This window comes from Mirounga leonina, unplaced genomic scaffold (genome assembly GCF_011800145.1).
Source record: "Mirounga leonina isolate KUSES-001 unplaced genomic scaffold, KU_Mleo_1.0 Mir_101686, whole genome shotgun sequence".
Lineage (NCBI taxonomy): Eukaryota > Metazoa > Chordata > Mammalia > Carnivora > Phocidae > Mirounga > Mirounga leonina.
In genome coordinates, this window is record NW_023270179.1 from 1 (window position 1) to 62,978 (window position 62,978).

Here is a 62,978-nt window from a genome sequence, read left to right on the forward strand (position 1 = left end):
CAGAGAGAGGGTATAGCCGCTGCCAGCAGAAGAGGGGGTTTGGGGAAAGGACGGGGCTGTTTAGAGGGACTTAAGGGGGGGGAGTGCCAGAGGCAGTGAGAAGGAAAGGCCTCTCCATTCTGCAGGATACAGTATCCTACGGTGTGTGCTAAGAGATGGCAGACACGACAGGCTCCACAGGTCTCCTTTTATGGATCTAAGATCCCCCTAAGACCCCGAGGGGCAGGATGCAGAAGTCACTATGATCAGAGGTGAGCAGGGTGGGCCAGATAACAGGCATCCCCAGGATCCAGACCCGAGAGGTCACTCTCAGAACCCTTCGGTCCCAGAGAACTCCCCAGCCCTGGGGTGAACCCGACTTCCAGATGACATGGTGTGACTGCAGACAGCGAGGACGGCAAGACACCAGGCCTCTCCCCCACAGGGTGGACGGAACAGAGACTCCCTGTCACTGCCCTCACAGCAGCCCTGAGCTCAAGATCTGTGGCACTGTGTCACAGGGTGCAGCCTGTAGGCTCTGGGAGTGGGTGTGCGAGGCCTCTGAGCGGAAGGGCAGCTGTTACTAGGACTAGGAAACCTCTCAGCCAGTTGGCACTATGTTGTCAGGTGTGACATCTTTGAGCTGTTTGTGGCTGGTGTCTAGCATGAGAGATGACTGAACGATTTGTGAGTCTCTATCCCAGGGTCTGAGGTCTCTGAACTATTGGGTGTGTGTGTGGGGGGGTGTCTTTGTCCAGAGGGCTGGGCCTCTGAGCTGTTCGCGTATCTGCATCTGAGAACGTGGTTGCGAGGAAGGCAGGATGGACCTCACCCTCACAGGGCTCAGCACTAGGCCTGGGAGCTCCCATTTGCCGTGCTGTCTCCCACGCCTGCCCCGCTAGCACAGGAATGAACGTTTAGTGTCCCCATCCTCGGGGGCGGGGGGCCTTTCCTCAGCCCCATGCAGCTCCTAGGAGCCCGTGGTAACAATACAGATAAAAGGAATATCTGCTAACGTTACCCCCACCCCTGCTAGGGGCCAACCACTGTCACAAACCTATGTACATGTATTAACTCAGTTAACTGACAAACCCCTAAGGAGAAGGTCATCATCTGCACGTAAGGGGGCTGAGGCCCAGGGAGGAAGGGCACTCTCAGCTCTTGAGGAGGGAGGAACTGGATGTGACTTAAGCTCTTTGAAGGAGGCAGGCAGAACTCAGCACAGCAAGGCCTGGTAGGGGGTGACCAGGAAGGGGGAAGGGCGAGGGCTGCCCAGGGCCACAAGGACCCTGTAGCCGACTCACTTTCAGGAAGTCTGTCTCCCTGTCTCTCACGCACACACCCTGTTCCCCGGCTCAGTACTTGAGGTATGAAATGCGGAGGTGGTGGTGGAAGGTAGAGAGGTGAGGGAAGCACCTCGGTGCATCAATTTGCACAAAGCCTCAAGCAAACCTAGAGATTCCTGCCCTCGCTTCCCTCCTTGCAGCATTTTTGGGCACTGAGATCAGCAGGAGGGCAGTCAAGGGCATGAGGGGTTGTGAGGAACCGTGTGTACAGCATATGCCTCCCCATAACTGAAACGTGTCCTTGTCCTGAGGGGCAGAGGGTCCCGATGTAGGACAAGGCGGTGTGACAGGCCCAGACCACAGGCAGCTGAATTATTACGTCAGGTGCCTCTTTCGCTCTGGAGAGACAGGCACATACATCATCCAGTAGCAGAGCTACTGAGTGGCCCATGGGTGGGTACTAATTCAGTGGGGACAGTGTGCGGCCAGAGAGTCTCTCTGTCCTGGTCTCTCTAATGCTCTTCTTTCTCTGACTTCTCTGTGCCTGTAACTTTGTCTCTGTTGCCCACCCACCTGGGTGGGACCTCACTCATGCCAGAGGGCCCTTGCTTGGCCTTTCCTGAGGCTATCATCCTTTGACAGGGATGTTCAGGGGGAACCGTGGGGGGTTGCTCATGAGTCTATGGAACTGTCCAAGGAAGGTATGTTCAGCTGCAGAGGGGTAGAAGGGAAGTTCTCCCTCGGGGCAAGCAGAGAGCTGCTCCCCATACACTGGGTGGCCTGGGCCTCTGGCCTCTGAAAGAACCTGAGGGGCTTTTCTACTACAAACAACAACAAAACAAACAAAACAAAACCAACCACCACCACCAACAAAAACCCCAACCCAAAACCTCCGGGGCTCAAACAGAGTATATCAAAGTCCTCACCAAGGCCCTGAAGGTGCTACAGGGTCTGGCCCCTCCCACCTCATCTCCTACCTCTCTCCCTCAGCCTTGCTGAGCCAGCCACACTGGCCTCCTCACTGTACCTCATACACCCTGGACGAATTTCCACTCCCGCACTTTTCCATTGGCTCTACCTCTGTCTGGGATGCTTTTCTTGCAGATATTCATGTCCTCTAGGTGTCTGCTCAAGGATCACGTGCTTTGAAAGACTTTCCTTGACCTGTTTAGAAATTGACCTCTCTATTTCGTTTTTCTGATTTAATTTTCATCGCAGCAATTGCCAAAACCTGACCATTTCCTTACATTTTTGTGCTGTATGATCCCAATAGAATGTAAGCTCTGTGAGAGCAAGGTTTTCTTTTTTTTTCCCTAAGTCTGTACGATTGTATTCCTAACAGCCACAATATTGCCTGACACCTAATTTGGAGGGAATGAATGAATGAATGAGAGAATGAGTAAATAAATGCAAGGCTGTGATGAGACACATAGCTACACAGGCTAAAGGATCCTCCTAGGGAACATGTTCAGGGGTGACAGGCTGGTGACGAAGTCGGCGGTCTTTATCTCACTTTCTCAGTGTCCTTGGGGCTCCTGGGAGATGGCCCCTTCCCTAACAGAACCAAAGATCCTGCCATCCCTCTGACCTATTACTCATAGTCAACCACAGAGGCCTGCCCCACACCAGGCCTCTAACACCAGTCCGGTGCTCTAGCTTTCCTGCCCCGGCTCCCCCACCAGACCCATTCTGCATTGCCCAGGGAGACACAAGCCAGCACAACGCCCAGCACATGAAAAACGCTTGCAACGCTCCCTGGTACAATGGTGGCCACTGGAGGGAGGTAAATTTCAGCTCAGGAAGATGTTTTTCCCCGAGTCCAAGACTGCAGCGAGCTGTCAGCTTTGCCTCCTGGCTTTGCCCTCCCTCCCTGCCTCTGGGGCCAGCCTGGAAGGCCCCTGGGCATCGGCTTCGACCAGCCATTCCAGGTTCGCACCACCAAGGGGCGCTCGAGATGGGACAGGAAGAGTCTCTGGAAGTACCCCTCAGGGGCACGGAGGTAGGACCGTCCTCGCCAGGAGGTACCCTTAGGGAGGGGGCGTCCGATCTTGGAACAATCCATTGTGTAGGTGACAACACCGAAGGTCTGCATCAGCCACGGTTCCCAGCGGAGGCGCTAATAGCGCCGCCGGGTCCCTCCCGCCCGCTGCGCTCCGTTCTCCTGGCCCATCTGAGCCCGAGCGGACACCCGGTGTGAGGCCTCAGCCTTCCCTTCACTTCGCCGATTCCACCCCTCCGTCTCTACATGGTCACGTCCAGCTGAGCAACAACCGGGCGAGGGATTGGCTCTCCACTGGGGGGGCGGGGTCAGAGACTTTCCACGCGGTGATTGGTTCCGGTGAGATGGCGGCGTTAACCCTTCCGGGGCGCACAGTGCCTCCTAGTCCCCGCCTCCGTCCTCGCCTACCCAGTTCCTATTGGTCGTCTGGCTGGGGTGGGCAGGACGCTGGCGGAGCTGGAACTCGGGGTGAGGGGTGTGTGTGGTGTTTGTGTGTGTGTCCGTGTGTGTGCGTGTGTGTGGCCTTTCAGAGCGTAGAATTTTTCTCCGAGTTGAACTGCTCACCGACCGACTGCCCCGGGGGGCTGAAGATGCTGCCCTAGTCGGTGGCGAGGTTCCGCGCAACAGCTGGCTGGTAGCCCGCGTCTGGCGGCGGACGCGCGCGGTGACGGTGCCGTCTTCACGTGAGCTCTTTCAGTCTTGTTCAGCCGGGCGCGTCTGGCGCGGTGCCGTCAGTCCTCCAGATGCAATCAATTAATGTCCAGGGCGAGGTCTGTGCGCTTGGTTGGCGTCCCTGCCTAGGAAGAAGTAGTGTGTCGGGCAGTTTGGGGATGTGTATCGCTACAGATAGGTCAGTACAGATGCAGTTTGGGTACATTTGATCTTTCTGAGGCTTTGGGGCGATTGTGAGTGAATGGGCTGTGCTGTCTGAGTGGATTGTGTACGCCATGGGATAAGGTGTTTTAGGCTGTGTGTGTCTGTATCTGGGGGTGCACTTTCTGAGCGTTTTGTGCATTCGTGTCCCTGGGTTTGAGAGCTCTGTGTTGGCAGCTGCACCCTAGGGTGTGAGGTCTCTGAGCTGTTTGTGATTCTGGGTTTCAAGTTGTGATGTCTCTGAGCTGCCTGGGGTGGGGGGCACTGTCTTAAGGTGTAAAGGATCTGAGCTGTTGGGGAGTCTGTGTGCGAGGTACATGTAGGTTCTCTGATTTGTCCGGGGGCTTTCTCTGAAGGTTCCGTGATGTTTCCGAGTTATTTGAGCTTAAATGTCTTTCTGTTTTTGGAGGTCTTTGTATTAGCTTGGGAGGTGTCTGCGTGGTTTGGGAGTCTCTCTAGGATGTGACGTAGCTGAGCAGATTTAATTTGCGTCCTTAGAGTGAAGACGTTGGTCTCTTGGCGTGTGGGAGTTGTCTCAGTGTGTATGATCTCTGTTGCTTTGGGGACTCTGTGACTCGGGTTGTGAGCTCGTCGTGCAGAGATTTTGGGGATCTTTTTTAGGTTGTGTTCAGTGATCTGTTTTTGTTGTCTCTGGGTATCTGAGCTGTTTGGGCTCTGTGTCTCAGAAGTAAAATCTTTGACCTTTGTGGTTGTGAGGTCTCTGTCCAGGAACCGAGGGCTTTGGAACGTGGCAGATATGATTCCAAAGCCCAGAGCCCCAAATCCTGCTTGTGTCATTGGGCAAGTCACCTGTCTCCTGAAGCCTAAATGTGGATCACAATCAATAAAATGGGGCCAGTGCCTGTCTTGGAGGGTACCTGGGCAACTTAGAAGTGTGTGTCAGGGTCCTGACTCCCAGCCATCGTTCCCCAAGAATTTTCTGATCACCTGCTGTGTGCCTGAGTACTTTTCTAGGAGTTGGAATACAACACAGGACAAAACTGACAAAGTCTCGCATTTCATAGAGTTAGCCAGTGAATATATGTTGACTATCAGAGGGTGGCAAGTGCTCCATAGAAAGGTAAGGCGGTTAGAGGAAAGAGTATGTGGGGAGCATGTTGTTATTTATTCAGGGTGATGAGGGAAGGACTCCCTCAGACGGTAATGACTGAGCAGAGGCCTGAGGAAGTGAAGGAGCAGGCGGTGGAACCACCTGCATTGTTAGAACATTGGGGGCAGAAGGTACAGCAGGTGCAACAGTGCTGAGGGGAAATCCACTGGGTGTGTTCCTGGATATCAAGGAGTCCTGTGATGCTGGTCAAAGCCCTCGTCGCTGGGTTTGACACATAGAGCTCATCGAAAGGTGTCTGGTGTTGCTGTCTCTGTTTCTCCCACAACCTGTGAGGGAGGTGGTCTTCATCCCCATTTTACAGACAGAGCACCCAAGGCTCCGAGAAGTGCACGGAATCTGCTCTCCTGCTTACACCTGAAATTGCTAAAAGAGGGGGAAACCTTGTGCTCCGCCACGAGAGACAGAGGGCTTGAGTGTCAGAGCTGCAGGGTGGATGCCGTCCACACTGGGTGTCAGCCAGCTAGCTGATGTAAATGATCATACGGGAATCATGACCCTCATTACCTTTCGACATTTGATGGAGGTCAGCACTGAGAGAGAACGGGGGTAGAGAAGAGAGGCAGGAAGAGGAAGCTGGAGAGCAGTGAGGGGAAAAAAAGCACTGGCTTCATGATATCGCCCAGATTTGGCCCAGTTCACCTGAATTAACTGATTGTACTGAGGTATATTCACCTCTTCCCCTCCCCTTTCTTTCCCTTCTCTTCTCTTCTGTGCCTGAGCAGTTCAGCACACTAAAGCCCTTCGGTGCTACGGAGCAAGGCAAGTGTATGTGTGGAGGGGCATCCCGTACTTGAGGAGTCAGAGCCCAGGCACGGTGGGCAAGGGCATCCATACATAGGAGCAGGCTGCACTGGGGACGGAGCCCAAGGCGGTGAGGAGGATGTCCCTGGGGGTTGGATGGGGAGAAGGCCAACTGGCTCAAGGATTCTAACTCGAGTGGTGTATGGAGGTCAAGGTCAGGGAGTGGTTCAGCAGAGCATGTGAGGGTTGGCCTCTGTCGTGCAGGAGGGATGGCTTATATACAGTGGGATTCATCAACTCAGTAAATGTGTAAAAAGATACTGGGAGACATGACTCTCACTCTTGGAAAAGGGAGTTTCAAATACAGAAGGGAAGAAAACAAACAAATTCTGAGGTGTTACATTGCGATTGGAGGTCTCCATGTGAACTCACGCTTTTCGGTATGTACGTGTGCATATAGGCATAGATCGATAGATACAGATGTTCATACGCGTGTGCGTTGGGATGGCAGAGGGAAAGGAGAAATGAGCCTGGCTCAACTTGTGGTACCAGTAATAAGGGACAGGTCAAGGAAGGATTGGCTGCTGTCAGAAGGACACACAAAATTGCTTGAAGGGGCTCCCACTGGAACATACTGGGGATAACTTTGTTTTTTCAGCTTTACTGAGATACTATTGATACATAACATAAGTAAACGTAAGGTATACAAGGTGATGATGTGATACATGTATACACTGTGAAATATTTACTATGTAAAGTTAGCTAACACTCTGTTCTTTCACAAAATGACCATTTTTTGTGTGCTGATAACATGTAAGATCTACTCTCTTAACTTTCCATATCTAATACAGTATTGTGAGTGATAGTCACCATGCTGTCTATATGCATTAGATCCCCATAACTTATTCATCTTCTGGCTGGAATTTTGTACCGAAGACCAGCGTTTCCCCCCAACCTCTGGCAAACACCATTCTCATCTCTATTTCTATGAGTTTGCTTTTTAAACTTCCACATATGTGACAACATAAGGTATTTATCTTTGTCTGTCTGACTTACCTCAGTATAAAGCCTTCAGGGTCCATCCATGTAGTTGCAAAAGGCAGGATTTTCTTCTTTTTTTGTGGCCAAATAATATTCCATCGTGTATCTATAGCACATTTTCACGATCCATTGATCCCTCCATGGACACTGATGTTGTTTCCATATCTTGGCTGTTGCTGCATAGTAAATCATAAAATTGGTGTTACTCCTCCAGTTTCCTTTTTCTTTTTCAAAATTATTTGACTATTCTACTTCCTTTGCCTTTCCACCTAAACTTCGTCATCAGTGTATATTTCCAAAAAAGTCCTACTGGGATTTTTGATTGGAATTGTATTAATACGATGGATCCCTTTGGGACCTGTTGACATCTAAATTATACTGACTTTTATCAACCCATGAACACAGTATGTGTCTCCATTTGTTCAGGCCTTCTTATACTTCTTTCCTCCTCTTTTTGTAGTTTAGGGCATACGGATCCTGTGTAGGTTTCGCTAGGTTTGAGGGGGGAAGCTATTTTAAGTGGTATGTGCCAGTGATTTCTGCTTTTTGTTTTGTTAGGTAATTGTTCATTGCTAGCATGTAGAAATTTGCTTGACTTTTTGTGTTGAGCTTGTATGCTGCAAGAGCGTTGAATGCACTTACTAGTTCTGGGAGGTTTTTGTTTAATTTCATGGGATTATCTGTGTACATAATCATGTCATCTGTGAATTGGAACAGTTTTATTTCCTCCTTCCTGATCTTTCTTTTTTCTTTCCTTTCTGGAATGGCTAGGATTTCCAGCAAATATTGAACAACAGAGGGGAGAGTGGATATCCTAGCCTCATTCCTGGTCTTAGGGAGAGAACATGTAGTCTTTCTCCATTAAGTAGGATGGGAGGTGTAGGTATTTTTGTAAGATGTTTTAAATCCAGGTTAAGAAAACTCCCTTCTGTTCCTGGTTTGTGGACTTGTTCTATCATGAATGGCTGTTGAATTTTGTCAAATGCTTTCTCTGCATGAATTGATATGGTCATGTGGTTCTTTTTTTGATACGCTAATATAATTGATTTATTAATTGACTTTTTAAAAGATTTATTTACTTATTTTTAGAGAGAGTGAGAGTGCCTGGGAGTGGGGAGGGGGGGAGCAGGGGGAGAGGGACAAGCAGGCTCCCTGCTGAGCATGGAGCCCAAGGCAAGGCTTGACCCTAGGACCTTGAGATCATGACCTGAGCCAAAACCAACAGTGGGACACTTAACCAACTGAGCCACCCAGGCGCCCCTATTCATTGATTTTTGAATACTGCACTGCCTTTGCATTTCTAGGATAAACCCAACTGGGTCGTGTTGTATTATTATTTTTATATATTATTGAATTGGATTTGCTAGTACTGTCTTTGTCTGATTTTGGTATCAGGGTAATGGTGATCTGATAAAATGATTCAAGAAATGTTCCCTGTCTTCTATTTACTTGAAGGGGTTGTATAGAATTGCTGTTGTTTCTTCTTAAATGTGTGGTAGGATTTTCCAGAGAAACCGTCAGGGCCTGGAGATTTCTTTCCTGAAAGTTTCTAAAGGATAAAATTTTTAAAATAATATGTATGTTTTTCAGATAATCTGGGTGGTGTTTTGTTTTGTGTGTGTGTTTTTGTTTGTTTGTTTGTTTTTTGGTTGAGTTTTAATAGTCGGTGTCTTTCAAGCAATTGATTGTTTCATCTAAGTTGTCAAATGTAGGTACATAGTTATTTGTTAGAATCTTTTCGCTGTAGAGTCTGTAACCTATTTCTTTCCTCATAGTGTTAAGTATCTTTCCTTATCTTTCTTTCTGTGTCAGTCTGGATAGAAATTTATGAATTTTACTGACCTTTTCAAAGAACCAGCTTTTGGTTTCAACGACTCTTCTTTTCCTGATAACTGTTCTAATGTCTGTTTCCCTTATTTACTTGCTTTGAGTTTATTTTCTTTTTCTAGTTTCTTAAGGGGGAAGCTTTCATTATTGATTTGGGTCCTTGATTCTTTCTAATGCAAACATTTGATGCTGTACATTTACTGCCCAACGCTGCTGTAGCTGCATCCTGCAAATTTGGATATGTTGTATTTTCATTTCCATTCAGTTCATCTGATAAAGGGTTAGTATCCAGAATATTTTCTAATTTCCCTTGAGACTTGCCCTTTGCGCGCCCCATGGATTATTTAGAAGCGTATGGTGTAATTTCCTTATGTTTGGAGATTTTCCTCTTCACTTTTTCTTCCATACTCGTAGTTTTTCTCTTTTGCTCAGGCAACATTCTCCGTATGATTTCAACTATTTTATAACTTGTGATATTTGGCCTTCGGCTCAGGTCATGATCCCAGGGTCCTGGGATCGAGCCCCGCATCGCGCTGTTCGCTCAGCGGGAAGCGTGCTTCTCCCTCTCCCACTCCCCCTGCTTGTGTTCCCTCTCCCGCTGTGTTTCTCTCTGTCAAATAAATAAATAAATAAAACCTTTAAAAAAAAAAACCCTTGTAATATTTGTTTTATGACCCAGGATGCAGGGTACCTTGGTAAAACTCCCATATGCCCTTGAAAAGAATGTATATTCTGCCACTGCTCTGGGAAGGGTTCTGTACTTGTCGCTTACATGCAGGTAGTTCACGGTGTTGTTCAGTTCATCCACATATTGCTGATTTTCTCCTGTTCCTTCTGCATATTACTGAGAGAGTGTTGAGCTCTACAGCTATCATTTGTAGATTTGTTCATTTATCCTTCCCTTCTGTCTGACTTGGTGATGCATCTCGAAGCATTGTTGTTGGGTGTTGTGCAGAGAAGAGTTAACATAGCAGGCCCGAAACCGCTATCCTTGCAGAGATCAGCATGCTGGCCCTTACCTTGCATCCGGGAACTTGAATTTCGGAAGGCTTCCCACCATTCCCTACCCGAGCAGGATGCTTTACTCTTCCTAAACTGTCCAAACAATATGTTTCATGCTAAACACCTGCTTTCCTTCTGGAAATCTGAAATCTCTGCACATGCTAGGCAGAGAGTGCCTATGTGCCCAGCCCCGAAAACAAACCTCAGACACGGTGTTAGTCATGAGCTTCCCTGGTAGGCAGCGTTTCGTGTGACTTACCATGATTTGTTGCTGGAGGTACAAATAGCATGACTCTACTGGGAAGGACTCTTGGAAGCTTGCACTGGTTTCCTCCAGATGTTACCCAAGGGCCCTTTTCCCCTGGGTAATTTTGCTTTGTATCCTTTTGCTGTAATAAATCTTAGCCCTGAGGATGACTGTGTGCTGAGTCCTTTGGGCCCTCCTGGGGATTCACCAAAAGCAAGGGTGGTCTTGGGACGTTGGAAACAGCGGTGGTAGCCGTGGGACTCACTAGCGAGAAGACCCTGCCTCACTAAAATGTGCTGAAAGACTTCTCTGAGTAAGGGAAGGCTGACGCAGTAGAGGGGATGAACCGTTTGTGCCCAGTGACTGTGGATATACCCATGGTATGAAGCAGCAGCTCAACTGTTGTAGCCACCTTATGACTTGGGGCTTGATTTTCTCAGGGCCAGGCAAGAGGATACAGACCTTCCCAAAGGTGAGCTTTGGGTCAGCCAAAAATGTTGAAAGTTTAACACGCTCTCTCCTCCCAAGTGGGAGGAAACAGATTTAATCAGTTCCCTGAGCCAGAAAAAGCTTTCCGTAAACCAGAGGCAAAGACGGGGTGGGGGGAAAAGCACGCCAGCCTTTTCCTCACCTTGCTTACTGCCGCTGTGGCTGGCCCTCCCCCCATTCCAACCAGGAAGCCCCCTGGCCCCTGTGTGGTCACCGGGAAGTGTCCGTTTACTGCTAGCAGTTTCCATAAACTTTCAGTGAGAGGGGAAAAGGGAGGATTTCAAAATGGCTTCGAACATTGTGGCTGTTGGCGTCCGGATGCATTGAGAAAATTGATTCAAGATGTGAGGCAGGGCCGCTGTTCAATGCAGCTGCGCCCAGCAAGGGAACGACCTTTTCTAGCCTGGTCGCTGCATGAATGAGAGAGACAAAAAGGGCAGGAGGTGATGTAAACCCATTTTGAAAATGTTGAAAATTCAGGATTTCATCCTGACAGTTCCTAATGATCACGAGTCTTTGTCGTTATGCAATAGGTTTTTCTATGCAAACGCTTTTGTCCCTTTTGAGAACAGCCCCTCCATACAAAAGGTTTAGAGGAGAGGAAGGGATAAGTAAAGAAATGTGAAAGTTCGATTTCAGAATTGTACACGCTGATTTTGTAGCAGTGGAGAAAACGCAAACCTGGCACCTGGGGAGAGGCAGAGGGAGGAAGCAAAGACATTAATGACCTCTGTTTGTCCAAACTGTTCCTGGAAACTGTCCATTTTTTGTTAAGAGTAAAATTTATTTATTTGACAGAGAGAGCACAAGCAGGGGGAGCAGCAGAGGGAGAGGGAGATGCTCCATCCCTGGACCCTGGGATCACGCAGGACCTGAGCCAAAGGCAGACGCTTCACCCACTGAGCCACCCAGGCGCCCCCTGTCTGTTTTGTTTTGAAGAAATACTCGCAGTGCAGTCTTTCCCAGTGGCTGTGAGCACTTTGATGCAAACTGGCTGCTGAGCCTGCAGCCACGCCTGCCAGAGCTCTGACTGTGGGACAGCAGGCGTGGCCCCAGCTCTGGGGCTTTGCCTGCGCAGCACTTCCACATGACCTCCTCCCTCGGAAGGAGGTGAACTGGTGTGTGGACAGACCACACTTTTGGAACTGACTGCCTCCAGGCAGCCCTCTGAAAGCAAGGGCTCAGATGGGGAGTCCTGGAGGGGAAGGTCCCGTGGTGGGAGGCCACCCACAGCGAGGCCCTGGTGAACTGTATCGCCTGATTCGTGTGTGTCCAGCTCTGGGCTCCCTAACAGTTGTAAACTCTGTTCCAGGAGTGTCGCGTGTGCCCTCTGCGATTACACTTCGTGTGTGCGCGCTCTGCCTAGCCTGCCGCTGCCTCAGCCTGGAAGACTTTCAGGTCCGCTTCTGCTTCCCGACCAGAGTGTGCTGTGCCTGGATTTGTGCCTCAGGCCAGCTAAAAACAAGGTTCAGACAGACACTTAAGCAGTAAGTTATCTCTTTTACTACGTTAGACTTTTATGGTTGGTGAGAATTGTTTGAACTGGTCAAATCTGGGACCCCTGAGGGATGTATTGGGAGATGAGTACCGCAGGCTGCTGGGACCCTGCTGCAGGGGTCCTAAGACAGGCCTGTGGCACTCACGTCCCGCCCTCCGCAGCCTGACAGGCTTCAGCTGGACATGGTTCTGTCGTGTGGTGCGTCATTATGACGCGGGCCCAGCCATTCCCAGTTTCCTTCAGTTCCACAGGTGTGGACTGGCCTTCTGCTAAGTGTCGGGGCCTCCGGCCTGAGGACACCACGATGAACTGGGTGTGTGTCCAACCTTCCAAGAAGGAGGTAGGAGTCTGGTGAGGGAGACAGACATGGAAGCAAAGTGGCAGTGGTTAAGCTGGTTTTGTTCGGCCGCTCCTGGCAGATCACACGATGAACATCTCCCACTGAATTCTTCCCGTCCTTTCCCAGCATATCCTGCAGAAGCTGCATCTGGTCCGTACATTTGGGTTCCCCTCATCCTGTCTCCTCCATGCACAGCCACAGCTACCGAGCCATAACTGGCATGTGGTCGCAGACTCAAAGCCAAGAAGGGAATGGCTTTCGCTGATGTGTTTTCCAAAACGGTCAAGGGTTATTGGTACCTTTCCAGGTAAAACAACATGCCAGTTTCCCCCCGTTTACAGGGAAGTTACATTCATGGAGAATCCAGTGCATTGAAGTCTCTGCAAAAAAGGTTTGCATCCCTGCAACTTTCCCTTCCTAAATGCCGGGACCTCCCTTTCATCATTTCAACAATCAAAATTGCCCTCTGAACTTTTCAAAATGTGCCAGTATTTTGGTTTAAATATTAAGTATTATTATGCAGGTACCCTCCCCGCAAAGCCTCGTATTCACAACAGAAGGATAGGAATGTTGTGGTCCTTGCCTGCATTTGGTCAGAGGAAATAGTGCGGCAGCGTGGAGTAGGGCACAGTACCCCCCAGGAAGGATTCCGGGCACCTTCCTCTTCTGTCTGCTTTCTGTGATGAGAAAATGTTTCTGGGACAGCTAGGGTGTGAGGTAAAGCTTTGTTTCGGAGGTCACCACTGCCGTGGGATGTCAGTGCCCAGGATGGTTTTGTGGTAGTCATGGCTCTTAGCTCCTGGACCTGGGCTTCTCCTCGTTGATGAGAAGCCTTTCCACGTGCGGACAGCAAGTGGAGGGGGCGCTGGGCTAGGGCTTGAAGCTACTGTCCTGTTTGGGCCAGCAGATGAGATCACAGATGGACAGCTGCAAGGAGAAGAGGGAGACGATCTTCTAAGGTCGGGGCAGGTTTCTGGCAGGGGAAGGGAAGACATTGGCCCCAAGTTCTGGTTGCTCCAGGCTGATGTGGAATGGAGTGTGGGTGCGAGAATGAACCGAAGGCTAGGAGGAGGTGGGGATAATAAATCGCATAACCTCACATCATATGGGATGCATGGTCCTCGAGAACAGCCCATGCCGTCGTGGGATCTAAATGTCGTCTCCTGTCACCATCCCCATCCACTGGCCTTGAAGAAAATGTGGTTTTGTTTTGTTTTTAAGATTTTATTTATTTATCTGACAGAGACACAGCGAGAGAGGGAACACAAGCAGGGGGAGTGGGAGAGGGAGAAGCAGGCCTCCCGCCGAGCAGGGAGCCCGATGCGGGGCTCGATCCCAGCACCCTGGGATCATGACCTGAGCTGAAGGCAGACCCCCAACGACTGAGCTACCCAGGCGCCCCAGAGAAAATGGTTTTGAGCTAGACAGACGGAAGCCTTCAGGAAGAAAGGCCAGCGGGGTCATGATGTCTTCTCAGAAAATACACTGCCCTGCCCTTGCTTTGCCTCTCGCGCCGTGTTCATTATGTCCTTTCTTCTTGCCTGCTTTCAGGCTGGTCTTCTCATGTGCGTGTCTGTCCAGAAAGTCAGTACCTTGGACACAGGCTTGCTCCCAAAGGGGCCTAATAAAGTTCTTGAGTGTTTCCTAGGCAGAGTTAAAAATCCCAGATTCTAGGGCACCGTTGTAGCCACACTAAATGAGATTCACTGGGTGTGGAACAGAGTGTGTGCATTTTTTTTAAAGATTTTATTTATTCGTTTGAGACAGAGATACGGAGAGAGAGAGCATGAGCAGGGGGAGAGACAGAAGGAGAGGGAGAAGCAGACTCCCCTCTGAGCCAGGAGCCCGACGTGGGGCCCGATCTCAGGACCCTGGGATCATGACTTGAGCCGAAGGCAGACGCTTAACCATCTGCACCACCCAGGCGCCCCAGCGTTTTTCAGAGTTCCTGGGTTCTGACTCATGTGGGCAGCTTGTCTGGGAACTACTGGAGCAGGAGAATAGTCCTCTGTTTTTCCTGCCGCCAGGCTTCTCTCTCCACTGTGAGGGTGCGGAAGCGACACCAGTTTGGTGCCTTCTCTGGTGCACAAACCCAACGCCTTTGGCTAGGAGACTGACGTCCTGTCTGCTGTTCTAAGGAGGCTCTGAGAGTACTGTTTCCAGAAAGTCTCCTGAATCCAGTCCTGTCGAGCTTCCATCTACATGATTGCTGTTGAAATCACATTTCTGTTTCCTGTGCGGTCCCATGCTATAAAACCAGTCTGGTCTGTGTTAGCCGTTATTCTAAATATTTTGCAGTGGCCATTGGAGCTTACCATTGATTGAAGAAATACACAGCAGGGTGAGTTTTCCACAACGCCTTCAGACCTGTGCCTCCACCACTTACAGCTGGGCGACACTGAGCACGTTCCGTAACATCCGTGAGCCTCGTTTCCTGTAGCAACATGGAAACACTAGTTAGTGGGGCAGTTTAGAGCACCTTCTGTGTTAAGACAAGGAAAGTTGTCAGGACAGCGCCTGGCATGTGGAGAGCTGTCAGTCAGTTCTAGCTGCTGTTCCTTTTGTCCTTCCCACATCTCCCCGAAGCGTGTTGCGGACAGATGGTGTCGAGACTACTTCTGACTCACTGGAGGGACTTGGCGCCATCACGTCAGCTCCTCAGGGACTCCAGAACTGAGTCGGGGGCGGGGGCACAGGGGACGGCGTATGTTTCTTAGCATAGTGAGTATTCAGCTCTCCTTATGGATGATGATGAAGTCCGAGTGGAAACTTCTCTAGGAAATTAGACCAAATGACCCGTTCATACATCTTGTACGGTGGTTGGAAAAGTAAGGGGTCACTGGATAAGGATAGAACACGAGTCTGTGAATTTGCATAATCATGTCAAAGAGTGAAATGTAAAGGCCAAAGAACCTCATCACGTGGCTTCTTTTCTTGCTGTTAGTTCTATTGAATCCACTTCTCCTGCATCAGATGGTCACAGGTGAATCCGGGAACGCTATGAAACTGTTACTAGGTCAAATTGTCATCGGTAAGACTTTATTTCTCATGGAGTTTTCACATGGCCAGTTTTATCGTGCGGATTTTTCTCTTCCACTAATACTCATTATTGATTGAACAAAAGGCTGATGTATTAATATGTTCTGAGCTCCAGCATGAGGAGATGGTAAACAGTGTTTTTGGAGAGTCTGAGGAAAGGGGCGGTGGGGAGGGAAAGGGAGAGGGCGAGGTGAAGGTATACTGGGGGCAGGAAGAGAGAAGTCGTGGCAAACAGGAGGGAAGGATGAGGGGCGCAAGCGGAAAGCAGAAGTAGAGAGGCACAGGAATAGAAGCTCACACGTCAGGAGGCTTACTATAGGCCTGGCATTGTTTTTAGCTCTTTCCCTACAGATAGACTTTTTTTTAAAGTCATTGACTAGTCACTGCAACACTGGGAGGTAAGTATTTTTAAGGTTGACATGCCCTGTTTACAGACCAGGAAACTGAGACACGTGGAGATTAAGAGGGGAAGTAACTTACCCAAAGCCACCTAGCCAGCAAGGGCAGAGTCAGGGTGGTCCCCAGGTCAGAGAGAAGCATAAAGAGACGTGGGATTTGGCCCTAAACTGCAGTGCACCTCCGTGTCCAGTGTCCTCTGGCTCAAAAGACAGGTGAACGTGTGCAGCAGCTTAATCTGATTACACTGGATCTGGGTATGGATTGAACATGATGTCTCTTCAGTGCATGAGACACTGTGGGGTGACAAGTCACTCTAGGCACATCACTAAGTGGGTGTCTGGTTCATATCAAGGTCTGTACATGCGGACGTCAGCATCGGTATCCTCATCGTCATTATCATGAGGGACAGTAGTTTATGGTATAATGTGAGGAAACAAAACAGCAGATGAAAGAGTGTAGATGACCTCCCCACTCCAATCTCATGATTTAAAAAATGCATAGCATGAAGCCTGGAAGAGAGTACACCACATTAAGTCATTTACCCTAAGTGTGAGACGCTAGATAATTTGCAAATAACATTTTGTTCACTGTTTGATTTGCTGTATCCTCATTCTTGTTGCACAGCCAGTGTCTCTGGTACGAGTTTCCAGTCGTTTTTATGAAGACTGCGGCTTTGATACCCTTGCCAGGTGAACACCCAGTCCGGGCATTTAACGCAGAGAGGAGCGATGTGGTACAGTAGAGAGAGGAGCAGCGGGGGAAGCAGAGAGCTTTGGATGGAAGGTTAGCTAAGTCTGCAAGTGCTATGAAATCGCCCCAGAGGATGCAGGCCGAAACCAAACCAGACCAGACAGCAGCTTGCATGTGCCTGAGAGGAGACGGTTGTGCCGTTGACATGAGGATCTGCACTGAGGTTTCTTAGGCTTTCATTCTCTTTTGGCCCCTGCGGTGCAGCGGGGCAGCGTGTGGTTCTTATGAGGCAGCACTGCTTCGCGCCCTGCGGTGCATGAGAGTGGCAGCCTCACCTGAAGCATTCTCCTCCTGTGGGCCAGCTGGAGTACTTTTCTTGACGTCTGGAAGCTTACAGATTCAGACGAGAAAGCAGAAAGAAAATACACCGCCCCGTAGTTAGATCCAGCTCTCCTCCAGTAGACGCCTACATCGCCAGTGAGCCGCATGCACAGGTGTTGTAGACACTGGTTGGGAATTAGCAGGTTGGGTTGGGAGACTCCAAGGAGAACCATGGAAGTGAATAAAAGGTGAGAAAACACGTCAAGAGGGGACGAACAGCAGAAAACCGATGTTCTGGCCTTGCTTTTCTGCTAAGAGAGTAGCGTGCTCCATTATTGTGGGGAGAGGGCGCCCTGGCCCGAGGTCTGGGAGGGAATCACTGCACGTGGTGATGAGCATTCTGAGGACCCACCATCGGCGGTAACAAGGGGACACCGAGTGTGTGCAGGCACAAAGGTCTCAGCCTTGACCTTAGACTCGGAAAGCTTCTTAGCCCCGCTGACAGTCATGCTGCTTCACCTTACAGAAGCTCAGAGCCACCATCTAGCAAAACTGCTGGTGCTCCTCCACCTCCTAATCCTCTCAGGGTGTCTGCCCAGGTACTGCTCACTGATCTGCATGGGTATGATGGTGATCGTGTGTGTGTGTGTGTATGTGTGTGTAACAAACACAGGGAGAGAGACTCCATTCATTTAACTGTGATTCACCAAGTCCCCAGCCACTATCGAGACACTTGTGTTGGGTGCTGGGGGATAGAATGAATAAAGACACTTCCCTGTTTTCGTGGCGTTTGTGCCAAATCACAAGAGAATAGTTCATCTAACCATCATACACAGAAACTTAAAAATTGCGCCTGTGATTAGTGGTGCCAAAGAGGTGCACTTTATGGAGGTATGATTGATAGGTAGAGCTGCATGTATTTTGTGTGTACAACTTGATGAGTGTGTATGCAGATGTCTGCCATCACTGCCATCAAGGAAGAAGATGTAGCCGTCACCTCCCACAGTTTCCTCCCACCCCCTTTGTTCTTGTGGGTGTGGTTGTTACTATATTACCGTCATTAGTGGTAAGAACACTTAACATAAGATCATCTCTTAGCGATTTTAAGTCTACAACACGGTATCATCAGCTAAAGGCCCTGCGCTGCAGAGTAGATCTCCAGAACCTATTTTTCTGGCATAATTAGAACTTTGGACCTTTGACCATCACGTCCCCACTTACCCCTGCCCCGACCCCTGGCAACCATCGTTCTACGCTGTGCTTCTAAGAGTCTATTTTAGATTGCGTGTATAAGTGAGATCACGCAGTGTTTGTCTTTCTGTGTCTGGTTTATTTTACTTAGCCATCATGCCCACCGGGTTCGGACGACATGCTCTTATCCGTAGAAAACCCTGAAGACTCTGACAAAGACCAGACCAAACCAAAACAACCGTTAGAACTAAGGAACACATTCAGTAGTGTTGTTTTCATTTGTAAAAAGAGTTTACTGGATATGAGATTCTTGGTTGTTGAGCATTTTGAATGATTATCCCACTTCCTTCTGACCTCCATTGTTTCTGCTGAGAAGTCTGCTGTTAATCTGATTGGATTGCCCCCGTAAGTGAGGGGTCATTTTCTCTTGTTGTTTTCAAGAGTTTCTCCTTGCCTTTGGCTTTCAGCATTTTTCCTATGATATGTCTGAATCTCTTCTCGTTTCTCCTGTCTGGAGTTCCTTTAGTTTCTTTCAGGCAGTTTCCTTTTGAATATTTTTTCTGCTCCTTTCTGTCTGTGTTGTGGCATTCTCATGCTCTCTGTGGGCATTCCTAAGAGTGTCCCACATTCCTGTGCAGCTCAGTTTATTTTCCTCATTTGTTTTCCTCTCTTTCTTCAGATTCAGTAATCTCTATACGTCTGTCTTCAAGATGGCTAAATCTTTCTCTGGTGGTCCAACAACTGCCGATCCCCTTGAGTGAACTTTTGACTTCAGTTATTGCACTTTTCAGCTCCAGAACTTCTATTTGGTTCCTTTTGATAATTGTTCTCTCTTTATTGTTATTCTCTATTTGATGGGACATTTTCATCATACCTTCCTTTACTTCTTTGATTGCGGTTTCCTTTTGTTCTCTGGACCTATTTATAACAGCAACTTTGAATTCCTTGTCAAATCTGACATCTGGTTGCAACCACAGGCAGTTTCTGTTGCTCGCTTATTCATACTTTCCTGTTTCTTTGCATGTATCCTAAGTGTTTTTTCTTGTCTGGAAACCTGACAATCTAAAATAGTCCGGTTGCTACACTATCTAAAATATTATAGCAATTCTGGGTACTGGACCGTCACACCCCTTCCTGGGTTTGTTATTGCTGTTAGCTTGTTTAGTTGTTTAGTATCTGGCTGGTTTATTTAGAGTCTGTTTTCACTCCTTACTCTCCCCCTAGCCTCGCCCCCCATCCTAGCTGTGTTATGCTTCAGGTTTGACTCCTCAGGGAGAGCCGACATGGGTATGCCCACTGTCACCTTGGGATGACTGGTTTGGGCGGGGCTGTCTTTGATTGTCTCTTTCCCTGACCAAACCCAGCTGTCCAGGTCCACTAACTGGGGGCTGCTTCTACTGTTTTCAACAGTGCCCTGGCTGTCTTGCTTCATAATATGAACCTGTGAAATCCCCGCTCCTTTGAAGGGCCAGCTGTCAAGCTTAGTGTCTGTGATTTTGTTCTGACCCTAGGCAGGCTCCTTCCAGCTGTCTCTTCTCCCTGATTGTGTCAGGTAATCCAGCCAGCCTACAGTTGATCCTCTATGTCCAGGAATTCCACCAGTCTCCTCCGGGTTGCCTTTTACCACAGCCTCCACTGTTTTGAATGTGCACCTAGGCCTAACCTTCGAAACACTCCATTGCAAATGGAATTCATTCCTCTGAGAGGAGCTCTCTGCTTCAAAACCTCTGAGCCACAATTCTGTAGTTGGGGAGTGGGGACGATGGTGGCACACTTCCCTTTCCTGTTTTTTAGTAGTGTTGCTTTTTACAATGTCCGTTTTTTATTGTTTATGGCTGGTATATACAAACAATTGACTTTTGCATACTGATTTTGTATCTTGTTACTTTGCTAAACTGGCCTCTTAATGCAAGTAACTTTTCTGTGGATTCTTTTTATGCAGTCAGGTTTTGCCTGTGAATAATGACTGTGTTACTTCTTTCTTTCTTCTTGACTTTTTTATTGGCTAGAACAGCCAGTAAACTATCGACTAGAAGTGGCAAAAGTACACATACTTGCCGTGTTCGCTGTCTTAGAAGGGAAGCATTCAGACCTTGACGATTCACGATTACATTAGCTTTCGATCTTTTTGTAGGTGCCAATTATCCGTTTGAGGATGTTGCCATAGACCGAATGAATATTGCTGTCTCCCCAGCATTCATGGTGAAGCCTTTCTCCAGTATGATGGTAATTGGAGGTGGGGCCTTTGGGAGATGATCAGGTCATGAGCATGGAGCCCACACGAACGGCATTAGCACCCTTATAAAAGAGACCCCTGAGAGCTCCCTCAGCCCCCCTGCCGTGTGAGGAGAAGAAGTCAGCAGTCTGTGTGGCAGGACGCAGGGCCTCGCCTGATGCCGAATCTGCTGGCACCTTGATCTTGGGCTTCCCGGCATCCGAAAGTGTAAGAAATACATTTCTCTTGTTTCTGTAACTCATCCAGTCTATGGTAGCTTTGTTACATCCACCCTAAGAGACTAAGATGGAAACCCCTCTCTATTCGTGATTTGCTAGGAGTTTTTCTCAGGTACATTTTATCAAATGCTTTTTATGCATCTGTCGAGATGCTCATATATTTTTAGTCTGTTATTATGGTCGGTTAGAGTGATTGATTATCAAACACTCAACCCGTCTTGAAGCCGTAGAGCAAATGCCATTTCACTATGGTATTTTATCTTTTGTATATATCGTTGGTTTCAGACAGCTAATTTATTTTGGATTACTGCATCTGTGCTCATGAGTTACATTGCTCTTGTTAGCCTTCAAAGTAAAACAGCCAGTTATTTTACCAGCAAAAAACAATGCGTCTATTCAGGAATAGTGGAGAATTAGAAATTGGAACAAGCAACCTAAGGCAAAATCCTAGGCAAGTCCAACAAACAAAGGAGAGGAATGTTATTTTATGGAGAAGGAGGAAGTCGGAAGGGGTTGTTTTGAACAAAAGTCCATTGGAGAAAAAGCAAGAGTTCAGAATGATGACAGCTTCTCATTGGCCGCGTTGCAGGGGTAATTGCTATCTTGTAGGCGATGCTGTGTTGGGGCCTGGAATTGAGGTTCTTTCATGTTGATTAGTCTTCTGTTGGGTCTGTAATGGACAGCCCTTCCTGTAATTGATGTTGAGCAGTATGGCTCTCCCTTCTAGGCTCTGAACTCTATAGTGATATTTCCCTTTATGTTTTTTCACAGTCTGTAATTTATAAAAAACGTCTTGTCTTGCTTTGATGTCAGGATGTTGCTGGCTCTATAACATGCTTTAGGACGTGTAACATCATCTTCAGTTACCTGGAAGATTTTGTACAAAACTGGTATTATTTCTTCATCTGTGTTTAACAGAATTTTTTTTTTTTATAGATTTTGTTTATTTGACAAGAGAGAGAGAACACAAGTAGGCAGAGGGGCAGGCAGATGGAGAGGGAGAAGCAGGCTCCCCGCTGAGCAGGGAGCCCATGTGGGACTCGATCCCAGGACCCTGGGATCACGACCCGAGCCGAAGGCAGCCGCCTAACTGACTGAGCCACCCAGGTGCCCCTGATAGAATTTAAACAATGAAGCCACTTAAGCCTTGAGTTTTTTGTGAGAGAATGTTTTTTTTGTGTTTGATTTATTGAATTCATTCTCTTTGACAGGTATAGGGCCGTTCGTGTTAACGATGTCTTTAAAAAAAAAAAAAAGATTTTATTTATTAATTTGAGAGAGAGCACAAGCAGGGAGAGAGGCAGAGGGAGAGGGAGAAGCAGACTCCCCGCTGAGCTGGGAGCCTGACGTGGGGCTCAGTCTCAGAACCCTGAGATCATGGCCTGAGCCAAAGGCAGACACTCAACCATCTGAGCCACCCAGGCGTCCCCGTGTTAACGACTTCTTGACTGAGGTTTGCTAGCTAGTGTCTTTCAAGGAGTTTTCCCATTTCATCTTTGTTTGGATAATATTTTTAATAATATTTTCTTATCCAATTCATCTCTAAAGGATCTTTATTGATGTCCCCTCTGGCAAAACTGATATTAGTCATCTGTGTCACTCTGCCCTCATTCATTTTTTTAACGATTTTATCTGTTTCTTTGACAGAGCCACAAGCAGGGGGGGTGGCAGAGGGAGACAGAGAAGCAGGCTCCCCACTGAGCAGGGAACCCGACACGGGGCTCGATCCGGACCCTGGGATCATGACCTGAGCCAAAGGCAGACTCTTAATCGGGCCAAGCCACCCAGGCACCCCTGCCCTCGTTCATTTTTATCACTCTGGCTAAACCTATTAGATTTACTGATCTTGTCAAAGAACCCATTCTTAGTTTCACTGATTCCTTTGTATCGATTTTATGATTTCTACTAAGTTGATTTCTGTTCAGACGTCCCTTATACTTTTTCCACTTGCCTTAGGTTTAAATTGATTTTGCTTTTTTAATTTCTTAAGGTGACAGCTTAGATAATTGATTTGAGACAGTTCTTCTTTTCTAGTACAAGTATTTAATGATAGAAATTTCCCTCAGTGCATTGTTTTAGATTCACCTCACAAATTTTGATATACTGTGTTTTCCTTTTCAACTTCTTGCGGTTTCTTCTTTGATCCCCGCGTTATTTAGAAATGTCATTTAATTTCAAAATATTTTGTGGTTTTCCAGATACCTCGCTGCAACCCATTTCTATTTTAATTCTTTGTGGTCAGAGAACCTAGTTTATATGATTTCAGTCCTTTAGAAGTTGAGATTTGCTCTATGGCACAGCATATGGTCTATCTTGGTGAACTCTGTATGTGCACCTCGGAAGAATGTGTATTCCGCTCTCCTTCTGTAAGTATCAGTTAGGTCATGTCTGTGGATAGTGATGCTCCGGTGTTCCATAGGGGTCTGATTGTATTGTCCACTTGTACTGTCAGTTGTGGGCAGCAGAATGCTGAAGGCTCTCGCTATGACTGCTTTGTCTGTTTTTCTTCTTAGTTTTATTACTTTTCAGCTCTTGTGCTTTAAAAACTGCATGCGCGTTCGTGATTTTTATATCTTCTCGATGGCTAGGCCTCTCTTTTATTATGTAAATCTGTCTTTTCCCTTGTGGATAATCCTCGTTCTGCAGTGTATTTCTGCAATATTAATTTAGCCCCTCCAGCTACTCATTTGATTCACGTTTGCTGGGTGTGTCTTAGTGTGGTCGGGATGCAGGAACAAAATACCGCAGACGAGGTGGCTTATGCACAAACTTATTTCTCACGGTTATGGAGGTTGGAGAACCAAGATCAAGGGCCAGCTTGGTTGGACTCTAGTGAAGGCCCTGTTCTGGGTCACGGATTTGTGGTCGTGTGACCTGGATCTCTCTGGAGCCTCTTTTATAAGGGCCCTTGTCCCATTCATGAGGGCTCTGCCCGAGGACCTACCCCTCCCAAAGGCCAGCCTCCTAATACTGTCATCTTTGAGGGTTATATTTACCATGAGAGTTTGGGAGGAGACACCTTCAGACCATAGCATTACCATCTTCCATTCACTTACTTTTAACTTATAGAGGTATTTATACTTAAAGTGGGATTCTTTTGACACTATATAGTTGGGTCTTGCTATTTTTATCTAAAGTGTCAAATTGGGTCTTTTAACTGATGCGTAGGCAATGTACATTTAGCGTGTTAACACTTTACATGTACAGGTACCATCTGGCTGGCTGTATATTTCTATCATATGTATTTTTTATTCAGATGTTCCTATTCCCTCCATAATTTTGGATCAGTTGAACATTTGCTGTTACTGCAGTTTATCTCCACTGTTGGCTTACTAGTTATACACTTAAAGGTTCTTTTCAAGTGGTTGCTCTAGGGTTTACAGTATATATTGGTGCTTGTCACAGCATGCATTCAAATGATATTCTACCACTTCATGTACACTGTAAGAATCATACGACTGTACCCCCACTTCCTTTCTCCCATCCTTGGTGCTGTGGTGGCCTTGCATTTTATTTCTACCAGTGTCTTAAACCCCATAATACATTGTTACTATTATTACTTTAGATACTTCTCTTTTAAGGAGATTAAATATAAGAGACAAAATTCCTATTCAGCCACAACTTTACCATGTCCAGCACTATTCAATTCTTTGTATAGATCCTGATTTTTCTTTTTTTTTTTTTTAAGATTTTATTTATTGATTTGACAGAGAGAGAGGGAGAGAGCACAAGCAGGGGGAGCGGCAGGCAGAGGGAGAGGGAGAAGCAGGCTTCCCCACCGAGCAGGGAGCCCGACGCGGGGCCCGATTCCAGGACCCCGGAACCATGACCCGAGCCGAAGGCAGACGCCTAATCGACTGAGCCGCCCAGGTGCCCCAAGATCCCTGATTTTCTTTGGATATCATTTGCCTCTTCCCGAAGTACTTCCTTTAACATGTTTCATAGGGCAGATCTGCTGGCTGTGCATTTCCTCAGCTTTTTTGTTTGTTTTGAAGTTTTTGTTTCACCTTCATTTTTCAGAAGCATTTGCATGAATCCGAAAATTCTGGGTCACATGGATTCTGAGGAGTAAGTAGCCTGCCATCCTGTTTGTTCCCTTGTATGTAATGTGTCCCTCTTGTCTGCTTTTTCATCAGAGGGTGTCGGTGTTTGAGTCGATCTTTTCGTTAGTCAAGTTGGACTTCAGTTCTGTTGTTGCTATAGTTAGTTTAACCCTAGCATAAACTAGATTGATACACAAAAATCAATTCTATTTCTATACAGTAGCAGTGAACAATCCAAATAAGTAAGAAAAGAAAGCAATTTCAGTTACAGTAGAGTCAAAAGAATGACAGATTTAGGAATTAATTTAACCAAACAGGTGTGAGAGTTATGCACCGAAAATTACAAAACACAGTTGAAAGAGATTAAAGCATACTTAAATGAATGGAAAGACCTCCTGTGTTCATGGATTGGGACACCTGATGTTAAGTTAGCAACATTCCCCAAATTGATCCAAGCATTCAGTATAATCCCTATCGATATTCTAACTGCAGTGTTTTAGACATTGAGAGACTGATCCTGAAATTCATGTGGAAATTTCAGGGCCCCAGAACAGCTTAAACGGTCTCGCAGAAGACAACCAAAGGTGGAAGACTCATGCATTCTGATTTCAACCGTTATTTCAAACCTCCAGTAATCAATACGATGTAGTACTGATGTAAGGATGGACATAGAGATCAACGGAATAGAACTGAGAGGCCAGAAATAACCCATACAAGCACAGTGAGTTCATTGTGGGCAGCAGTGCCAAGACAATTACATGTCCCAAATGGTGCTGGGACAACTAGATACTCACATTTAAAGAATGAATTTGAATCCAAACTTCCTAGCATAGATAGAAATTCAGCCAAAAGGGACCAAAACTCAAAATCTGATTCTACCCTGTCCCCACCCTCAGTATGATTTCAGCTTCATGAAAAGAGGAGCACATGTGGGTCTTCTGTGATGTCTCCCCAGCATTTAGAACAGTATCAGGTACACAAGTAGGTACTCCAGAGATGTTTCTGTAGTAGCCAAAGGAACCTTGGATCCAGCAGTTTCCACTGCTGCCAATTTCCACTGCTACAACTATAAAATTTCTATAAGAGAGCATAGGAGTAAATCTTTGTGACATTGGGTTAGGTGATGGATTCTTAGCTATGACACCAAAGCACAGATAATAAATGCCAAATGGATAAAAATGACTTCCTCAAAATTAGAAAAAATATTTGCTTTAAAGGACACCATAAGAATGTGAAAAAAACGGGGTGCCTGGGTGGCTCAGTTGGTTAAGCGACTGCCTTCGGCTCAGGTCATGATCCTGGAGTCCTGGGATCGAGTCCCGCATCGGGCTCCCTGCTCGGCAGGGAGTCTGCTTCTCCCTCTGACCCTCCTCCCTCTCATGCTCTCTGTCTCTGATTCTCTCTCTCACAAATAAATAAAATCTTAAAAAAGAATGGAAGAAAATATATGTGTATTAATAAGGGTCCCGTATTCAGAATGTAAAAAGATTTCTTACAAATTAACAGTAAAAAGACAACCCAATTAAAAATGGGCTAAGCATTTGAATAGACATTTCTATAAAAAAGATATACAAATATCCAATAAGGACATGAAAAGATGTTCAAAAATATCAGTCGTTAGGGAAACAAAACTTGAAAGCACAATGAATTACAACTTCCCATCCACTAGTATGGATAGAATTTCAAAAATGAAAATAAGAAGGGTTGGGGAGGATGTGCAAAAATTGAAGTCCTCATACATTGCTGGTGGGGATGCAAAATGGAACATCTGCTGTGGGAAACAGTTTGGCAGCTCCTCAAAAAGTTAAACAGAATTGCTGTGTGACCCAGTTACCCCACTCCTAGCTATCTATCGAAGACAAGTGAGGACATAAGCTCTCACAAAAATTTGCATACGAATGTTCCTAGCAACATTAATCACAACAGTCGAAGAGTGCAAACAACCCAAATGCCAACCGTGTCATGAATATATCACATGCGGTGACCTATACATACGGTAGAATAATATTCAGCCAAAAAAGAATGGAGTCGTGATACTTGCTACAACATGGATGAGTCCTGAACATATTATGCTAAGTGAAAGAAGCCAGACTCAAAGGCCACATAATGTATGATCCTGTTTAGTTGAAATATCCAGAATGGACAAATCTGTGGAGACATGAAGCCGACGAGCGAATATCCAGGGTTCCTGGGACAGGGGATTGGGGAGGGACTGCTAATGGTACAGGGTTTGTTCTGGAATTAGATCTTGGTGACGGTTTGCACAACCTTGTGCATATACGGCTAAAAAGGGTGAATTTGATGGTACACGACTTACAGTTCAATAAATTGAAAAAAAAATTAAAGGATAGCATGGACCTTTGGATCGGTTTTTGGCCATTTTTAGAAATACAGTTGGCGACACCCGAAGACATAGTAAGCTGTCCAAATCTTGCCTTCATCAGTTTGGTCATCAGAGGTGACCATCGTAGCCGGATTAGGTGTTTCCCTCTTGTCCCTGTTACCCGTATTTACAAACTGCATGTCACATACATATACACATACAGACACTGGTTGACTTAGGGGTAGTTATTACATGCTACTCCCCGTTTAAAAATATATATAAAAATAAAATAAAATTCCTGGCCAGTACAGATGTGCTCCTCTCATTCTCTTTCAAGGCCAGTGGGTGGTCCATGGTATGATATGAACACTTCATCTCTCATTTCCCCTTCCAAAGGTTGTTGACTGCTAATGGCCATTTAGAGTTTCTTTCCCCCAGAAATTTGTCTTGTCATTGTACACAAAGCCTGTGCAAATATTTCTCGTTTTTTGTTAAGATTTTATTTATCCATTTGACACAGAGCACAAGCACGGGGAGTGGCAGAGGGAGAGGGAGAAGCAGGCTCCCCAGTGAGCAGGGAGCCCGATGCAGGGCTCGATCCCAGGACCCCGGGATCATGACCTGAGCCGAAGGCAGACGCTTAACTGACTGAGCCACCCACGTGCCCCTCAGCCTGTGTAAATATTTCTTTAAGACAAGTTGGCAGCAGTGGAAATTGCTGGATCCAAGGTTCCTTTGGCTACTACAGAAACATCTCTGGAGTACCTACTTGTGTACCTGATACTGTTCTAAATGATGGGGAGACATCACAGAAGACCCACATGTGCTCCTCTTTTCATGAAGCTGAAATCATACTGAGGGTGGGGACAGGGTAGAATCAGATTTTGATAGATGCCGCCACAGAGCCCTGCAAAGTTGTTTTACCAATTCATGCTTCCCTCGGTGTGGCTGGGGTAACAAATGCCCCTTTGCTGGCCTCCTCAGCACCCCATTCATGAAGTAGGGGCTGTTGACAAGAGGCTGAGCTCTTTATCCCAGGCTGTCTACACGATCTTGGAGTCTGCAGCTGGAATGATCCCTGAGGGGATTTTAAGAGTAGTGAGACCGAGATGGAAAAATCCACTACCCATTTAAGTGTATTCCCAGGCAGGAGGGGAGCTGGAGGGTGTTGTGACCCTGTCTGGGCAAATTACCAGAGCGTGCAGTGACAGGAGAGGGTGAAAGGTTGGTAGAGGAGCAGTGGGAGGTACCTTCCCGTGCTAGGATGTACCACTGAGAGGCCCAGAAGCAGCAGTCCGCTCTGGGAGGTACAACCGGGAGTGAGGGAGGCTTGTGTTCCCAAACAAACCATTGTGTGCATGGTGCGGGGAGCTCACCACCATGCAAGGACCTCCACTTCCCCTGAGGTCAACGTCATCGCACCTTTTTTTTTTTTTTTTTTAAAGATTTTAGTTTTTGACAGAGAGAGACAATGAGAGAGGGAACACAAGCAGGGAGAGTGGGAGAGGGAGAAGCAGGCTTCCCACCGAGCAGGGAGCCCGATGCGGGGCCTGATCCCAGGACCCCGGGACCATGACCTGAGCCGAAGGCAGACGCTTAACGACTGAGCCACCCAGGCGCCCCTCCATCATCCCACTTCTGACCCCACCCCGTCAGCTCTACAGATTCTAATCAAATGTGGACTAGGGAAGATGGCAGTGGAGCTCGTGGATGGTTCCCTGATAGGTGAGCAGGGCAGAAATGAAGGACACCACTGGATCTGACTGGTCTAGATGGGATTGCCTACCAGGATCTTCCAGGGGAGACAGCTCCCGTTGGCTGGAAGTGGGGGTGTCCTCAGAGAGATTGTGGGTGCAGAGGTGGGGCTTTGAACAGTGGAGGTAGATGTGTGTGTGGGGGGGGGGGTTGCAATCCTTCTCTGGAACCTCAGGCTGCTAATCTGCAGAAGAGGCTGAAGATACTAGCCAGCTCAGTGGGATCACTGGCTTTTATTCTGTCCTCTAGTCTATTTTCCTGTTATGTTTTTTAACAGTGGGTACTGGATCCCACGATACGGACATCAGCGCCCAATAACCAATCACTAAATCTTACTCCAGTGTCCCGTTATGTGCCCACCAGACTACATGGAGGTCTTGGATGGGCAGAGAGCTTTCAGAGAGCTCATGACCTACTCCAGGCCAGGTTTCTCCAGGGAACCCGACGGTGACCTACTCAACCCAAAGAGGTGAATGCTTAAATGATGGGATTTTAAGCATTAGACAGGGGAGGTGTTTGGCTGAGGGTAGGTAAGTAGGACATAGGTGGGTTCTCAAGTCAGTGAACTTCTCCCCAGTCAGGCATTAAGCCCTGACTGTGTTCACACCTGAGTCTGAAAGGCTGCAGATGCAAGACTGGGTTCCTGGGTTCGTGAAAATCCACCATGGCCTCAGAGGTGGGCCAGTGTGTGTGTCCCCTGAGGAGGACAAGGTGCACCCATCGGGCCCACATCAGCCTCTGTCCCCAAATTCCACACCTTACAGTAGATACTGCCCTTGGGCAAATGGCCCTGCTCTGGTGTTGGCCTCATGGTGTGAGAAGAGAGGGGAAATGCGCGTGCCTCCCTATTTGCACAAAGCATGGCAGGAACTGGAGACCCTCATGCCACCTTTCCTTTAAAGCAGAATTAGGCATTGAGAGGAGGGGACAGGCTTCCTCTTTGGGGAGAGGATAAGGTGGAGCGGTGGGTGGAACAGGGGTGCGCCTCGGTGGTCAGGCACGTGGTCTGTGGCATATCTACCTGGCAGGGCAATGCGAACCCCTTCCCCATCTCCTTCCCCCGCTCATGTTCACTGGCTTGCAAAGGATCTGCTGGCTGAAGGTGTCCTTCTGGTTCGGGGCTCAGATGGACCCTGGGAAAACCAGGTGGCTGCAGTGCCTCCAAGGTTTAGGAGCTGAGAAGGCTGAAGGAAGCGCTGTGTTCAGGGTATGTGGGATGTGGGCCAGGCCTTCCACAAGGCTGGGCCGGGGGGGGGGCCTGGATCCACCCTGAGCAGCATGGGATGTGCTGCTCCACGTTCCACAGCTTCCACTCCTCAGCAGGAGGGCTCTGGGGCCTTAAGGACAGTGTGAGTCTCCTGAGGATGTTATGAACACTTCCAACCTAGAAGATATCCCTTTTGATGGGCGGAGGGCTCTACCGTGTGTCCAGCCTGGCGGAGGGCCGGCTGCCCTCCTGGGTGTGGCCTGGGCCTAGTGCAGCTGTGTCTTTGTCCGGAAAACAGGCAATGACGGCAACACCTGGGGGTCATCCTTCGCCTGGAAAAGGACGTTCCTCAGGTGCCTGGACGGGCACACTGGGATAGGGGCTAATGCCCTGGAGACAGCTGTGTTCCGGAAAGGCTCTCTGTAATTCTATCTTTCAGTCTCTGTGTCTCACTCATGGGGCTGGGTGAGACCTCATTGGCATGTGTCCTGTGTGGGGTGACTTTTGTGGTCAGAAGCAAGATGTCATTTCTCTGAGCTGGTTTGGGGTCTGTCCAAGTTTTGAGGGGTCTGAGCTGTGTGAGGGTGTGTCCGGCGTGTGAGATCACTGAGCTGTGGAGTGTTGTGTGTCCCAAGGGACAGTTCTCTGGTCTATTTAGGGCGCTCTCCCAGTGTGTGAGGTATCTGACCTGTTCTGGGTGCAGTGTGCACAACGTAAGGTGACTGGGGCTGTTGCCATGACGTATTTCGGGAATTAGGGTTTGGGCTGTCCTGAGCGACTCTGTCGAGGCTGACATGTTTGAGCTCCTGGGGGCCCATACTGTAGGTTGTGAGATCACAAAGGTTATTGGTCACAGGACAGGAGGTGTCCGAGCAAGCTCTGTGTTCACCGTACAGGTGCTCTGTGCCGTTTGTGTGTCTGCATGCAGGGTTGTGAGCTCTGTGATTGTGTGGCATCTACGTGCAGGGTGTGAGGTCTGTGAGCTGTTACGTCTCTGTGTTGCAGGTTGTCAGGTTCCTAAAGTGCATGTGGGTCTGTAGTTTAGAATTTATTGTCTCTGAGCTGTTTCGTGTCTCTCTCCTCATTTCTTGAGATCCCAGGAGTTTGAGTTCTGTGCGTTGTTTAATCTTGTATGTCCAGTGCATTGAGGTCTCCTAGCTGCCCTTTCCTGGGTCTGGAGCTCATCCACTCCAGCTCCCAACACCCGGGCTTCCTTGTCTAGGCCAGTGAGTCTGTGTGGTTGGCTTCCCTCAGTGTGTTATTGGGATACAAGTCTGTGTCCAGGGTGTGATGCTTCTGAGCTGGGGGCGATCCGGGTCCCAGGGTGAGGCCTCCTCTGTTTGTGGTGCTGTGTTGCAGGCATTGAAACTTCTGAGCCACATGGCTGTTTATATCGCCATTGAGAGACTTTGTCACATACCGAGTTCAGACATGAGGTGTTTGTGACCTCTACCCAATGTTTCAGTCTGACAACTGTCCAGAAAGACAGAGCTTGATCTGAGTTGCCCACCAGGACTCATGCATTCCAGCTCCCAATAACCTGGCTCCTCCACCACTGACTCTGTGGTGTGCTTCCCTCAGACCCTTCCCTAGGGTTGGGTTCTCCCAATCCAGAGCTGTAACTTACCTATTTCACGCAAATCTCAAGTACAGTTTGAAATGTAGTCAATATCCAACTAAAACACCAGACCCAGTGCTTCCCTAAAAAAACTATTCACAAAACATTTTACTGAATCCCAAGAGGTTCCATCCGGGGAAGAGCCCCTGCCCTTTTGATAGGGAGTTGTTGCAAATCTCCTTAAAATATGGAATCTTTTTTAAAAATCCTCTCTCTCTGTGTTGCTGGTACCTTGAGAGGCTCAGACAGGAAAGGCCATTCAATTTTACGTTTTTGACAAAACAAGCAAAGCAACCCCCCCCCCCCACACACACCACCCAGTACACCCAGTAGTAGTCAACATAAGGAAATTGTATTGGAAAAGTAAATGGAGTCCTGTGATTAATTACAAAACCAAATTTCTGATCACACTAGCCCTATGTCTACCGTCAGGATCGGCTGTATTCCGGCAGACTGGATAACCAAAGATGCCTTCTTTCTCCAAACCTCATACACTGCGGCTTGTAATCTGATTAGCACGATCCAAGTAACTGTAACCAATGTAGGAATCACAGCCTGTTAAAAGCGTATCTTTTCCTATGTCACATTATGACCTCTCTCTCTCTCACCTCCTAGACAGAATTCTCAGGAAATACAGGAGGCACTGCCTAGGAAACAGACTCTTTCTGACCCCGTGGATCACTGACTGGAGCCCAGTGATGCCCCGGGGTCTAGCAGTGCCCACTAGAAGTCTCAATCTCGTGTCCGCTAAGAATGGCAGCCCTTTTAGAGAAAGAGAAATACGCCATACGCAGGTTCTCAAAATCGCAATCCTGATACTGCTGAGCTAGGGCTTGTGAGAGAAAGAGCTATTCTTTCGACAGCACCGGTCGCGCGTGGCCCAGGGAGAATGCTGGTCCTGCGACGCTAATGCGCACACGGCCCGTTTAGGGAGATTCCCCTTCTCTCACTCTCAGACCCTCGCTTTCGCTCCTTCTTTCCCGGGATCAGGTTCGCGTCATCCCGCCGCCGGCGCACCCCCTCGGTTCCTCCGCGCAGCGCGGTGAAGCGCGCCTCCAAATAGAAGGGTTAAGACCACCGAGAGGAGAAGACCTCCCGGCTTCCTAGAGAGGCGGGGCTCCGTGACAGCCGTGACGTCCTAGGGATGGGACCCTGTGCCCAAGCCGGGTGCTTTTTAGCCTTCCTCGGGCTGGACGGGGCCGGGAGGCAGACGGGAACGTCCGTGGGCTTCGGCGTGGGAGCGTGGGACGCGCGACGTAGGCACCCGGCGAGTTGGGAAGGTTGAGCCCGCCCCCACGGCGGCGCAGCAGAGGGCACGGGACGAACGCTTCGTGAGGCCGCAGTGAGAGTTCCCGGGCGCTGCGGGTGACGTCACAGACGGTGCACCTGGTGCTGAGCCGGGTGGGGTGGGAAGGGAGGGGCTTCTCCGCGACGGCCTGGTTACGTCCCTCGCAGAGCGCACGCGTGAGAAGTACCTGTTAATAATTTTTGTTTTCTTACTAGGAGTTTTTGCATAGGCTCTACATACACGCTAGGAAAGGCAAAAGCAAAACTAGTAGAGAGCTTGTCTATTCAAGCTCTTGCAGTCCGGAGAGCACCGGGATCTGAGGATCAGAGTGTCTCTCGACAGGGTGGTTTTGCCTTTTGTTCATAGGGATGCGTAGACACGTTATAGTGGGGAGATTTAAGGTAGGGGTGTTTCTGCGTCCAGGATTAGTCTCAGTCAGCCGGACACGAAATGTTTCTCTCTGTGTCTAGCTAGTTTCGGGAGGACTGACTTTTAACCTCGGTGGCTGTTCCTGAGACAGCAGGGAGCTGGGGGGACTGTGTCTGGCCCTTCAGCCAAAGGAGGAAGGTCTGTGTTTGGCCTTGTCGCAGGTAAACCCAAGAGTCCCCCGAGAGGCTGATGGCAGGTATGACAAGAGTGAACAGCAAGCCTTCCCAAAGTTATAAGGGGATGAGTGGTCCTTTGGGGTAAGCCATTTCTGGAGCGGGAAAGCCTGTAGAGATTACTTTCCTGTGGCTTTTTTCAGGGCTCAGGTGAAGTTCAGCGTTGTCTGCAGGGTAAAAATGTGCCTGGCCTCTTCTGTGCCTGTCCAAGCGGATATCCAGACAAGCAGAGATTCTCTTTTTAGCTGTGGAAGTAATTGATACTTGACGAGCACTTTATGGTTTTTAAAAGGTACTATTCTCCTGATCTAAATGGCAGGCGAGAATTCTACCACTGAACCACCAATGCTCTCCTGATCTAAATGAAGGAAGCAAAAGTGGGTCATTATCCCAGAGTAAGGTCATCGTCCTCATCTTACAAGTGGGGAAACTGACCACAGAGAGGTGAAGTCACCCGCCCAAAGGCACACAGGGAATAAGTGGTGGGGCCCTGATTTCAGATCTTGGTATGGATGGCTTCATCACCCGTCGGCTGTGCAGGAACACAGTGTTGGTTTCCAGATCCACACATCTGGCTCTGTCCTCCCCGAAGCTACACACCTCCTGAGACAACTGACAGGCCCACAGACACATTGCACTCAACAAGTGCTAGCCACTCTGTGAGACGCTGGAGATGACTTTCCAGGGAAGAGAAGTGTTGGAGAAAGTAGGTCCCAAAGGCTCACCACCATCCCTGAGGGATGAGGGAGTGAGGCTACAGGAGGAAGACTGGAGGGCCTGAAGGGGGGCTGTGTCTCTGAGAGACAGGCTGATGGGCTGACCTATGGCACACCTGTGTTAAACACATTGCTTTGAATTCATATTTTTTCTTTTGGCGCTGCCAATGCGTGCTGCATGTTGAAAACACAAAAGGCAGTTAGGTAAAGCCAAGCACTATGTGGATAAGTAGAGAGACTCCCATTTTACCTAGGGAGTGCCTGACTGTCAAACAGCACTGTGCTGTGCAAAGGGAGAGCGTTATCCTAGACTAAGTGAAACAGAAATTAGGTATTTTTCCTCATTTTTAGTATCCTTCATTCCAGGTGAGGCATCTCAGGCACAGAGAGGCTGGGTCAGCTCCCTCGAGTCGCTGAGGTAACTAGGTGGTTGAGGCAGAGAATACTCGTCGCGTCCCAAACTGACCACGCCCACCCCCCACTCCCCATACATCTGCATCTGCTCCGGTGTTGCCTAACTCAGTGAGAAGCAACCTTCTATTCTACCCAGCTGCTTAGGCCAGCGATCCTTCCAGCCATCCTTCCTCGGGCGCCTGGGTGGCTCAGTCAGTTAAGCGCCGCCGTCGGCCCAGGTCATGATCCCAGGGTCCTGGGATGGAGTCCCGCGTCGGGCTCTCTGCTCAGCGGGGATTCTGCTTCTCCCTCTACCCTTCCCTCTGCTCGTGATCTCACTCTCGCGCGCGCGCTCTCTCTCTCAAATAAATAAATAAAATCTTTTTAAAAAAGAAGCCATCCTTCCTTGCTGCCTCGCTCACCACCCCCTCAGTCACCAAGGCCGGCCAGTCCAACCTCCTCCGTCCTTCTGAATAAGCTCTTGACACTTCGTCCATCACTAGGGTTAGTTCCCTAGGCCAGATGACCCTCGTCTCTGCTTGATAATCACCACCAATCTTGGCCCTTGGCCACAAATGTTTTCATCCCACTGCCTGACGGACTGTTCTTAAATCCTAACCTGGTCTCGTCTACCCTGCTCAAACCTCGGCAGGGGCTTTCTGCTGTCCTTAAAATAACGTCCAGCCTCTTGGACTAGGCACAGCAGGCCTCGCCTACCCGCAACTGCCTCATCTTCAGCACACCGCCTCCTGCCCTACGCCCACGCCACATTCCAGCCCCCTTCCACCTCTTTCTGTTCAGTAGATGGCCAGTGGACCCAGACACACTCTCTTCTCCCTGCCTCTCATTTCCCCAGCCCCACGCATTGCCATCCCCTGTAGGTCGAGGATTCACTTCATTTGCCTGATTCCTACCTATGTTCAGCTGTCAGGTTCAGTAGAGAGCAATTTCCATTTAACCTGAGGAGTACCTGGGTGAGAAGGCACTGTTCACAGAACTTTGTACTGAAAAGAAGTGATGGAGATTTCATTATAAATTCCGCCAAGTGGACAGATGTTTTACTCTGGTTCACAGTGAGCTAATTGGAAATGCAATCTGACCGCAGAGTTTTTCTGGAAAAGGCTTCCTTGCTTAGAATAGGATTACACTCGGCAAAGATCTCACCTCATTTTACATGGAGCCTTGGATCCATTTGAACCCGGGGTTTGGAATGTGGCACAAATTTTCCTAATGTGAAGGGGTCCTGCCTTCCACTGAGGAGGGATAAGCAGAAACATGGAAAGAATATGTTACTTTAGGGCACCTGTGACTCAGGAAATTAAGCAGGCCTTCAACCCCCCCCCCCCCCCCCCGGACTTTGTTTTAATGAGCTCACTTTTCACCGTAAGTTGCAGTCTGGGTTTTCCGTTAGGACAAGAGAAAGTATACTAAGTGGTGTTCCCTTTACAAGGGGTTTGACTAATTAGTCCCTGTGGCCCTCGAGGTGGCAAGGATCAGCTGCCTGCCCCTATGGGAACCCTCCAAGGGAATCTGACAGTGCCTCCGTATGACTCCCTAGGGGCCCCCACCAGGTGCCAGCAAGCCCTGGAGGAAACTATGTCGGTTCCTCCAGCATCCAGTGGAGAGTGTGAACCCACTGCTGGTTCTCCCTGCCCATAGACTAGCCTCAACCGTGGGGGTTACCCTCATTCGCTACAACCCCTCTAGGAACAGCACAGCTCGGTGTGAAACGAAGTGTGTGCCTTGGACGAGGGAAAAGATGGAACCACCAGTCCAACCACCACCGCCCCAACCCCCAACCCTGGCCAGAGGGTGGGACCAGACTCCCAGGGGCCTGGCATACCGCGCTCCGTTGCTGACGTGTCCCTAACACAGGGCACAGTGTGATTGCCTTTTTCTGCAGCCTAGCTCTTGAGGAGCTAAGGTGTGCGTGGTATACACGGTTTGATTACCCAAAGGCTCAGGTGGGTCTCAAAGCCCAACGTCTGTAGACAGGGAAGCAAACTGAAAGGGGTTGTTAGGTGGCTGACACAGGAGAGGGAGGACCTGGGAATCCCGCCTCCCATTTTGCCCGACTCCAAAGCCAGTCTTTGCGCTCACAGTGACACACCTGGATTGTGTTTCAGTTGCTGAAATGCAGATACCGTTCGACGATTGCATGGTCATCATGGTCCCAACTCCATGTCCCACCTTGAAACGCAGGTACCCTGCAGGGTAAAGCAACCCCGAAAGGTCCTAAGACTCTGCATCTGCCCTCTGAGGAGCGGCCCCGAAGCAACAGCCCCGGAGTCCCTTGGCGTGGAAGGCTTGCCTCAGAGCCAGCCGCCAAGCAGGACTTCAGCTTCCAGGGTGCCCCGTCCAGAGGTCCCTTGCCATATTACAGAGACTTTCGCAGTCCACCCCACCCCCCAAACTAGGTCTGCACCAGGCTCACTCTATTCACCGGCGATTTTGAATTGAGAGGCAAGCAGAGGCCGACCAAGTGCTTTTAGTGGCTGCGTCACAGCCGTGGGGCTGGCCAAACGGCAGTGGTGCTTGGAGCTCGGTGGACCGGGGACGGAAATCTGGCTCTCCCTGTGGGGATCTCTCGGTTCCTCAGCTTGCAGGTCTGTAAAATGTGGGTGATCAAGAGTGCCTACCTCATCATGCTCCCCACCCCTGAGAAGTGTGTCCTGACCAAACACACACACGGACGCTTAGGTAGGGGTAAGATGCCCTCCTCTGTGTTCCTAAGGTCCCGTGACTTAAATTCCGCCATCGCTCTTCTCACGCGACATGTGGTCATCTGCTGGCCGACTGCAGCCTAAATCATCCCTGCATCCCCCAACCATGTCCAGGAAACTGACGCATGGTATTCAGGTGGTGCTGAGGACATGTTTCTTCAATGAAGGAAGGACCCTGACCCAAGGTGTCGTTATGACTTCATCACAAAGGGTAGCTAGTGTACCAGCTGTTTCTGGAATACAAATGGAGGAAACGGGACACCTCTGTGCTCAAGATTCTCTTTGGGAGGAGGAGGAAGGTTGCATCTTTTGTGCCATCTCCGACTGCAGATACTTAAAAAAAAAAACAAAAAAAAACAAAACGAGGCTGTAACGATATTTTAATTGCGTGGGACATTCTGTCGCCCCATCAGCCACAGTTCTGGTCTCGCGGTGGAACTTGGATCAAGATCTTTGGAGCACCAGTCAGCTCAGAGAATGTTTTCCAAGTACCAAGTGGCCGGTGCACATAGCAGGTGCCCACAGTGATCTGTCCAACAGGTGGACTGTTGCGTGAATTCGGGCTCTAATTAAGGTGTGATGCTATGGCTAGAGCACAAATGCCCTTGGGGACGGGGACGTGGGCACCCAGGTGGAGGGTGTGTTGGTCCAGGTGAGTGCTGTCAGCCTCCCAAGGAGGCGCTCCTCCTCACTGTCCTTCCAGCGCTTTGCCCAAACCTGCGTCTTCTCTGAATGGTTGCATGGTCTTCTCCGTGTCCCTCCTCTGCCTACCTTACGGCCTGATACAGGCTGTCACTCAGCATCTGTGATCCGTGGGTGTCCTTCGTGGTCCAGCTGACTGAGTAGAAGCTTACTCGCCCAGCCAGATCCAGGGCCCGTCACCCTCTGCTGTCCCCGCTTGCTGTGAGGCTCTCACTCCCTGCCCCTTCCCCGGTGGCTCCAACCTCCCGGCAGGATCTGCACTGTGTCCAGCAGCCTCTGCTTCAGACACTTCTTCCCGAGGGTGCCCCCTTGTCTGGAAAGTCCTGACCCCAGATAGCTGCCTCTCAGACTCCTCTCCCTGTTCACGTCATTGGTGAAAGGGCACCTCCTCGAGAAGCCCGAACTCACTCCCTTGGGGTTACTTTTCTAGGCTAGGCTTTGGGGCTTACAGAGAATCCAGAGAGGCGTTGCCACCAAGGGTGCATACCGCCGGAGTCAGGACGCGCCTGGGCTGCAGTTCTGTCTCTTACTGGAGGTGAGCTTCTGTGATGTCACTTACCCTCCCCGCACAGGCATTTGCTCCTTTGGGACCCGAAAACAGGGATTGTGCAGGGCTGATACACCAAACGAGATGCTTAGAAAGGGCCTCACATTCTCCTTTATTCCATTCGGTAGATAGTTGTGAATGCCCACTGGGGTTGAGGCTCTGATGGGTGAACAAGTCAAAGTGCCCGGCCTCTGTCAGCTCCTGGGCTGGTTAGCGAGTGAGACAAATAGTCCGCCTCTGACAGCTGGGTGGGGTTGGGGCTGGGCTAGGGGAAACGCAGGGTCTGTGGAAGTCCAGAGGAAGGGCCGCTGTCCAGGGTGAAGGAAAGAGGGCGAAGAAGGCTTGCTCTTAGAAACGCTGCCTGAGTCCCCAGAGGTGAGTAAGAGGCGAAGGGCTTCCCCAGAGCCGTTACATTCCCAAACCTTGCGTGCAGGACAGATGTGGCGTCACGTTCCAGGCCCTCCTGACTGACTGAGGGATGGGGGTGTGAGCCCGTGCTTTACGGCGAGAAAGCAAGAGACCGTTTGCTGGAAGGCTTCTGGGAAACTTCCTTGTTCATAGGAAAGATACAGGACTCGAAAGTCTCTTTCTGCCCCGGACATTGCCGTATCTGGCTGTTGGTCCTGGAACGTGTGTTCCAGAAAAGGCCAGATCAGAGCTAGAAAGAACCCACGTCCCTGACGGCATCACTGGATCCCCGAGTGTGTCCCCGCCTGCGCCCACCCTTCCTTCTGATTTCGTTTGTGTGATTGTGAGTTACCTTTGTGCCCAGGCCTGTTTGCGGAGGGGTCTCCTCCTTAACTCAGCACAAAGCTGACTTCCTGATCTGGTGGGTATCGTGGGGTCTGGTTCTCTGTTGCTTTGTGGGAGCCATGCCCTCTAATGGCTAAGGACACAGACTCTGATCCTAGACACCCTTCCCTCCAACGCAGTTCTGCCACTTGCTGTCATGTCCTCTGGAGAAATTGACTTGGCCCTGTGTGCCTCACTCTCCTCGCCTGTGAAATGGGTTTACTATTCTTCCTAATGACATCACCAAACAGAGAGGGTTGCGTTTCTGAGTGTATAATGAGGTAATGCAAGGATGGTTCGCAGAATTGTGCCTGGCACGTTCCCTGTCCTTGCAACCACTGAGGCTGCCCCCGGGTAGGTGGCAGGTCACACCTCACATTGATGAGCCACAGCCAAGACCATGAAGACGGCATCCGACGTGTCCGTTCAGCCCCAGAGACTCTCTTGCTGTGCCACTCTCTTCTCATCCTTTGCGTCACGCACGGATGACCCTCACCAGAAGGCTGGCTTCCCCGCTGTGGGTGTCCCACCTGGGGGAACACAAATACACGTCATCTTCCATCGTGTGCCTGAATTCCAGTCACTCCAGTTCTGTCCTCGGACAGCTAGGGGCTGCTTCTGGTGCGGGGGCTGGGGGGGTTGCAGGGCAGGTAACGGAGCACGTGACAGTCCGTTACTGCCACATGGCATCGGAAGCTCTCTGTGTCCCGGTGCCTGCCTTTATCTCCAGACTCCCCTCCCTGCCACCCCAGCATTCGGTTGACACTCTCGCCGGATTCCAGGGCAGACCCTGCCATTCAGTCTCTCTCTCTCCTACAGCCTCAAATTCCTCCTGGTGAAAGGGCAGTCACTCTGCCTCCCCGAGGTTTGTTGGGAGACCTGCAGGAGACGACAGATGTGAAACACGGAGCTGACATTACCTGGCCCGTGGAAGGCACAGAGTGAGCGGTGGCATCATCTGTCCCCCTTCTTTAATCCACAGCAGCTGGCCTGCAAATGGCACGATCTCCTTCTCTCGTGTCCCATTGTGTACACGTGCCACACTTCCTTTATCCCCTCCTCTGTTGACTGACAGTTCGGTGGTTTCCATTATCCTGGCTCGGCGGGTGAAAGCTGCAGGAGAAATACGGGAGTGCGGACAGCTCTTTGAGATGCCGATTTCAGTTCTTTCGGACGTAGACCCAGGGGTGGGATTGCTGGGTCATATGGTAGGTTTTTTGGTTTTTAGTTTTTGTTGTTTTGGAGGGGGGCACCCCGATATGAGCAAGAACCTATGACAGTTGTAGTTTTAACTTTCTGAGGAACCTCCGTAGTGCTTTCCGTTGTGGCTGCGCCAGGTTGCGTCCCACCGCCAGGGCACGAGGGTTCCCGTGTTCCGCATGCCCAGCGACACTTGGGACCCGCTGTGTTTGGTAGTTGCTCTGACGAGAAGCTTCCTCACCGCGTGCGGCCCGATAGCTCATTGTGATGTTGACTGGCCTTTCCCTGCTGATTAGGGATGTGGAGCCACTTTCCATATGCCCTTTGGCCATTTGTATGGCTTCTTTGGAGAAATGTCTATTCGAATCCGTTGCCCATTTTTACATTGGGTTGTTTGTTTTCTTGCTATCGGGTTAGGAAAGTTTGTTATACGTAGTGAAAATCAACTCCTTGTCAGATACGTGGTTTGCAAATGTTTTTGCCCATTTTGCAGATTGCCTTTGCGCCTTGTTGGCGGTTTCCTTTTCTGTGCTGAAGCTTTTAAGTCTGATGTAGTCGCACTTGTCTATTTTTGCTTTCCTTGCCTGTGCCGTGGGTGTTGATGCCACGAGATCTTTGCCAAGACCAATGTCATGCAGCTTTACTCTACGTTTTCTTTCAGGAGTTTCACAGTATCGGGTCTTTTATTGAATCTTCAATCCCCTTTGGGTTGATTGTCGTGTGTGGTGTAACAGAGGGTCCGGTGTCATCCTTCTGCACGTGGGCATCCGGTTTTCCCAGCGCCATTTGTCAAAGAGAGTGTCCTTTCCCCGCCGGGTATTATTGGCATCCTCGTCAAGATCAGTTGACGGTACATGCCTTGGGTTTATTTCTGGGTTCTGTTCTGTTCCATTGGTCTGTGTCTGTCTTTCCGCCAGTACCATACTGATCTCCTTACTGTAGCCTTGGACTGTGTTTTGAAATGAAGGACTTGGGTACCTCCAGCTGTGTTCTTCCTCAAGGTGGCCTTGGCTGTTCTGGGTCCTGTGTTGTTCCAGATGCATTTTAGGATTGTTTTTCTGTTACTGAGAGGTGCCGTTGGGATTTTGATAGGCATAGCACTGAGTCTTTCATTTTTCTTTGTAATCAGATGACGTTGCTTAATCAGTTATATGCTAAATCTGAGGATTGCCTTAGTTGGTTTTCAGTTACTGAACCACCCTTGCTTTCCTGGACTAACCCACTTGATCATGGTGTGTTTTCTCTGAATGGATTGCTGGATTCCACTGCTGGTGTTTTGGTGGGGAATTTTGTGCTTGTGCTAAGAAAGAACATTGGTCAGTGGTTTTCTTTTCTTAGTATCAGTGAAATGCTAGCCTCCTAAATCACTTGCAAGTGTTTCCTCCACTTAGTTTTCTGGAGGAAATTGTGTAGAATATCTGCGTGTGTCTGTTTCTCCTGTCGATATTTGGTAGAATTCACTGGCGATACCATCTGGGATTGTCGTCAGAGGTTTTAAACAACTGAGTCCGTTTCTGTAAATGATACTGAACTGTGCGTGTTATTTCGCCTTGGGTAAGTGTTGATGGTTGATGGGTTTCGGGTAGTCAATCCATTTCCTAGCGGTTGCATTTATGTATGTAGATTTGAACGTAATATTGCCGCCTAGTTTCTTTCATATTTGCTGGGTCTCTAGCAAAATCTCCTCTTTCATCCCTGCTATTGGTAACTTATTTCTCCCTCCCTAAATCGCCACCTCTGATAACCACAAATCTGATTATCTTTTCACACCCTGAGCCGAAACCAAGAGTCAGACGCTCAACCAACTGCACCACCCGGGCGCCCCGCGACGTCTTTATTCTCCACATCCCAGCGAGCATTTTTATCTCTGGTCTTTTTGATGCTAGCCATTCTAACAGGTGTGAGGTGATGCCTCATTGTGGTTTCGATTCGCATTTCTCCGATGATTAGCGGTTTGGAGCTGCTTTGCATGTCCCTGTTGGCCATTTGTACGTCTCCTTTAGAAAACGCTCTAAGCACAGCCTTTATCCGTCTTTAAATTGGACGACTAGCCCTTTTGCCGTGGAGTTGTAGGAGTTCTTTCTATATTTTGGATATGAACCCCTTGACGGATACACGGTTTGCACGTGCTTTTTCCCATCCTGTAAGTTGTCTTGTCACCTCGGTGGTGGTTTCTTTGGTGTGCAGCAGCTGTTTAGTTACATGTAACCCCACTTGTTTCTTTTTGATTTTGTTGCCTGCGCTTCGGGGGTCATATCCAGGAATTTGCGGCCAAGACCCAGTGTCAAGGAGCTTTTCTGTCATGTAGCCTTCCAGCAGTTTTATGGTTTCCGGCCTTACACTGAAGTCTCTAATCGACTCCAGGTACATTTTTGTGTGTATAAGCCAGGCGTCCAGCTTTCTTCTTTGACGTGTGACTATCCCATTCTCCCAGCACCATTTATTGAAGACACTGTCTTTTCTCCGCTGCGTGTTCTTGATTCCTATGTCAAATATTGGTTGACGGTATATGCATGGGGTCATCTCTGGGCTCTCGATTCTGTCCCGTCGGTCTGTGTGTCGGTTTTTATGCCAGTGCCACACTGTTCTGATTTCCCTGGCTTTGTCGTATGGCTAGAAAGCAGGAAGTGGGATGTATCTTGCTCTGCTCTTCTGTTTTTCTTCTTTTCCTTCCTCAGTCCCGTGAGAGGTGTGTCGATTTTATGGGTCATTTCAGAGAAGCAACTCTTGATTTGAGTTCCTCTAATGTGTCTTGTTAGAAACGTCATTGATTTCTGTTCTTATGCGTTGGTAAATTCTTATTTATTCTTACGGGGAATTTTCAAATGATGTCCGTAGGCTTGAGTATCCTTTTTAAGGAGATGAAAGCCAGTGAAACTTGAAAAGAATGTGTCCCTCCCCATGGTGAAATGCTTAGATTTTAGCAAATGTCTGCTTTTCGAAAGTACATGAACACCTAGGAGGAGAGCGCAAGCCGGTCACGCATGGATTGTTCTTAAAGTGATGCTTGAGAACGGTTATAAAACGTCCGCAGGAATTACCGTGGTTGACTGCGGGACATCATTTTGCATGGCGGGTCACGTGGGTGGACGCGATAATGGCTGTCACTTCTGAGACCCTGGTTATATGCCGTCAGTGTTCTGAGCTCTTGGAACTGTATTATCTCATTGAGAGCACAGAACAGTCCCCGCGACTAGGGCTCATGGTCGTCCCCATCTCACAGATAGGAGACAGAGGCCCGGAAAGCTGAAGTCAGAGGAATAATAACGGGTTTTCTTTCTTCTTTTATCACCACGTGTTGCAGTCTGGGTTCTTCTGGCCGTGCCCGTCCCTCCGCCACCTTCCAGCTCTTGGAGAACCTTCATCTTCACCGTCCTGTCTAGACCCAAGGGCCGGGCGGAGCTGTGAGCACCGACGACGCCTCCATGGATCCAGTCCAGAAATGTAACTCAACACTGATTCCCGAATCTTCCCCGATGAGCTCTGAAGAGACCTCCCGGGAAGTCACAGCAGCCTCCCCTCCTTCCTTCTCAGAACTGCTAATGATGGGCCTCGGTGACCTCAAAACCAGTCCGGGCACCAGACACCCTGCCCCTCTGCCAGAGGGGCTGCTCCAGCAGCGGTACAGGGATGAGAAAACCCTCCAAGAGAGGCGGTGGGAAAGGGCAGCGTCCCCTCAGAGGAAGAGAACACTTCTGGGGCACGTGAGACGGCGACACCTCGATCACGTGGCACCTTACCGGGTCGAGAGGAAGGCCAGGGTCTCTTCCTCGGGGGATAGGGATCCGAACAGATTCCGATGTGAATGTCGATACTGCCAGAGCCATAGGCCCAGCGTGTCCGGGATGCCCACAGAGAGGAAAGGGGCCCCGCATCCTTCCTCCTGGGACACGCTGGTGCAGGGCCTCAGTGGCTTGACCCTCAGCCTGGGGACCAGCCGGCCCGGCCTTCTGCCCGAAGGGGTGCTCCAACAGCAGGAGAGAGAGGAGAAGCTCCAACTGGAGATGCAGCAGGAAAGCAAAAGAATGTTCCAGAGGCTCCTGAAGCAGTGGTTGAAAGAAAACTGAGGCTCTCGTCCTCACGTGACAGAGATCTGAACGGATTCAGACGTGGAGGCTGGTGTGGCCAGATCCTGAGCGTGGGGTCCTTTTGGGGACCGAACAGTAAGCAGTCAGAGAAGTCAGAGAAGGAGCAAAAGCAGCGTGAGGACTGGACACTCGGTCCGTGTGAGCGTGGAGCCAGTCCCGGGAAGGGCCTACCCTTTCCTGCCTGGAATTCCTGGGTCACCGTGGGGCTTTCTGTGGTTCACTGCGTACCAGAGGTCCTTAACTTCCGTGTTGCGGCTCCCATGATGCATGTTGTCACTTCCCCACCCCGGATGTCTGTCTCTCCTCCCCGCCTCGTCGTCGGTAAGATATAGGGTTTCTCTGTAGCATGAACGCCCTGGTGATGGCCATGTGCTTTCGTGCCGTGTCACTGACCGCCTCCCAGAAGCAGCACTAGGTCTGCTGGGATGCCCGTGCGCTCAACTGAGCCCCACTTCCCGGAACCTGACGCTAAATCGAGAATCTGGCGGAAAGGGACGTGGAACTGGAACGTGGGCGTTCACCGTGGTGTTCTCTGTGTAAGCCGTTATGAATACGCTGAGCTAAACGTAGGTCAACGCTTCCCTGCTTCGTGGCATTGATGGTATTCCCCTTGGCGGAATTGCTGGTGGGTTGCCTCGTCATGCGTACCAAATAAATCTGCGTATGAAAGGAAAATAGCTTTTGAGTTCTGGTTTCTTGATCCCTGTTGCTTTGTTCTTTGTTAGATCTGAGATGACGACATTTAAATCCTAGAGCAGCAGATCACGGTTTATCAGGCGGAGCCGTAAACTGTGCGGATTTGGGGCAGGGGACGGGGAGGGCACCAGGGAGCAGCATCACGTCACCGTCTGCGGCCCTGCAGCAGGCCCGGCCTTCACGTGATCCAGGAGCAAGGGGAGGAGAGTCTTCCTGCCCACAGAGAATTGGAAGCAGAGTCCGCTGCACACGGTAGGAGCTCCCGCGGGATGGTGCCGGTTCCCCTGGCCTTAGGATCTTCAGGGGCCATTCCTCGTTCGTTGCCTGGTGGCCCCGGGTTGGTGCATGGGAACGGCAGTTCCATGCCTGCTGCGGGACAACCAGAGCATCGTTGAATTATTGGAGGGTCATCTGGGGATTTAGGCACGTGCCTTTTCATTTCAGGATTCATTGAATGAATCGGTCTCCCCCCCCGCCCCGCACCTCCCCTCCTCCCCACACACAAACACAGGATCCAATGCTGTGTACCCACGAAATGCCCATGCGATTCCTCTAAACTGACAGTAAATTCTGCTTTCTGTCAGGCTCTATTTTTAGGTAGTCCCCAAGGCTGTGTTGCTGCCAAGATCTACGAGTCTCCCGCAGAGGGAAGTGGCTTGAGCACAGGTATGTTGATTATGTTCTCAACTTGTGATCTCATCTGAGAGCTGAGGAGCTCACCTGACCCCGCCAGGCTTGTCTCCCACTTGAAGGAGAGGGCCAATAAAGCAGGACTTTTCTTTTTTCTTTTTAGATTATTTATTTTCTTTTTAGATCATTTATTTATTTATGTGAGAGAGAAAGAACCTGAGCAGGGGGAGGGGCAGAGGGAGAGGGAGAAGCAGACTCCCCGCTGAGCAGGGAGCCCGACGTGGGGCTTGAACCCGGGACCCTGAGATCGTGACCTGAGCCGAACGCAGACGCTTAACGGACCGAGCCACCCAGCGCCCTAAAGCAGGACTTTTCTTTCTTGAAACTCCGAGGCCTCAATTCAAACTGGTCATTTGGGGTGTGGGGAGCAGGAGTAACATGGCATTTCAGTCTCTTGATTGTGTACTAGCTGTCAGACCCTATGCTGCATATTTGCAAGTATCAGCTTATGGAATCCGCTCCCAGAGACCCCTCGTGGAGCAAGACCTCAGTCTCAGTGGGTAGGTGGGGAAGCGGAGCACAGAGAGGTTAGGTGACTTGCTGAGTGTCGCGTAGCCACCGGAGCGGGACGTGGCACACAGACCTAGGCGGGCTGCATTCAGAGCGGGCATCTCAACCAGCTCACCACCTGTAACCTCCACGAAGGCTGTGGGTGAAGTGCGGAGAACCGGTGACTTTGGTGGACGTTTCCCAGCCGGAAGCGCCAAGTCTTATGAGCTACCTCCTTGAATCCTCTGCAGAATGCCCTGGGGCAGGGCCAGTCTTCCCCACCGGGCAGAGTTCACAGAGACGGGAAGGAGGTGGCCTCACCTCTGCAGCCACGCCAACCACCATCAAATGCATAGCCACTCGTGAAGGTTTCCTTGTCTCCCTTGCCTCCCCCACGCCGTGCTAGGCTGGCTGCCGGGGCGGGGCAGTTTGGAGTAATGGCGAGACGGTCCCGGGCCTCGGGACTTGAGCCTTCAATCAGGGAGAGCTGGGACACCCAGACGTGTGGCAGGGAGCCGTCACGGATCCCCTGTGAGGCTGTCTCGCCAGGAGACGAGAGGAGCAGGCAGGACCCGGGCGGGGCAGCGCGGGCCGGGGGCTTGCTGAGGGCGCTCCTAGCCACAGACTTACGGCCTACCTGGGGGCCCATGGAGAATGGCTGGCTGGGTGTACCCGAGGGACTCACTGGTTCCAACCCATCCACCCCCCCCCCGAAGGCATGGTCCCCTTGCCTACGTATGGAGCGCATGAGCATATCTGGGGGTCCCATCTGACACAGCACACGCTCCCAAGTTCCGGACTGGGAGCCAGAACCCAGTGAGGTCTAGAGATGTTCCGCATGCCGGGTTCCAGACCAGAGACCCGGAGGCAGAGCCACCAGGAGGCAAGAAATTACAGGGAGAGAATGGGGATAAAATGGAATATGCTCAAAGAGAAAACTCTGAATGGACCTATCGCAAGTAAAGACATTGAAGTTGGGAATTAAAAACCTTCCCACAGAGGAAGGGCCTGGGCCTGCTGGCCTCATTGGTGAATTCTGGTAAACTGTGGGAAGAGACAGTAGCCGTCCTTCATAGACTCTTCCAGAATAGACAGGAGGAGGGAAGACTTCCTTACTCAGCCTATGAGGACAATATTACCCGGCTACCGAAGCCACACAGGACAACACAAGACATCTATAAACCAATATCTATTACGACTATCCACCCGTAAACCCTCCCCAAAACGGCACACCAGATGCAACACCATTCACAAGGGAGTATGCAGCTAACCAAGTGAGACTTATCCCAGGGTTGCAATATTGCTTTAGCATTCAAAATGCAGTTAAGGTAAACACCATCATCATAGAGTGAGGACGGGAACCATGTAGTTGATCATCCCGATAGAGAGACAACAGACATTTGACAAAATTCAAGACCCATTCACGCTAAAAAAAAACCTCTCAGCCGCCTGGGGCTAGAAGGGCACGTCCTCGTTCTGATAAAGGCTATCTAGAAGAAAAATGAGTCTCATGTCACATCCCATTGAGTAGTGCAAGAATGAATGCTTTCCTCCTGAGAGGTGGACCAAGGTGAGGATGCCGGGGCCCACCGTTTCCGTCCAACACTGACTGAAGGGTCCGGCCGGCGCAATCATGCAAGACAAAGAATGAGGACATGGAGAAGCCGGAAACGAAACCTATGTTCAAGCAAAGACTTGTACTCAGACGTTCACGGCAAAAAAGGGGAAGCCGTCTAAAAGTCTGTCAACGGGTAAAAGGATAATCAAACTGGGGCAGTGGATGCCACCGGTCTACGAAGACGGATGACCTTGTGGTGTCTGCAGCAACACGGATGAGCCCCCACAGTGTTACGCTAAGTGAAAGAACACGGACACACAAGTGCGCCCGAAGCATGAGTCCGTTCACAGGAAATGCCCAGAGAGGGCAAACCTACAAGAGATAGAAATTACCTTAGGTGTTGCCTCGGCCTGGAGGTAGGAGTGGGACCTGAGTGCTGCCGGGTACACAGGGTCCTTCTGGAGGGATGAAATGATGTACAGCTGAATCCTGCTGAAGGCTGCGCAACTCCGTAAATCTACTACAAGTCACTGCATTGCAGCCTTTAATTGGGTGAACTCTGTGAGAGGTAAATCATAGGCTTTATTTATTTATTTATTTATTTATTTATTTATTTATTTAAAGATTTTATTATTTGGAGAGAGGGCATGAGTGGGGAAGAGGGGTGGAGGGAGAAACACCCCCCCCCGCCCCCGCTACACAAGGAGCCCAACGCGGGGCTCCATCCCGGGACCCCAGGATCATGACCTGAGCTGAAGGCACATGCTTAACCGACTGAGCAACCCAGGTGCCCCAAATTACAGCCTTTAGAAAATGTAATGCAGATGTCTAAGTAAGTCCCTGAGGAAGAGGTATGCCATTGACTTTATAACACTAAGAAACTGCCCCATCTCTCGTTCCATGTTCTCTGGGTCCTGCCTGTGTGACCCATCATCACCTGCCTCCTCCATGTGAGCTAGCATCTCCCGCCAGCCCAAGCCCTGTGCACAACAGAACGAGCCCTGGGCACAACGGAACGGAGTGCTGGTGAGTGCAACGTCTGCGCGTGTCTGCGTGTCCGCGTGTCCGCGTGTGCGGGCAGCCACTGGGTGCACAGAGTACAGAGTGGTTGTCTCAGAAATCTGTGGCTGGGGCCAAGTTCCCATAGTCCCTGCTGCATCTGAAACCCACTTAGGACTTTTCCATTCTTCAGGAATCCCATGGCACTGGCTGCGGTGTCCCTGGTAACCAGCCTCACCCTTCGCTTCAACCTCTGGCCACAGGAAGACATGTGTAGACTGGGGAGGGATGTTGTCCCCCCGCCCCCCCCCCAAACACAGGGGCCCCTGCCTCGCTCAGCGAGCCAGTGGGGATCCACGGCAGAGGGGTAACCAGGACGATGGAAATCCCGCTGCCTTTCCATCCTTGAGGCCCTTCTCCCTCCCCTCCGCCTGCCTGAGTGTCCTGTAGAGAAGGGGACAGTGGCGCATAAACACAGCCCTGAGTCCTTGAAATTATTCTCAATATGGCTGTAAAGTAAATGCGTCACCAATAGCTCCTGACCTATGAATACAGAAAGCAAACCGATGGCTGCCAGAGGGAAGGGGGTGGGTGGGTGGATGGGGAAGTTGAGTGAGCGGGGCGGGGGCGGGGGGGGTGGGAGATATAGGCTTCCGGTGAAGGAATGAAAAAGTCACGGGATGGAAGGCACAGCCCAGGGAATATCGTCAGTGATACTGTACTAGCATTGTCTGGGGCCAGGTGGTAGCTACGCTACTGGGGAGCAGAGCAGCTAGACATGTTGAATCACTGTGACATACGCCTGCAGCTGATGTAACATTGTGTGTCAACTAAACTCAAATAAAAAAAAAAAAAAGTAGCTCCTGCAAGAGAAGACACAGAAGGGATTTTTAAAAATTTCAGTATTAGTACACATGGCTGTAGATTCCAAGATCCTCTTTAAACCAGGACCGGGAAAGCTCAGCGATGCTTCTCAACCTCAGCTGCACATCGATTCTTTCCTGGAGCAGCTCAGAGAGGGCTCAACACCTGAAAAACAAATAATCCAGTTTAAAAATGGGCAGAAGACGTGAACAGACATTTCTCCAAAGAAGACATCCAGGCGGTCAACAGACACATGAAAGGATGCTCAGCATCACATACCATCAGGGAAATGCAAATCACAGCCACAGTGAGCTATCACCTCACACCCGTCAGAACGGCTAAAGTCAAAAGCACAAGAAACGACAGGTGTTGGCGAGGATGTGGAGAAAGGGGAACCCTCCTACACTGTTGGTGGGAAGGCAGACTGGTGCAGCCACTCTGGAAGAGAGTATGGAGTTTCCGCAAAGAGCTAAAAATAGAACTGCCTATAGTCCAGCAATCACACTGCTGGGTATTTAACCAAAAATACAAAAACACTAATTCGGGGGGGTACACGCACCCCTATGTTTATAGCAGCATTGTTTACAATAGCCAAAGCATGGAAGCAGCCCACGCGTCCATGGAGAGATGAATGGATAAAGAAGATGTGGTATATATACAATGGAATATTACTCAGCCATAAAAAAGAATGACATCTTCCCATTTGCAATAACACAGGTAGAGCTAGAGAGGATTATGCTAAGCCAAATATGTCAGAAGACAAGTGCCATATGATTTCACTCGTGGAATTTAACAGCCACAAAGGAGCAAAGGAAAAAGAGAGAGAGAGAGAGACAAACCAAGAAACAAACTCTTAGCTATAGAGAACAAACTGATGGTAAGCGGAGGGGAGGCGGGTGAGGGGATCAGCGAACTAGGTGATGGGGATTAATTAGTGCCCCCCTCCTGATGAGAACCGGGTGGTGTATGGAATTGTTGAGTCACGGTACTCTACACCTGAAACTTATATAACACTATCTTAACTATACTGAGAGTAACATAAAAAAATTATTAATAAAAAAAAAAAAAAGAGGGACAGATGCAGGTGCTCCATCCCCAGGGAGTCTGAGGTAGGGAGTCTGGAATGTGGCCCCAGCAAGAGCATTGTTTGGAAACTTCTATGAAAACCTAGTTTGCAGCCGTGGAAACAGAACCATCCTTAAGGCGAAAACCTCAAGTCAGAAATTTAAAAATAGAGCTACCCTATGACCCAGCAATTGCACTCCTGGGTATTTACCCCAAAGACACAGATGTAGTGAAAAGAAGGGCCATCTGCACCCCAATGTCCTCAATAGCCAAACTGTGGAAAGAGCCGAGATGCCCTTCAACAGATGAATGGAGAAAGAAGATGTGGTCCATATATACAATGGACTATTACTCAGCCATCAGAAAGGATGAATACCCAACTTTTGCATCAACATGGATGGGACTGGAGGAGAGTATGCTAAGTGAAATAAGTCAAGCAGAGAAAGTCAATTATCATATGGTTTCACTTATTTGTGGAACCTAGGGAATAGCATGGAGGACATTAGGAGAAGGAAGGGAAAAATGAGGGGGGCGGGAATCGGAGGGAGAGATGAACCATGAGAGACTATGGACCTGAGAAACAAACAGGGTTTTGGAGGGGAGGGGGGAGGGGGGATTGGTTAGCCCGGTGATGGGTATTGAGGAGGGCACGTACTGCGTGGAGCACTGGGTGTTATACGAAAACAATGGATCGTGGATCACCACATCAAAAACCAATGATGTATTGTATGGTGACTAACATAACATAATAAAATTAAAAAAAAGAAAAGAAAAGAAAAGAAAAGAAAGAAATTTGAGACTCCCCTTACAAGGCCCGCAGGTTTTCACCATTACCTGCTGTGATTGGCCGATCTCATAGGTTGTGAGGAAAGGAAAAACAGGTCAGAGTAAACGCGGGCTTTAAAACTGCCATTGTACTGGCTGCTCTCAATGTTCCCGAAAACCAGAGTTTGAAGTTAAAACCCTGCATTTGCTCACGAAACGTAAGACTTTTTATTTCCTGTCCAGATCCCTTGTGCTTAGCTACTTTAAGATCGGAGAAAACACTGTATCGACCACTTCATCAGACAGATCCCAATAATTCTTTGAAAACGCGTTGGCTGAGATTCGTATCCGTTGATGGCGATGGGCTCGGCTGTCAGGCTTATCTGCCAAGTCTACTGAGTTGTGTTTTTTAACTTTCTCTTATACTTTCTGTTCTCAAACTCATTCCCATGCTCAGATAAGAGCCCAAACAGGTCGAGGTATTGATGATGAAAAGTAAAATCGAGCAGTCCCTTGTTTCATGCTCACCCAAGGACACGTGCCTCCCCAAACTTTCTCTTTGAGAGATTGGTTCCAGATACTCAACTCCATATTCCAAATCCCGGGCTTACTGCTGTGCCTCATTCATCGAGTTTACACGGGGGGTTCTTACAGAAGATGAGGATTTCAATCTCCCAGGTGTATTGCAGGGCCCGGGTGTCCTCAGGAATTCCTGTGGGGAACGCACCCGAACCAGGAGCTTTGTGAGGACGTGCTCAGGGTGTATCTGCGGAGAAGGAGCCCTCACAGGCGACTTTGCGAACACCTGTGGCAACGTGAGGATCATGGTGTAGCCTTGTCCTGAGCAGGTCCCAGAGAGTCGGGGTGGGGGGCGGGGCGCGGTGGAGAGCACACCTAGCAACCTCCCCAGGATATTGCCTTAAGGCATTGGGTGGATGGTGGTGTCCACCCGAGAGGAGGGAATGGAGGTCTGGGGTCGTCTGCAGATTGGCAAGGCTTGTGGGACCTCTGAGTGCAGATGCCCCATAGGTTCAGCCCATGGGGGTCTGGGGCCCAGCAGGCATTTCTTAGGTAGACTCGTTGACGGGAGAAGCCACAGGGATACATGGGGATACAGATGGAAGTGAGTCAGGGGGGCAGAGCTCTGGGTGGCGATGTAGTCGCCCACGGATCGTGTATAGAATGAGAAGAGCGCAGAGCAGAGGTTGGAACCCTGGGAGGAAAAAAGAAAACAAGATTTAGGACGGGATCAAAGGAAACGGGCCAAGGGGGAGACTTAGAAGTGAAGATCTGAGAAGCAGGGGGAAAGCCAGGGTGGGCTGCGGTCCCAGCAGCTGAGGAACCACAGCATTGTGAAACCGAGGGCTGTTACTGTGGCCGAGACGGCGCTGGGTACTTTGGTTTGGCAACATGGAGCTCTTTGGAGAATTTAGCAAAGGGATGATCCGCGGGTGGGGGACATCGCGGAGGGACCCAGAGGTAGCCAAGTAAGTCCATTCTGCGGTCTACACGATCAAGAAACCTGGCTTGACACAGGGCGGTAGTAGAAGCAGGTGGCTGTGTGCTTTCAGAGGATGTTAGTTTCTGTCCCCAGGAGCAGGTCCGAAAAGCAACTGGATGCAGGCTCCAGAAACCCCTGCGGATGGCGCGGGCTGTTGACTCGATGACAGAGTCGAGAGCTGGGGTGAGCTTCACCGGTGTTTCTTTCCGTTGCGGGCAGAGCGGTGGGGTCCGTGCAGCGGTGGGGTTGGAGCAAGTCTTCCATCACCTCTCTCCCGCCCCATTCCTGCCTCCGTGACCCATGGAGAAGCGGCTTCATCTTCCGGGCAGACGCCTCAACGGCTGGTGTCCCGGCAGAGCCCCACACTGAGTTGTCAGACGGGAGTGAAACAGAGGGGGACCGAACGGGAAGTTGTGGCAGAGGTGGCATCTGAGGACAGGAGTCCTGCTGGGGACGCTCAGAGCAGCGCCGCCATTGAGGGCCCTGGGTGTCGGGGCCGGGGGTTGGGGCGATGGCAGGTCTGGGGACGTGGGCGCCTGGCCACGACATTCAGACCAAGTGTCTCCGGCAAACATGTTTCTTGGTTCGGGGCAACCTCGTCTGCGGCCGGGGCCTGGATAGACTAGAATGCTCTGTAAAACTAAGTCCTGGTCATGAGACTGGCCTCGGCATGTCCTCTCTGCTGGTGAGGAGCCTGGGCTTTCGGGTCCTTCCAATGAGGAACAGAGAGGCTGGGCCATGGAGCCGCAGGACAGAAGCGCCATGTGATTCTGCCCCTGCAAAGCTGGGGTCAGAGTGCCGTCCTCAGATCACCGTGAAGAGGATGCCGGGCGCAGGCTCCGGCGGGTGGCTGCAAGTCAGGGGGGGGCCCAGGTCCAGACTGTTCTAAGATCTCACACAGGGGCCACTGGTCAGACGCCGAGCGGTAACGCAGGCGAACGCTCTCAGGAGAAGGACCAAGGTCCGGTCCGAAAGCCACTTCAGCCATTGCTCTGTGGCCACAGAGTCCGCGCCTTTCTGAAGGAAACCCCGTCGTTCCAAAGCTCCTTATCCCTGCTGGATGAGGGAGGGAGGCAGGGATAGGTCATTATCCGACAGGAGGCCAGATGAGGAAGGGAGGCCTGGTGAACCACGACTGTAAGAAGAGACCAAGCCCTTGCTCCAGGTCGACCCCTTCCTTCCCCAGAGTGACACGAGAGCGTGGTGGCTTCTTCAGGACTAGACCCTGGTTTCCATCTGAGAGACTCCGGGGCCTCAGGGCACCACTGTCTGTTTCAGACGGAGGGGGGTAGAAAGCATGACCTTCTGAGCTTCAGGAACCAAGTGGGGCAGTGGGCATAAGCGAGTACGTTCTAAGTCCTCTAGCTTCCTATAAAGAAAGCCCGTCAAACACCGTTCGTGCTGCATGCCTGTGTTGTGGCCAGAACCTAATGGGCTCTCACCACGGAGAACACACTCACGGGGCCAGTGACAGCAGCTGGAGACCTGAGACTTGTCCTTGACTGGGCGCCTGATTGCTGGTCTCTGCAAACAAAAGCCTGGGTCCCTACTTGCGGATGTGACAGCTCTAGGCGGACCTGGGGAGGCTCTCCCTCGAAGATCAGATGTTCTGAGCACCCAGCAGAGGGGGGAAAGGATCTTGGCGGGGGGGGATAGTGCTGGCTCTGTCAGCAACTACTGAGGTCCTCACTTGGGCCCCTCAGCTCCATGGAGGAAACTCACATGCTTTACCTTCAAACGAATTAAGAAGGGAAAACCTCTCCTTCTTCTAATAAAAACCACTGGCTTTAGGTACGATCCTCCAGGCATCCTCCTCTGGCTCTGGACACATTTTCTGAGGCCCAGATCCAGAACTCAGGCCCTGAAGTGAGCGTCTGTGTTGTTCGAGGAGAAATTGCCTGGGGAGGGCAGGGGCAGGGTGGCCACGGGGAGGCCCAGCTCAGCTCTGTGACAACCCTTGTCAGCTACTCCAGTGTGTGTGTCTGTGTGGGCCTCTCTTCTCTCTGTCCTCTGTCCTGGGGTCCGTCTGTGGACGGTAAAAGCTTCCTGAGTTAAAGGAGAGGACAAGACAAGGACCCCCAATCTCCTTTAACATGACTGCTTGGACAGACCGCGGGCAGAGGAAAAGCCGGTGGGGATGGTGAGCTCGGATCACAGACTCACTCGTGCTCCTCACATCACCCAGGCGCTTTGGTTCCGTTAGTCTCCTGACTGAGGCAGGCCCCGCATCTGGACTGGAAGGCAAGGGGGGAGAGAAGCCATGCATTTACACCGAATGTGGTAGGTAAGCGTGGTCCGATGCAGTCGCTGAATGGTCCCTATCTACAAATGCTCAGTCTCACGTTTCCACCACCCCTCGCCCCTCACTCCTCCCCAACATGAGGAAGGGTATGTGTGGCTTACAGGTGTGTGTGATGATGTGGAAAGGGGGGGTTCTATGACACACCTATGTGGCTCACAGTGCCCTCGGTGGTCTCTGAGGGAAGGATGACTCTTGTCTCCCCCAGGTCCAGCTGCTGATGCCATGCAGGGAGGCGGGTGTAACTTGCACTTCTGTCTCCCTCCTCTTGGTGGGGACCTGGTGCTCCCTGGCTGCCTCAGCCTCACCTCACTCAGCTGGCATCTGCAAATACCTCCGCATCTGGGTCTCATCCTCCATCCCACCCCTGGGCGGGACTGTGCCCTCCACAGGTGCAGCTGCAGAGTCATCTAAGCCTCTGCCTGGTTAAAGTTTCCATCATGAACCTCTGGTTATGAACGCAGCCACATTCTACATCCCCCATAGGGGAATCCAGCCCCCCCCCCCCCATCTCATCTACAACATAGCAGGAACTAAGATCAGCTCCAGAAAGCTATATATCTCAACTCCAGTTATCCCTTTACTCAAAGAGAGCGCTTGGGTCATTGTACGGAGTGTATCCTGTGAGTCCCACGTGTGCATGAGGGGAAACCCTCCTGTACCTGGAGCTCCCCCTCACTTCTCGAACACCTGTCCCTTGTCTGAGCTGTTTCACCTCTGCCGCCACTTCCTCTGGGGGCCTTTGCCCCCTCTGTGACTGAAAAGGATACTCCTTCTTTGGCTTGTCTTTCATATTGACCCGAATTCCCATATATCCAGGTCAAAGGGGGCATAATGTGAAATTCACACGTTGTCAAATACAATAGAAATTGAGTTTATATACACCTCCCAACTCAAATCTATATAAAAAAAGTAGGTGGAGAAATGAATGGTCACAGCGCCAAAGGCGCCTCAGAGGTTCCCTCGCATGTGCACAGAGTGTGAGTGGTGTCAGGCTATATGGATGTTAAGGGAGGCCTTGACGAGAACAGTCGCAGTGGAGAGATAGGGACGAAAGCTCTATCGAAGCGGGAGCAGGAGCTAACGGCCTCGGGAGAAGCTGAAGCAGTTTTGCTTTGAAAGGTACAGATTGGGGGCCAGTAGCTGCAGGATGACTTGGGGGAAGGCAGTGGGCCCCCCCTCCCCCCCCCCTCGCCTCTATTGTGGAATGCGCCCATGTAGAGAGAACAGGAGAGAGGAGACGCTGCAGGAGCCAAGTCTCTGAGAAGCTGGGAGGCGCGGGATGCTGAGCAGAGCTGAGGGGCTGGTTGCCCTGTAGAGCATGTGTGCAGAGGGGCGGCAGAGAATGCCAGGACAGGGTTTGGGAAGCTGTGGCAAGTCCCACCTGATTGCTACTGTCCTCGCCATGAATCAGTAGGCAGTTGCAACAGACCGGAAGAGAGCTGTAATAGTGTGGGAAGGGTGAGTGGAAATGAAAGGCAATTCTCTGCTGGCCATGGAACTAACATAAAAGAATTCACTAAGACTTTAAAATTTCGTCATCAATGCTCTGGTGCTCACATACAAAAAGGAGGTGTTTGTTATTGGGGGTGAACCTTGAGGTGGCCCTGGGGTCTGGACTGGAGGCCCCCAAGAGGCTGTATCCTGTGGATGTAGAGGCATTAGAGGGAGGGAGCTGGAGAACCAGGGCATCCGGTTCAGAGCGCTGAGCGAGAGGAAAGCTACTCGGGACGCCAGGGAGGGGCGCGGCGTTCCTGATGCCCAGGGCGTGTCCGTGGGCAAGGCGATACTCCGCTTGGGGAGCAGGAGAACATCCCTGGGGCGGAGAGGCCAGGGGGCGGCGGGTCATCTTCGTGAGGCTTGAGGGGGGCCCGGAGGCATCGGAGGAGTGAGGGCTGAGAGGGCGGACAGCGAGTGTGTTACGGGACTGGCGTGTTCGCTGGCTAGGGTGGGGAGGGGGACAATAAACAGAGGACCCGTACAGGTGCCGCCCGTGGGGCGTGGGGGAGCTCCTGGGAACCTGCTGACAGTACCGGGATACCCCCGTCTCCCCGGTACCTCTGACAGGTCCGCAGACCCCTAAGGAACCCCGGCCCAGAGCCTGGCGCCGACGTCATTCCACTCCGGTGCGCATGCCCAGAAAGCACCAATCGGGTCGCAGCGCTCACGATTCACCCTCCCTGGTGCCGGGACTTCCGGGCGCGGGCTTCTGGCCGCTGTTGGCAAACTTCCGGGGCAGGACGACGAGAAGGTTTTTGTGCGGTGCCGATTCCGCCGGGCCTCTCGGGCCGTTCCCTGGCTTCCTCTGCTCTTCGGCGGCATTCCACGTAGCTCCCACAGCCTCGAGCTGCACGTCGCCTCCCAGGGGAATGGTAGAAAAGATGGATTTTCTTCCGCAACGTGTGGCGCTCAGTTTCTATGGCCGCTAGGTGGCAGTAGTGCGCCGTGCAGGTTTTCTGCCGCCCTCCTCCCCCGCCCTTCGTGCTTGAAAAAACCAGCAGCGGCTTGTTTCCTCTAAAATGGAGCCGCCTTTCTGCGCTTGCGCGGGCAGGCCGCCTGGCGCCGGCTCTGCCCGGTTCCCTGCGGGAGGCGGGGGGGGGCTGCGAAAACGCACCGCCCACGGACGAAACCCTTCTGCTTCGCCGCTGGGGGCTCTCCTCAGTCGCTGCCTGCCGGTCCGCGTCTCCGAGTCGCCTGCTCGGTGGCTTTCCCTAAGCCCCAGCCGTTAGCGGGCGCGGAGGGGAACCTGCACTGGGGAGTGTTTAATTAAAGGCCACAAAGCTTGGGGCGCCTGGGTGGCTCAGCCGTTAAGCGTCTGCCTTCGGCTCGGGTCATGATCCCGGGGTCCTGGGATCGAGCCCCGCATCGCCCCACATCGGGCTCCCTGCTCGGCGGGCAGCCTGCTTCTCCCTCTCGCACTCCCCCTGCTTGTGTTCCCTCTCTCGCTGTGTCTCTGTCTGTCAAATAAATAAATAAAATCTTTAAAAATAAAAATAAAGGCCACAAAGCTAGAGTTCGGGCTCAGGGAGAACTCTGCAGGTAGGGGACGCCGCTGAAGGTGGCGCAAGGGCGCGCGCGAACTTGCTGATGCGACTGTCCCTTCACGTAAACATGCTTGAAATGGTCACTTTTATGTTCTACCGATTTTCCCACCCCAAAGGTGAGAGAAAAGCTCTTCTGGTGAAGCTGACACCGCGTGGGAGTTGCTCCAACTAAGGCGGTGCACAAACGGGTCAAACTGAAATGGCAGGTGTCACATAAGCCTTGAGAGAACAGGGAGGTAACCTGCGGCAGGAGGTGCGTGCGGTCCGTCGGGCCTTCCTTGGTCTGGTTTCTGCCTCCATCCCCTCCTCATGGTCTCCGCCCCTGTGTCCCCCTGGGGTCCCTCACGCCGCAGGCGCTGCGCTGCGCTGCACGGGGTGCTGCCGAGCACACGACGCCCGGGACCCTTGTGACGGGCACGCTTACCGACAGTCCCAGTGCCTGTCTGCGTGGCCTCCCACGCAATCCATCCGGTGTCTGAGTTTCCGCTCCTTTGTCTTCTGGGGCGGGGGGGGGGGGGGGGGGGCGGTTTCTCTTGAGTCAGATGGATGAAGCTTCAGTCGCCTAGTAACCAGTGTTGGTCTGGTTGTTGTTGTTGTTCTAATTAATCTCAACATCTGTTCCCAGGAAGAGAGCGAGGTGGAGACAAGTGCTTTCTCATCAGTCCTGGACCTTTAGCTGGGCTGATGCCTGAGCTGAGTGACCCAGTGAGGAGGACCAGAAGGATGTTGCCATGACAGCAGACTCCCACACTCCCTTCCAGCGCACGGGCCCTTCTCCCTCCCTCTCCCTGCCTGCTAGGATCTCCCCTGAGAATGGGAATGTGCTTTGGCCAGCAGGGAAGGAATCCATGTATGGTCGAGGATGCAGGGGGAGAGGCGTAATCTTGGGATGTCTGCAGAAGGGACCAGAGCCCCAAAGAAAGCAGTCTGTACAACACTGAGGCCCCAGGAGACGACGAAGCCTGTGAAAGCATAGGGGCCTCTAAATGCGGTTCTGGGATTTTCTCCAGCAGTCCACGCTGCTACACCGTTTTCTGAAGCCAAGCTCCATGGCTCAGACCCTGGAAAATGGGGCCTGTGTTGTAAAGGAGAATGGAGCCTGGCATGGCTTGTGGAGGCCATGACAGCCTGGAGAAGGACCTGCTCCCCTCCGTGACAGCTCTCCTGACTGACGGTGGCACTCTGTGTGTCTGTCTGGTCTGCTCATCCTGCTGTGCTCCGCGTTGGGGTCCGCTTACACGGGATGCGAAACATGGGCCTAGTTCAAGGAGAGGACAAGGCGGAGATGCCCCCGTCTCCTCTAACGTGGACTGATTGGAGGGTGGACGGAGGACGAGCTGCCCGGGGTGGTGAGGTGAGATCACACATTCACTAGGGCTCCTCAGACCACAAGGCCACATTGGTTAATTTCTTCTCAGTGGCTGACGTGATCTTCGTGATTGTTCACTGTCTGGACCCGCTAGAAACGGAGCAAAAGACCCAGTGAAATCATTGCTGATCCGGTCAGGGGGGTGGGATGCCATCATGTGAATGATCTAGTTCAATAAATGCGCAGGCTCTCAAGATTTCCACCCCGGCTCCCTACTTTGCCCAAGCTGGGGAAGGAGAATGTGTGGTTTACACGTCTCCTGGGTGATGCTGGAAGGGGGGCATCTAGGAAATTCTTATGGTGCTCACCGAATGCTCCCTGGTCTCTGAGGGGAGGAGGACTCTTGTCTCCCGGGTCCAGCTGGTGAGGCTGACCTGCACCACCCATGCATGTGGCTGGTGAAACTTGCATTTTCCTCTCTCTCCTCTTGGTCGGGACCTGGTGCTGCCTGGCTGAGCCAGCCTCAGCTCACCTTTGCTGGCATCTGTAGACCCCTCTGAATCTTGGTCTCAGCCTCCACCCCCACTCTGGGCGGGGCTGTCGCCCCAAGGCTCAGCTGCAGGGTCACCTAGTCCCTCGCCTACTTAGGCTTCCTTCCCCAACCCCGGGCTGTGGACTCAGCCACTTTCCACATTTCCCCCTCAGGGAATGCAGCCTCTGGGGTCTGGCCCATAGCACAGCAGGAGCCAAGATCAGCTCCAGAAAGCTAAGTTCCTAACCTCAGCCATCCCTCTGCCCACGGAGGCTGCTGGGTCATCCCGCAAAGTGAACGGACTCCTCTGAGTCCCAAACGTGAATGGGGGCAGAATGCCGTCCTCCGCTTCTCTGCTGTAGCTCGCTTGTCCCCTCCCATAGAGGGGAGACTGAGCCTTGAGAGCCTTCCCTCCATCTGCCACCTCCTGTGTGTGTCTTCTACGCCTCTGAGGCGGGGACAGAACATTCTTCTTTTGCTTGACCTTCATGCTGACGAGGCTCCCCACAGTATGTCCAGATCCCAAAGGGAAAGCTGTAGGATTTGCTTGTTTTTTTTTTTTTTTTTTTTAAGAGATTGGCTAACTGATAAACATAAAATGGAAGGGATTACCAAACGTGACTGCTTGTGCCATCATCAGCAGGGCAAGATCTGTAAAAGTAAACTCAGAGCTCAAAGACAGACACCATGTTTTAAAAGGGCCCTAGGAGATGCCGTGTCACCAATTTTAATGTCAGTGCCCAGAGAGCTTCACTCCTCAGGCCTCTGCTCCCACCAGCGCCTGGCAACCATCCAGGAGAGTTGGGCAGCAGAGATGAACTTACCCAGAGCTTGTGAGGTCTCCCAGGGGTTACGGAGCAAGCCTGGGAGCGTGTGCACGTCTGTCTAGTCCAGGAATGTCCTGGAGGGCCGGCAAACTTTCTTCCGGTGTCCTGTTTACCGCATAATAAATTAGAAGGGCAGCACTGAGATAGGCTCAATAGTTTCACCTTTAAAAGAAATACTTTTCTGATTACCGGGAGGAGCCCGGTGGACATTACTGGAGAACACAATGAAACCACAACTGTCTAATTCTAAAAATCCCTGAAACGAAAACGTTTGCTTGACAGCTTCCCATTCTTCGGCGGCCCTCTTCCTGAAGTTTGAATACAGGTTCCTGGCTCAGTCCTAAACCAGGCATGTTTTCCCCAGGTGTTTATGGGTGTGGGTCCCCTCGAGACAGGACACGCGGGGGCGCTCCGGCCCCCAGCAGCTTTTCTCGGGCTCCTGAGTTCTCCAGCTGGCGGCTGCTCAGCAAGATCTATCAGATGCATTTTAAGAGCTCCAGGTGCCTGCCCCGTTCTGAGAACGGACAGTCTCGGTCGCCCTATGGGCTCACGCCCTGACTGCCTGCCCTCTGGGCACATGGAGAAACCAAGGCACAGGGAGACCGAGGAACGTGCCTGCCGCCATGCAGCCAGAGAGCTTACTAGATGGGAGTCCTGGCATCACTGCTGCCCACCCTGGGTGACCTTAGGATCATATGCTAACATCTTCTCTTTTCCCCTCTCACTCACTATGGGCATGTCATTTTAAGGAGCAGTGAACGAATTTAATCCCTTAGAAGGAAATGAAGGCAGGGCACGGTATCCCTCGTGCCTTTAAACACAGACCCCCTCAAAACCTGCAGGGGCTAGTGGGGGGCACACGTGTGTTCCTGTGGATGTAAAGGGAGATTCTCCACTAACCCTCCCCCACCACCCACCACCCCTTCCATAACCTGCAAAAAACATAACAGGTCTCAGGGGGCCTTTTATTCAGCATCCAACAACACGAATGAGAGCCTCTCTTATTAGGTGTTTGCTACTCTTGTACAAGGTGGTCATCTAGCGCTTACCTGGGGAGCAAGAGAATACCAACCAACCAACCAACGAACCAATGCATGAAGAAGTTAGTGTGGTAAGCGTTAGGAAGAAAATAGCCCAGGTCCTAGGCCAGGAACAATCTACTTACACAGAGTGGTCAGGCAGAGCCTCTCTGAGAAGGCAATGATGGAGCAGAAACCCTACGGCTGAGAAGGAACCAACCATGTAAAGATCCGGGGCTGGACTCTGCCGGGCAAAGAGCACCGTGATGACCAATGTCCTGACCAGGGAATAAGCTTGGCATGTTCGAGGAACAGAGAAGTAGGCCAGAGTTATCGTCGTGGAGGCAAGAGCTGATGGGATTGTTTGGATATTAAAACAGTAGCAGTAGATAAGCACAGAAGGGGATGGATACAGGATATAGTCAGAAGGTCGGCTCTAGAGGACTTGTTGCTGGACTGCGGTGGAGACCAACAAGATGCAACACGCGAAGAGGCGTGCTTGGGGCACGTGAAGTGTATGCTTCCTCCTGGCCATCCAACAAAGACAGACAAATCTGGATCTCTGGGCACAGGTTGCTGCGTGAGGTAGGAGTGCAGGAGGTCACATTGGGTACATGCTCTGTTTTCTGCTGGCAAAAAGGATGAAACAACCCACGGAGAGAGTGTAGCATGAGCAGGGCCCTGTCAAAACTAAAAGCCAGTGGAAAGGGAGGAGTAGGCACTACATACTGACAAGGAGCAGAGTGGCCACTGGGGTTGGAGGAACAACACCCAGA

The 62,978-nt window shown here is 50.6% G+C and overlaps 1 protein-coding gene and 1 long non-coding RNA gene across 19 annotated transcripts; one reads left to right on the top strand and one right to left on the bottom strand.

The window, feature by feature from the left end:
* The first annotated feature begins 3,713 nt into the window (after nt 1-3,713).
* Nucleotides 3,714-45,214, top strand: LOC118013883 (protein FAM156A/FAM156B-like). 18 transcript variants are annotated; one of them, XM_035009799.1, is made up of 7 exons: nt 9,484-10,599; nt 11,929-12,845; nt 14,753-14,795; nt 15,399-17,059; nt 24,569-24,616; nt 25,133-25,312; nt 43,762-45,214. In XM_035009799.1, exon 7 carries the CDS (start codon nt 43,883-43,885, stop codon nt 44,522-44,524), a length of 642 nt encoding a protein of 213 aa, XP_034865690.1. In that variant the 5' UTR covers nt 9,484-10,599; nt 11,929-12,845; nt 14,753-14,795; nt 15,399-17,059; nt 24,569-24,616; nt 25,133-25,312; nt 43,762-43,882; the 3' UTR covers nt 44,525-45,214. The 18 variants fall into 18 exon arrangements, with proteins under 18 accessions (XP_034865789.1, XP_034865750.1, XP_034865797.1 ...); XM_035009841.1 differs by lacking the exons at nt 14,753-14,795; nt 15,399-17,059 and adding an exon at nt 20,229-20,320 and having other exon boundaries at nt 11,929-12,103; XM_035009833.1 differs by lacking the exons at nt 14,753-14,795; nt 15,399-17,059 and having other exon boundaries at nt 11,929-12,103.
* A 218-nt stretch (nt 45,215-45,432) lies between these two features.
* LOC118013965 lies at nt 45,433-57,928 on the bottom strand. The gene is made up of 6 exons (XR_004680161.1): nt 57,530-57,928; nt 56,856-56,913; nt 51,741-52,884; nt 49,890-50,006; nt 48,371-48,537; nt 45,433-45,607 (listed from the first exon to the last, which is right to left on the bottom strand). It is a non-coding gene; the product is annotated as an uncharacterized LOC118013965 (long non-coding RNA).
* Between the last annotated feature and the right edge of the window lie 5,050 nt (nt 57,929-62,978).

What these genes read in the sequence shown, in the direction of transcription:
- LOC118013883 (XM_035009898.1), top strand. Translation starts at nt 43,883, where the DNA reads ATGGATCCAGTCCAGAAATGTAACTCAACACTGATTCCCGAATCTTCC.